The sequence below is a fragment of the Nyctibius grandis genome, chromosome 1 (genome assembly GCF_013368605.1).
Source record: "Nyctibius grandis isolate bNycGra1 chromosome 1, bNycGra1.pri, whole genome shotgun sequence".
NCBI classification, from domain to species: domain Eukaryota; kingdom Metazoa; phylum Chordata; class Aves; order Nyctibiiformes; family Nyctibiidae; genus Nyctibius; species Nyctibius grandis.
Genome location: NC_090658.1, coordinates 125,318,800 through 125,390,268, shown reverse-complemented (window position 1 = coordinate 125,390,268; position 71,469 = coordinate 125,318,800). Strand labels below are relative to the sequence as shown.

The window sequence follows — 71,469 nt, the reverse complement described above, 5'->3', positions numbered from 1 at the left end:
AAAACATCAAGGAGAAATGCACCGGGCTGAAGGACGTGAACCAGGAAACTTTGAACGCTGCTGTCCTACAGGAACAAGAGCACAATCAAGCCTGCTCAGGTGGATATACAGCATAAGGACTGACACAGCTCATGTGCCCTCAATGCAGTTTAAGTAAATCCGGTCTGCACTGCTCAAGAGTTCAGAAATCAAACCATCAGTTCAGCGCTGTGCCCGAGAACATACAAATACGCACACATCCAGCGGATCGGCACGGCAAAGGCGTTAGACCAAACCTCCCGATGTGCTGGGGGGGTGCGGCAGATCTCCACCTCAGTGCCGAAGGGGAACGTAGATTTATGGCTCACTCTGTGGAATAAACCAGTTCTGTGGGAAGAAATAATGGTGAGATGTACTAATATTTCTGACTCTGCTCATGTCTTTCCCTCCAAAGTAAAATACCTCGTCCTGTTCCACCCCTTGACTTGCTGGGGAATAGCTGATTGCAAGGGCAGAGCTGGGAGAGGAGGAACTGGGATCAGACTGTTCCCCAGGACAGGCTGGGTTTGTTCCTGGTGTGGAGAACACCCTCGCTTCCTTACAGGAAAAAGGTGAGTCACAAATTGTGCTCGGGAACCACATAACTTCTTTAAATTGTTTCGGGTCACTGCTGGCAGATCTGACAGTTTGAAGCTGTTGCACTTGGTTGGAAACTTGGTTTTCAATTCCCGCGGTTTTCTGTGCATTTGAAAGCAGTGTAGATATTCAGATCCTCACTGTGTTTATTTTTTATATTTTTGTGGGTCTGCTTCTAGCAACAAAGACAAGCATTTATAAAAATGCAGAGTAGTGAACTGTGTTGGAAGAGGGACAAAAGCTTCTTTCACATCTTATTTTTAATTGACTAAATTTGGACACAATTAAGAGAGCAGAAGCATCTGTTTCGGGGTGGTATCTGGTGGGCTTCCCATTAAATTTTTGTGCTAATACAGAGAAGTTTTGTGTGACTGGATTAAATGGTACAGCTGAAAACAACAAAAGAAAAGCCTTTAAGTTACATTTTATATGAATAATTGGAAGTGTTTATTCACTGTAAAATAGCCCCAGAGCACCACCCTGTGGGGATTTGCATTCCCGGGGTTTCAAGGTGGTGTTCGCATTTGCAGTCTTACCACAAATAATCAAGTATGCACTTAGCTTTTCCTGTGCAGATATCACAATGCAAGTGATTTGACAGAGGGCACGGTGGTCTGTCACACAACGGTGTTTACTTGAAGAGGCTCTGGCTTGCAGCCCACCCTGCGCATGTTTTTGGGTGGCATCCCTAAACTGTACTCAGTATAGTACCAGCTCTCGGGAAATAACAGTTGTTGCTGTTGGGATTCTCTCTTCTTCTCTTCCCCTTCCACGCAGCAGCCAGGGAGCAGAGGGAAGACTGCTCCAGATTTGATTGTGCCAAGCAGGAGAAGGTTTGACATCTCAGCCCATCTCAACAACTGCTAGTGCCAAGAGCAAGGAACCCAGGAACAGCGACGGAGGAGTTACTTGAAAGACTCCTGCAGCAGTGGGACCCTCTACCAGAGTGCATCAGGAATCACTTGCTCAGGCAAGGGAAATAAATAGGATTTTTAAAAACCATTTGCTATTTTTCATTCATGCTAATTCACCGTTGTGCCTTTGTGTATCTTCAAGTTGCCATCTACAGGCTGAATTGTGAGGCAGCATTTCCGTGATTTTAGGTATGTCAAATAAAGGCTCTTTCTGCTGAAGGCTTTAAAATCCCTTTTGTGTCTACTATTTTAAGGGCCTGTGTCCTTTAGTCAGTTGAGCACCGAGGCCCTAATCATGCAGGAAGTCGAAAGCAAAGGATTTTATTTTCACCTGCGTGCTACCCTTTACAGTTACAGTGGGTAGGTGGTCAGTGCTGCTGGATCCACACACGGCTCTGGGCAGGGTTAAGGCCTATGACTTGATGCAAGGTGATTTTTGTGGTTTGACAAATGGCTTTTGCAACAGTATGTTGTGTCCCAGTGTTAATGTATTTCACTGCATTATAACTCCTCAGCTTTCTCTGGCAGCCCTCCCCTCCTCAGCCGTTGCACTGTATCACAGTTTGCATTGTCCACCTGCAGAGCGCAGTCTGTGGAGCTGCGGTTACTGATTACTGAGGTTTTCCAGCTGCACGTAAGTGTGCCTGCATTCATGGCAGGTTTTTTGGTTTGTTTTTTTTTTTTTTTTCTCCAGAGAAAATGTTGGCAGCCTATTTTGATTGCCCAGGAGGCCCAGAAAATCTCTATGTGAAAGAAGTGAAGAAACCACATCCAGGAGAAGGAGAAGTTCTTGTGAAGGTTTCTGCCAGCGCTCTGAATAGGGCTGATTTACTCCAGGTATGTGTATGGTAAGCAGATCTATGCACCTCAAAAAGACACTAATTTTTCAAGCCCCTATCTGAAGTCTTGAAAAATCTGAAAGAGTTAAAAGAGACTGGACTCAGTGAGCATTTGGACAGGAGAGTTCATAGGGATGAAAGAAGAGATGTCTGTTGATTCAGCAGATAAATGTTTTTATCTGGGTCACTGCAATGCTGCGGTGGCAGGGAAAGATGTAAAACCAAAGCTCTGGTCTTTCTAGATGCTTAGACCATTCTCTGGGCATTTTGCCAAGGGGGGGAATCACATTCAAATTGTTACATCTGAGCTGCTTTAATTTGAGCTGAAAACCACGCTCCGCAACTGGAGACAGTAATACCTCCCCAGCACGGATTGGCCTGGACACAGGGGACTCGCGATAAATTGAATTTGCACACAGGGTTTTAAGAATAAAACATAGTTAGGAAACAAGAAGTGTTGCCAGAGGATAGATCTTCAAATTACTGGAACATTTGCACAGTGCAAAATCAGGATTAAATAAATAGGAATTTAGGTTGGAGGCATGTGAATAAAACATGGCAAGTCATAACACTCACTGATGTGTGGCTTCTCCTTCCTTGCCCTCTCTTTTCTTTTGTTTTAGAGGAGAGGGAAGTACCCTCCTCCCAAAGGAGCAAGTGATATTTTAGGCTTAGAAGCAGCTGGGAGTGTGGCTGGGCTCGGACCTGGCTGCAAGGGCCGGTGGAAGACGGGCGATGCAGTGATGGCTCTGCTCTCCGGAGGTGGCCAGGCAGAATACGTTACAGTACCCGAAGGCTACCTGATGCCAATCCCCAATGATATGACATTTGTTCAGGCTGCAGCCATTCCAGAAGCCTGGTTAACAGCCTTTCAGCTCCTGCATTTTGTAGGTGAGAGGTGTATTTGCAAATCTATCCCACCAAAACAACGTGTCTTCCTTTCTCTTATGAAACCCTCTGTTTGTTGCCTCCATCTGAATGCTGTTTGCCTTTGAAGAACCTTTTCTCTTGTTGCTCCATTCACATGGGTCAGAATCCAGTATGCCAGACCCAAATCCTGAAATCTTGGCCACATCTCCCCAGTCACAGTCACAACTTCCTCTGCTGATTGCGTATTTACAAGGAAGGATATGGAAAGATGGGTCAGTTTTCTTTTCGTCTATATTTCTCAGCTTGAATGGTAATTTCCATTACGCCTAAACCCTGAAATAACTTACATGTTCTCCAAACAACTGAAAATGCATCCTACTTCTAAAGATTTGACTTTGCTGCAAGCATGACCATATCATGAACTTTCTCACTAATTGCCTGTGGATCTACAGTAGACAACATCTTCTTGTACCTTGTATCACAGAGACATTAATTGTTGGTAAAATCTCCTCTGAGTTGATTTAAAAAAGACATAAGCTCACACTTTTCATTTTGAACACGTGCTAAAGAGGCACTAACAGTAGCACTTGCCAGGGTTCTCCTCAGCTGACAAATATCCTTCAACCCTCTGCAGCAGTAGCACCTAAAAGCTCCACTAAAGAACAGGAGTTAAAAACAAGTAACTTTCCTCACTACCCGAAATGCAGATTTGCTTCGAGCACTGTTGCTTCCTGGAGGTCTGTGGTCAATTAGGCCCACATCTTCAGGACTACTCAGTGCCTCACTTCCAGTAACAATCAGTGGAACACAAACAAATACATTAGAGCAACTGGTAGATGGCAAAATGGTGGGTAGAACTGGTCCTTAATGTTACCCAGTGCTTCTGGCATTTCTGCATTGTTGAGTGCCTGATTTCTCAGTATCAACATCCTCCAAGTGTATTTTCTGTTGGTGGCAGTGGACAGCCCCGGTATAAAAAGGCTGACTGCGCTCACCTAAGCAGCTTGGTCACAGATGCCCAGACCTGGACAAGGCCAAGCTAAAGTCATTCCACTGAAGTCAGTAAAATGGAGTTGTGTCGGTACACTGCAAGCTGTGTTAGTTCTGGGTTTGTTTCTTTTATGAAGGATATGAAGATGTAAACAAAGCCCACTCCAGGGCATCTCTTTCAGCTTCCTCTTTGGTATTTTCCATCCTGATCATGTTTTAATCCAAAGGTGATGCCAAGAGGGTCACCATTTCTCTTACGTCCTCCTTCAGGTAAAGTACAGAAGGGCGAGAGAGTGTTGATCCACGCTGGAGCTAGCGGAGTTGGTATGGCAGCCATTCAGCTGGTCAGACTGGCAAAAGCGATTCCCATCGTGACAGCAGGAACTCAAGAAAAACTGAAAGCAACAGCAAACGCCGGAGCAGCTGCGGGGTTCAACTACAAGAATGAAGATTTTAGTGAAAAGGTCTTGGTGTTCACCCAAGGTAAGAACCTCTATGTGAAAGACACTGTTAGAGTTGAGGAGGAGTGTGTACCTTCCAACGTACAGGCACACGCACTCAACTTCAACTGTCACCTTAGTCAGTGAAGGAGCAGACAGTGACAACCCTGTTAACACAACCTAACATCCTGTTCAGCCCCTGAATGTATCTTTCCTTAGTTTGGTCATGCTCTGTTTTCTGATTGGACTCTCTTTGGCTTTGTGTTCATTTGGGGCATAAATATTGTGCCTGTGTTATTGTTGCCTCCACAAGGAACTGTGGGATGAAATCCTTGAGCTTGTCTTTGTAAGTTTGAATACAGGCAGAAAACTTCGTTCTTGTACTGTTAGAAAAAGTTAGCTTTTCTGAGCATTTGGGATGGTTTGTGACAGAGTCTGCATCTGAGTGTCTATAATGGTTCTTTTTTTGTGCCTGATTCTAGAATTCCTTACAAATCATTGTGCCAATTCCTAATTTCAGTAGAAAGATTTAAATAAGAATTGCAGGACTGACAAGGGCAAGTAGTGACAGGACGAGGGGTAATGGTTTTAAACTGAAAGAGGGGAGATTTAGATTAGATATTAGGAAGAAATTCTTTACTGTGAGGGTGGTGAGACACTGGCACAGGTTGCCCAGAGAAGCTGTGGATGCCCCCTCCCTGGCAGTGTTTAAGGCCAGGCTGGATGAGGCTTTGAGCAACCTGGTCTAGTGGAAGGTGTCCCTGCCTGTGGCAGGGGGGTTGGAACTAGATGATCCTTAAGGTCCCTTCCAACCCAAACCATTCTATGATTCTATAGAGAACAAGGTTTTTAGTTTTGCCTGAAATTATCCTACCTTTAATGCAGCTCAACTACATTGCTGAAATCTTTTCTGTTTCTACTTGAGGTTCTGGAGTAGATATTATTTTAGATTGTGTTGGTGGCTCATACTGGGAGAAGAATCTCAACTGTCTGAGTACTGATGGCCGGTGGATTATTTATGGACTCCTGAGTGGAGGTGAAGTACACGGCGATTTGCTTGCAAGGCTGCTTTCCAAAAGAGGGAGCATCCATACAAGTCTACTACGATCGCGAGACAAGGAGGCAAGTAATGGCTATCAACAGCTGGATCTTAAAATCAATGATAGTTTTGAGAGCTTTCTTTTGATACTCGTGTTAAAGCAGAATCTAACGCATTATTACCAAAAAAGCACCACTTTGAACTGTTACTACATACTTCGGAAAACATTGCAAAATTAAGTTATAATTTCCCTGTTCTATTTTTATCAAGTGCCTCCCTTTTGCAGCTACTGAATCAGAGGAATGACACCTAGGACTTCTTAACGTACTTCACAAGTACCATAATCTAAAGATTTGGCCTAAGAAAAAACAAACCCCAAGTGAACAGGCAACAAGTCAGGGCCCCGGGGGGGAGGAAAAAACCTCTGTTAGGTCATTTTTCCAAAGTAGAGACTGAGGCCATTTGGATGCCCACAAATCACCAAGGAAAAATCACTTTATGTGGAAAATTCTCAGATATTACAAGTGAAAGACATCAGTGCAGAGCCGTAAAATAGATTCTGTCCATGGTCTAATACATAATATTCTCAAGAATTTTATCAGTTTGAGTTTAAATATTTCTGCCCTGAGCTTATACCACTTGTTTGGGAGAATTTCATTCAATTAAAATATGAAGTTTTCTTAGAAACAGTTGTCATTTATACCTGTCTGGTGTTTACATGTCCATCTCACTATGAAAATGTCAGAAAGTGTATCCTTGAGAACTGTGCATATTTTGTACACTGTGCTTAGAGATAGATACCTCTGTGAACGACATGACTGGAAATAATCTTCAAATGCTTTTTTTCTTCAGTATAAGGAACGGCTGGTGAAAGCCTTCACAGAAGATGTGCTGCCCTATTTTTCTGCAGAAACCTCCCCTCATCTCCAACCACTTGTTGACAGCATTTACCCTCTGCACGAGATTGCAGAGGCACACAGGATCATGGAAGAAAACAAGAACATTGGCAAAATTGTCATCGAAATGCCTGCTTCATCTTAAAGAGAGGCCTTACTGCCGTAGTTGTTTCAGGGACAGAATTGTTACGGGTGTTTGACAAGCAGAGAATCTGCCATTTCTGCGTCCAAATCTGGAATGATTTATTGTGGGAGGATGCCAAAGGGGTAGAGCAGCACCTTACAGGATGTGTTTAATAAAAAGGTTCACGTTGCAGCTCTAGCCTCGTGTCTCCAACGCATAAACAAAACGCCGGCGAGCGCTCCTCCACGCAGGGACGGCACCGGCTGCCAGTCTCAGCTCCGAGCTCCTTTCCCGTCCGCTCCCCAGAGCTGTCCCACCCTGCCGCACCACCGGCCCCTTCAGGCCGGGCCGGGCCGGGCCTCTTCCCCTCACAGGAATGCCCTCGCGGCGGCCGCGTTCCCCCCCGCACCGCGTGTCCCTGAGGCGGCGGCTGCGGGGCTGCCGGGCCCGGCCGCCGCCGCGGGGCCCGCCTCCCGCCGGGGACACCGGGAGGGGCAGCCCCGGGGCCGGGAGAACGCGGCGGGTGACCCAAAGCCCCGGGACACCGCCCGCAGCCCCGGGCTGAGGCGGCCGGGCCGCACCGGGGGGCGGTGCGGGGGGCGGGGTCACGTGCCTCCCGCCCTGCGCTCGCGGGGGGCCATAGAGGCTGGCGGGCCGCCGTTTCCGGCGCGGTGCAGGCTGGGATAGCATCCGGGTCCTCCGCTGGGGCGAGGCGCGCTGCGGCTCAGGCTCGTTCCCTGCCGGTGTTTCTCTCCCAGGCGGCAGCCCCCTCGCTCCCACCGGCACCATGGCGATGCAAGCGGCCAAGCGAGCCAACGTGAGTGCTCTCCCCTGCTCCCTCCCTGGCCCGCCTCAGCCCTCCGGGGCAGTGAGGAGGGACCCCCCGGCCCGGGGCTGAGAGCAGGCCTTCCCGCCCGGCCTGGGCTCCTTCCGCGTCCCCGGCTGAGGGAGCCCGTCCACCTCCAGGCAGGCTTCTTGTTTGACAGAAACACGTCAAGTTTGTAGCTGCGAAGGGTTCAGAAAGAGCCAGTGAAGTACACAGACTCTCTCAGTGATGTTAGCTCCAAGACATTGAGGTGCTGGAGAGAGTCCAGAGAAGGGTAACGAAGCTGGTGAAGGGTCTGGAGAACAAGTTTCATGAGGAGCGGCTGAGGGAACCGGGGTTGTTTAGTCTGGAGAAAAGGAGGCTCAGGGGAGACCTTATCGCTCTCTACAACTACCTGAAAGGAGGGTGTAGTGAGGTGGGAGTCGGTCTCTTTTCTCAGGTAACAAGTGATAGTACGAGAGGAAATGGCCTCAGGCTGCACCAGGGGAGGTTTAGATTGGATATCAGGAAAATTTTCTTCACTGAAAGGGTTATCAAGCATTGGAACAGGCTGCCCAGGGAAGTGGTGGAGTCACCATCCCTGGAGGTATTTAAAAGACGAGTAGATGTGGTGCTTAGGGACATGGTTTAGTGGTGGACTTGGCAGTGCTGGGTTAACGGTAGGACTTGATGATCTTAAAGGTCCTTTCCAACCAAAACAATTGTATGATTTAGCACATAGGCTGCTGCTTTTAAGGTTTGAAGTGAGCGCTCTTGGTCTAACACACCGTATGTTGTTTCTGCATCAGATTCGGCTGCCTCCTGAAGTCAATCGGATCCTCTATATTAGGAACCTGCCGTATAAAATCACAGCAGAGGAAATGTATGATATTTTTGGGAAATACGGGCCTATTCGACAAATCAGAGTGTAAGTATTTTAGTTTTCTTTGAAAAGTTAAGGATTTTATGTGCTTCAGTACATCTGTTTTATATCAATGTTCCTTTTGCAGTAGGTAGCAACTGGATTTCACAGCTGAAAAAGTTAAATGTACTTTAGCAGTATCCCTGTGTGCCAAAGGTGGATGTGATGATATTTCTCTTATGTGTGAATTTGTTAGAAAATAATATTGCTGGTAGGTAGTGGGAAAAAGCTTGAAGTTGATGTGAACTGAGGTAAGTTGGTAAAAATATGTCTTATGCTCTTAAGTAAATCTTAGATATAGCTGACCTTTTACCTTAACTAAAGGTAAAAATAAGAAAGGCAAAAGCTGAATACTACCAGCTTTCATATTTAATGAGTATTAGATACTTAACTAATGGGAAGATAGAGATGTTACTGTTGCTGCTGGACCTGTCAACCAGAAACAAATACCAAAACCAACTCCCTGTGCATCAGATCCCCGAGCCACCTAGTCCATGGATAATGGCGATCTGTGATTTTGTTTTAAAATGAGCTGAGGTTATACATGTGTACAGCAAACCAGAGGTTCTCTTTAGTTGTTTCAAATATCGAAGACCCAAGCTCTGGTGTTCCTTGTTATACTGAGTACTGTCTGAATGCTGTGGATTAAACCGTAATTTCATCAGGTTAGTGTTATGTTCGGCAAAGTTTCTAGCAGAAAGAGTTGGCTGAAGCTGGAATTCAGGAAGAGCTTTTGAGTACCGTAGTAAGGCGAGTTGGAGTATTGACACTCGTACAAAAGGATTTATTTTTTTCCCCTTTCAGAAAAATATTTAGGAAGGGGAGAGGGAGGAAACAAAACTTGGTGTTTGATACTTAAAAAGAAAACATTGTCACATTTCAGTAGATGTACAAATAGAAAGGAAATGTAGTTTATATTTGATAGGGGTTTTTTTTTGTACTGCTTTTAGCCAGATGTTGGCAAAATAACCTGCAGCATCTCTTGAGTGCTCAAACAGGTTGCTGACTGGATTAGCGCAGAATGTGTCCTTGTCATCTATATTGCTCTCCATTTCCCCAGGCACTGAGACTGGGGTGGGTAATTAATCCACAGTGTGTTTAATTATTTTGCCTATGCAGGATGTAAATATGGAAACAGTTAAATAGACTGAACTTTACTACCCCAAATAGAAGTGCTCGTTTCAGAGCCATGGTGATTAAAAGTGATTGTTCTGTGTATAGAATGAAGTGAGTTTTATGTGTAGAATTGCCTTCAGTAAGCAACAAGGACAGGAGGATACGCTGCTGATGCTGTGCTGGAACGTGTAGCTAGTGAGATCCTTCTCGTACAGGGAACGGCAACAAAAGCGACAGGGAAAGTGACTAAAGGAACAAGGGGCAGCCTAAACTTACTGCTTGGCTAAATAGGAGGAATTCTTCACTAACAAGCATAAAGGAGAACTAATATCTAAGGTTTCTGAAAACACGTAGGTTGGAACAGCATGACAGTGGGACATGAAGAATTAAGATGTGTTTGGGGAGCTTTCCATCAGAGTGACGTGCTGGCGTACGCGGCCGACAGGGAGCTGCGGGCAGCCTCCCCGCTGACTGCTCAGAACAGCCACTTCGCCTTGTTTTCCACAGAAATCCTAACGTCACGAGACAAGGCGTCACGGAACTCCCTTTGCAATGACTTCTGTGCTTTGTGCAGTTTTTTTCCCATTCCCCTCTTCATTTCTGTACGCATCCTGGCAGGGATATGTGTGATGTCGTTTGTCCTCGGGAGCTCTTTTCTTAGAAGCAAGCACCTCAGAGACAGTTTTCCTGATTATTAAGTTTGCTGTAACTGTCTTTTAGCTGAGACCTTTTGGATCTGTGAACTCTGCCATCTCTCCAGGCTAGTTAGCGTGATGTGCCCAGACATGTCTTCTGTCCCTCAGGCAAAGGACATCGAATTGATGGTCTGATAGGTGCCAGCTGTGCATCTGAAGTGGTCTTGCACCAGCAGGGCTGTTGTGACTCTCTTAAATTGACTTTGTGATATGCCAAGAGCTGTCTTCCATCCTAGGGAGACATCTGATCCAGACAGCCATTAACTGACAGCCTGGTCTGGTAATATTAAATAAAACAAGCTAATGGCTGTAATAAAAACTTTTATTTCCAGAAATATGACAACCCCTGACAGCAACAGCCTCTGATAGTCATCACAGAGAGGTGAATTTCCCTTAAGGAGCATAATGCAGCACGTGCTTCTGTCACGTTTTTCTGTCGTCTGCGACTCTGAACTGTAAGTGGAGAGTGGTGAGGAAAGCAGGGATGTGTTTTAATATCTAGAAAAAAATAACAGTTTTTTAGTGAGGTTGTGTTAGTTACTGTAATCCTGGTCACTGCTGAAGACTAATTTCTGCTGAAGAACTGTTTCCCGTTCATTTTGTTTAACGTTAAAACTGATCTTGCTCTGCAGTGGAAACACTCCTGAAACGAGAGGAACAGCCTATGTGGTCTATGAAGACATCTTTGATGCCAAAAACGCTTGCGATCACCTGTCGGGATTCAACGTGTGCAACAGATACCTCGTTGTTTTGTACTACAATGCAAACAGGGTACATACTTTTAAGTTACTTGTGAATGTAGCTAGCACCAGAAAAAATTCAGTTTGAAAAGACAGTTGCTTGGATATTTTAAAGAAATAAATCCAAACTGGTAGAAGGATAAATTCTCAGGATTTCATCTTTACTTGGTGGTTTGTGTGCAAAAACGTACCTTTGGACCAAGGGTGTGAACAAACACTCCTCTGGTGAGGGTGCTTTGGAGAAGAGGAAGCAGAGGCCTTACAACTGCACGGCTGCAACAGGGTGTGAGGTCTTATTTACAGGTAAAACGTCTTTAGGTCTGGATGTTCTACCTGTTACTGACGGTGCCCAGGGTACTGTGGTGTTCTCTGAGGTTGAGAATGAAGGAACACTTTGTGTGTGATGTTGATGTAGCTCGTAGTGACGTTGGTTGTGGTTACTGGGAAATAACGTGTCATACGATGAGATTTTGTTTTTCTTCTCACATCTTTTCTTTTCCTAATTACAGGCATTCCAAAAGATGGACACAAAGAAGAAAGAGGAACAGCTTAAGCTTCTTAAGGAAAAATACGGAATTAATACAGACCCACCAAAATAAACTGATCTTTTTGGACAACTGTTGGCAAGCCCTGCCGTTGAGTTCTTGAGCTAAACATGGGAATTCTCAATGAAGTATAACTTTTTTTTTTTTAATTTCATAAGCTGTACTTTGACTCTTTAGATCTTCACATTAGAATTAAATAAATGTAAAACATCAGAAGATCTGCTTTAAGATTACATCCCCCGCAGTGGACATGACTTCTCCGTGTTGTAAGGGTGACCTGGCAAATGCTGCATAACCACAGTCCTGTTTCTAGCTGGACCTTTCAAGATGGGACCGAGCAGCCTGAGTGTTTCACCCCTCCTGAAGTTCTGCCCAGTCTTCAGGGTGGGTTTTAATTGTGGCAGCCAGTTAGTCCAAAGAGCTGCAGGGGCTCTGTACAAGCTGCCTACATGGAGTATTGCAACCAGCCTCCCTGCCGCAGGGATTTCTGTGCTTCTTTAAAGAAGAAATGAGTATGGTTTGATAGTTCATTACACCTGTATATATTGTACACGATTTATTGCTCCTTTCTCCCTCTGGGAACATTTGAAGGAGCTTAACTCCATTACATCCTCATTAGGCTACTTCTTACTAGAAACAAAGCAAGCCCAGCTCCATGTTGATAACCAAATCTCTTTTACAAACTATAGAAAATGAATGGCCTTTTAAAATGATCCAGCTGCTTGGGTGACTTCAGCCAAAATATCTGTTCCCAGTAACCGAGAAGGAACAGGTAAGCTGCAGTGAAATAGCCTTACTCTACTCGCACACTGCTGCAGGGCTGATGTAACGGTGTACACGGTCTTTATGACGTGTAGCAGGTGTGCCCTGAGGTTAGTAGGAGTGACAGGAATACGCTTCATGCCCTTTAATGTTGAGAACACCCGACCAAAATAAGACAGTAGATGATGGTGGTAATTTTAGATACTTGTAGTGCGATTGTTTGCTACTCGGTGTGTTTGAACTGTCATATATTTAATGTACATACATTTTAGGTGTGGTATCTGGTGGAGGAACAAGAAAACATTTAAATTTTGTGGCTCTTTTTTCAGCGCTCATGTCCAGTGAATAAAAACTAGTGTTATACAGAGTATGCATAACCAGTGTATTTTGGGAGTGGAAAAGAATAACCTCTACCTCTGTCCTGAACCAGCTGGAAGTTCTGTGAGCATTGGTAGTTATCCTGCCTGTTGGGAGGGTTTATTTGCTTGGATGTGATGTTTAACTCCCTGACCAGACACCTTCCAGCCAGTGCAGAACATGGGCAGATGCAAACGTACTTTGCCTGAGGATTTGTAATTTAAGTTAAATTTTTTTTCAGTGCATTATACTGTCATAAAGGAATGTTTCTATTTTCTTACCCTTAGATTTTCATTGAAATCTGTCACTTAAAAGAACCATGCTGTTCTTGTGTCCTTTTAGTAAAAAGATAAATGTGCGTCTACGCAGTTTTGCTTTTTTTGATCAAGGCTTGCTTTGTGCTGTGCTACTCCTGCGTGTAACCCTTCCTGTCAGAAAGGAAGTCATTTGTCACCTGAGTGTTTGTGGTACAGGTAGGAATTTGTAGAGCATCCATCCCCGTACGCATGTGAACGTTCACGTGTGTTCAGCACCTGGGCGATGGGGAAGGATGCCCAGCTGTGGGTACCGATGTCCAGCTCCCCAAGGGAGGGGGTCCCTTGCAGTTGCTGTGTGCTGTGCACGTGGTTTCTCAGCTGGGAGGAGCACGAAGGGTGGCGGTGCCACTCCGAGCTGGCTGTTTCACCCCCGAGCAGCAGGGAGGAGGCAGCTGAAAGGGTTTTCCTGTGTTTTCAGCTTTGGGTGGGTGCTTGAAACCCCGACCTGTGCCTGACCGGGGAGTGTCCCGCTGGGAGGGGTCTGCCTTGTCTTCTGTTGCAGAATGAGAGCGACGTTCAGCATGCGTAGTAAAAACCCTTGTCCTTACTCTCTGGCTCTTCCATACCTGCATCCTTGCCTTAAAATTGACGCTGCTTTTTGCAGCAAGAAGCTTCGCCGGCCCCAGCGAGCCCACCCTGAGGTCTGGAACAGGCAATGCAAGACGTGGAGCCCGTAAGCAGCTGGGGCCACGTCTCTGAACTACAGAAACGCAAAGCTCTGCTGCGATGCCATCGCCAGCTTGCCCAGCCCTGTCCCACTTCTGCCAGGTGCAGCTGTGATGCACATACATTAAATTCAAAGCAGCTGCGATCCGCTGTCCTCCTGCTGAGGTGAGCAGTTCCTCCTCCTACCCCAGATCGGTTTTCCAGGTCTCGCCTATCAGGTTAATACAAACCTCAGTTTCTCAGGCAAAAACCAGTTTGCCTTAAAAGTGTTTAAGCGAGGGAAATCCTATGGAGGGCTTGCTTCTGTGGGGACATCCGTAGCTTTTAAAGGTTACAAATCACCCCCCCCAATATGTACCTATGCCTTGTATGTGTGTGCTACCTCTATACATACACACGTGCATATATGTGCCAAACGGGGATAACTGGGGCCGTTTACACCACTCGCTGGGCATTTAGAAGGCTGTAACAGGAACTGGAGGTGCTTGTTACCGTGCTGGATTTATGCTTCTAATAAATAATAAAGAATATGGATAATAAACTATCAAAGTGCTAATAATGGTGCCACATGCTGCCAGCCTTGTTTAAAACCGTATGTAAATACCACATCGCTTCTGTCAATAGCAGAGAGCACAGTGCTTGCACTGCAGCGTCTGTTTTGATGAGGAGTTGATGCTGTTTGAAAAACATATATAAAAAGCAATTCTTTAGGGTAACAGGATTAATAAAAATTTCTTCAGTGAATCCTCAAGATCAGCAGCTTTTGATTTCTCTGAGAGCTCAGCTGCTGCCTTTCATTAAATATTCCATTTCATATTTCTTCTAGTGCCTGTTCAGGGCTTTCGATGTCCCCGCACATGTAAAATGAAATAATAATTTGTACCTGCGAGACAGAGGGAATGGAAAGGGAATGCCCGGAGGACTGTTTTGATGAGGTCTGCTCAAGATTTTGTTTGAAATGTAATATCAAAGGACAGGGAAATGAGTTCAGTTATAGGAGTGGCAGAGGGGGCAGCAAATAAGGCAGATGTTACCAGCCTCGTACTCTGCATCTGTGCTGGTTTCTCTGTGTGCTCACTTCCCATTAATTTTTCAGGAAGTAGGGCATGAAATGAAGCCTGGAAGGTCATTTTTTTCCATCGATGCTGTTTAGAAATTAGTAACAAGAGCATCTCTGATTACACAGGCAATGACAGTAAATTTTTTCCAATCCATTATACAGTGGTTATAATTATATGTACTATGTTGATCGATGATACAATTAAATAAATTAACGCATCTGCAGTCAAATAAAGAGCTGAAGATTATATTTCGTTGAAGACTTCATTTCCCTAAGTATCACAAAGCACAATTAGTTTTCCTTTCAGATTTTTTTTAATGAAATTGGCATGAAAAAGGTAATAATCTCTGCTTCCAATGAAGGTCTCTGCAGAGAAAGGGTGATGAGGGAGAGAGCTTCATCAGGCAGCTGTAATAAGGATTTTACAGACGGGGTAATGGCCGGGTTGTACTGCTGAGGGCAGAAGGAAAGCGCACAGCAGCTCTGCTGATAGAGATGATAAGACTGAGTATGAGCAGCTCTTAAAGCCCAGCAGGAACGTGGTTTTTGCTGGTGAGAAACCGAGCAGCGGCGGAAGGGCAGAGCAATGCCCTGCCTATTGCTTTGGACGCAGCAGAAGCTCGCCAACAGCAGGACCAAGAGGTGATGGAGGGAACACGCGGCTGTTCCAAGTACGCTGAGCTGATCTTTCACATCGCTGTTCACTTTCAAGGCGTTCAGGAAAGATCTCAGACCAGATACTTTACGTCATTTTTTTCTTAATGAGCAGCTAACTTAAACTGGGCCATCGGTAGGAACAGCTTTAGCCCCATGTGCTGAATCGACCTGCATGTGACAGGCATGACAGGGCTCCGTTGCATTTAACTGAGACATCTGTAGGAGCTGCCATCTGCAACTGCTGTGACCCAGCCTGCGATTTGTAACCCAGTGCTGAGATCAAGACCAGTGACAGAGGCCGGGGCAGTGGCAAAGGAGACCAGGACCTTTACAGAGAATTTGGGAGAGCTAGTGGGCATCAAGCCCTGGCACGTCTAATTCCCTATTTATTAACAGGAAATTAGACTCAATAAAATAACTATTAGTGTAATGTGGATGTGTAACCTCACTGCTGCAGTGATCCTGGATTTCCACCAAAAAAAGGCCTTTTTGGAGAGGGGAGCAAGAAAAAAATGTACTCCACCAACTCTTGGTGAATAACAGTCTGTAAGAGATGGGTTTGATAGGGTTATTAATTAACAAACTCCAGTGCAGCTTTGTGGATAAAAAGAACATAGAATCGTAGAATCACAGAATGGTTTGGGTTGGAAGGGACCTTAAAGATCATCTAGTTCCACCCCCCCTGCCATGGGCAGGGACACCTTCCACTAGACCAGGTTGCTCAAAGCCCCATCCAACCTGGCCTTGAACGCTTCCAGGGAGGGGGCATCCACAGCTTCTCTGGGCAACCTGTGCCACTGTCTCACCACCCTCACAGGAAAGAATTTCTTCCCAATATCTAATCTAAATCTCCTCTCTTTCAGTTTAGAACCGTTCCCCCTCGTCCTGTCACTACATGCCCTTGTAAAAAGCCCCTTTCCCGCTTTCCTGTAGCCCCTTCAGGTACTGGAAGGCTGCTAGGAGGTCTCCCCAGAGCCTTCTCTTCTCCAGGCTAAACAACCCCAGCTCTCTCAGCCTGTCTTCACAAGAGGACATCTAGAGAAAGAAGAGCACAAACTGTAGTCACTGGCCAGATTGCCAGTCTCCTTTTCTCTCTCATCTCCAGGAGGTATCGCCTGTAGATACCTATGTAGCTTTGCCATCTGTCTGCTCGTGCTAGGTGTGTTCTCCTTACACCGACTCCCACAAGGAAACTGCTCACTGCCTGCTTGAAATCCTTCCATCAAAAAATCCATTGGTTGAAAACTATCCAATTAGTTTATAGTCAAGTTAAACAAAAATAACATCATGACCCAATGACGCTCTTTTTTTCTACAGCAGAGGGGAGAAACCAAGTTTAGGCAAAGCAACACAACAGCAAAGAGGCAGCTTTCCTATCAGGTCCTGCTCCTAAAACCAGGTAAATGCCATTCTACCCATCTTCCCATCTCCAGAGGAGGAACCAGCATTTCCTCATGTCATATAACCATCAAGTGAAATAAGTAACTGCTCAGTCTCGAGTGCCAGGAGCCCAGCGGACAGAGTAAGTTTGCAGGCTCTGTAAACAGCATCAGAAGATGCAGCCTAAGAAAGCCCAGTGTATTCAGGGGCCGTGTCATCCCACAGTTCAGATTTGGTTTGTAAGGTGGATGCACACGATTCTGCTCTTCTTTAGCCTTTCTCAGCTCCAATAGAAAATTGTACACTAGTTTTACTGTCGTAAAGGCACAGAATCGGACCAGCGCTGCATGTCTTTGAGAAGTATCGCTTTCTATCTCTTCGGCAGCCAAATTTTGGCCAGAGTTGAAGGGCCATCAGCAGGGCAGGGGAGATGGAGAGGCAGGAAACATCCCTGTCCCAGCAGTCCTTACTTGCATATTCCTGGTGCCTCTGGTCCCACAGAGATCTTCCACTGTGCCATCTACAACAGAAGCAGTGCGTGGAATTATGTGTATTTCATATAAGAAGAGAAGTAATTAACAAAAAAATGGGTTGATGGTTGTTTGAAGAACTTACAAACCAAAAAAAAATTCCAGTGGCCAGAGGAAAAAACCAGAAACTGTAAAGTATCAAGATTTTATTGTTTTTTATATATACTTTTAATTCTTAAATGAGACAGTATTTTTTTAAAACAGCAGCAAGCAGAACGTACAAGTTGAGAAAAGTGGCAGCGCAGGTAACTCTGTTTGGCTAATGCCCGCTCATGTACAAGGCGTACATTGGATTGTTTTTCTGAGCACCTTTTGTGTTTTTTTTTTTCTTGGTTTAAGTGTACAGTAAGGCAGTGGTTTTTCAATAAGGAATATATATATATTTATATTTATATATATTTTCAATCATCACTGTGAATTCTTCTTACATGCAAATTAAATAAAATGTACAACTTGAAAATGTTACAAGGGTAGACATTTTCCCCAAAGCAAAGCTTCTAATAAAAGGCAAATACGGACACCACAAAGTTAAAAAAGAGAAGGAAGGCATAAGAAACCGAAGGGCGGGTGCTATTGACAGGACAGCTTGAGCAGGGAAGATTGGGATTCCAGTGACGATTTCTCCCGCTGCTGGCAAGGCGAGGAGGAATGGATGGTTATTAACAGATGTCTCCAGCCAACTCCCTCGAGAAGATTCACTCTAACCTGAGAAGCTCCACGTCAAAGAGGAGAGTAGCATTGGGAGGGATGACCCCGGGGTGGCCTGTGGCTCCATAGGCCATCTCAGGTGTGCAGGTCAACTTTGCTCTTTGTCCTAAGCTCATCTGGGGTTTGGATGGTGGACAAAGGAAAAGAGAAGACAAAAAAACAGTATTAGGAGGAAAACAAAGAACAAATCACTGCGTGGCAGATTTACAGAATCAAGGAGCATTGGGACCATCAGATTCATCTTTCAGCTGCAAGCTGAAGCTGCCACAACCAGCTCAGCAGTAGGTCTCCTGACTCCTCTGGCTTGTCACAGCAGTTATTTAAATTGCCAGAGCCGGTCTGGGAGTCACACAAAGGCTTTTTAACGCAGTTTGGTCCATCCTGCCTACACTGGAGCCAGCTGTAGGAGGTGTGAGTTCCTTTTGCAGAGCACAGGGTACATGTAACACCATGAGTAGGCGTTAAGAAAAGGCTCTCAGTAACAGACAGGACTGGAGCTTTGTATTCGTGAGAGATCAGTGCCGAAACGCAGTTAGGTTCAGCTTCTGAAAAGCATTCAGCAACATTTTTCCTTCTTCAGCCACCACCAGGGATGACTTCAAACCCACTGCTCAAACGCTAATGCTGTAGGCACCCACCTTTCTGCTGCTGGGCAGGTGCAAACGCAATCCTCCTTAAAAGAGGTACTTATTTCCCTGAACTCAGCCCAAGCCTGAGGGCAGACATCTCACCTCAGGTGCTGCGTATTCCAGCAGAGAGACCTTGCCCCTGGGACTGACAGCAATGCCGATTGCTCTCACTCCAGACTAGCTCTGGAGGTAACAGTGCTCATCAAGTTTTGGGGTGTCAATATCCAAATCCCTGCTCTTCCAACAGAGTATTTTGGGGTAGAGCATTCTCAAACTGCTCTTCATGCGCCATACACTGGTGACTGAATATTCATTGGCCAAGATACAATCCCTGATTTGAAGCAGTAATTTTAACACAGAACTCTCTCCCAAGATCAGGCACATCACTGGACTACAGATCACCCAATATCTCCTGTTGAATTTTTTTCAGGTCCTATAAAATATGCCAAAGCTAGAGCTTTGATCACTTTAGGTAGAAGAAAAATGTGAAGATGAACTTTCCCATGTGCTGGGGGTATTCCTATCATGGGGCTGAGGGTGTAAGAGCAGATGACGTCCCCTGGTCCCTGCAGGGGTTCACGTGGGGCAGGCTGGCTGCTGCTCTGATGGGTCCCTGCAAGCCAGGCAGCTGGTAAGTCATGCACGGGTTTGAGGCATGTGGCAACCTTGAACTGTCAGAAGTTGAGCAGAGAAATGCAGATGCTGCTGACATCTGACAGTCATTAAACCAAGGTCTGAAAAAAAGTCAGCATGCTAGGCAGAGTGACCTGCCTTTTCCAGGGTGCTTTGTGTCAATCCCATTCCCCAAGCCCCTCAAAACCCTGGGGTGGAAGGAGACAGCCACAAGCTCGACTCCAGTCAGCGATCCTCTAGGATGAGTAGGAGAGCAGCGTGCTGCCACACTGACTACTGGAATGGCTTTTGGCCACTTGCTAATTAAGGGACAGGAGTCAGGGAGTGAGAGTGGTCAAGGAAGGGATAAACCGATTCACCCAGCACTTGTTGCCAGTGCTTTATCTGCACTGGCTTCTGGGTTCTACAGCACACTGGGGTCCTGAGCTCCTCTTGGGCCTTATTGCAAAGCAAATAACAAAGAGTCCAACTCAAATCCCTGAGAGGAAGATGGGTATTTTTCAGAGTCTCAGATTCACTCCAATGGAATTCTCTGCCTGGAGAGAAGGGAATGCCTGCGTTGCTTTCTCCATAGGGCTGGAAACCATTCTTTTCTTCCATCCCTCTCTGAAAAAGCATGGTTGCATCATTCCTCAGTGGCTGTTCCTCATTTTGCATTCTTCCCTTCATCTCTATTTAAGTATAAATAGTTGTTCCTGTTATAGTTGTTCCTATAATAATATTTGAGCAGTTTCCTCCTGCACTGAGCTCTAGGACCCCGAAACGGGGTGGTACAAGGAATTTGCACCGTGATCTCATTCACTCTTGCACCTGAGGAGCCTGATCGCAGTCCTTACGTAGTGGGCCCTCACGACACTGCAGACAAAAAGCAAGAGTTGGCAATGAATTGCATTGTGTGGCTCTTCTAGGGTTTCACTGTGTTGGCACACCAACTGAAATTAACGGAGGGCAGTTTCCTTTTTCTCAGTGTAGGGTCGGTCACTGAATGTTAAGTTTTGTAGCTGGGAGCCTGAAGTCATAAAAATTTAACAGTGCAGTTTGGTACCTTATTCAGTAAGGGTCAAAATCTGTAGCTCTGTCATGGATGTTATCAAAAACGGCAGCTTGGACTTTTATGGAGTAGCTGAATAGAGGCCACTCCATAAAATGCTGCCACCTGGAACATTTGAGAGGCCATTGTTGACTATTTGTGAAGGGGCCCATGAGAAAGGGATGGGGCACCTGGGGAGGGGACTTCACCTCTCCCCTCCCAACCGCATACCACATGGAAAGCCTCATGAGCAGGGGATGTCCCTGCGTGGATGGAGGAGAACTACACGAAATACTGTGCTCGAATGGACCATGCTTTTGGAAAACCACTCCATGTCCTACACTGCGATTTCCACTTGGTCTTGTCACTGGACACTGCTGTGCTCACACTCCCTTTGGCCAGCTTGAAGTTCAGTTAGAATCATTTATTTGTACCTGTGTAACACCTTCTTCAAATCCTTTAATGACTTCTTGCCTGCCAATCTTGAACCTGAAAGGCTTGTTTCTGTCTCTGGAAGAATCAAACTTCTTTCCATTCTGTAGCATTCCTGCCAAAACAAGACACACGGTTTCAATCTGAGCTACATCTAAATTTAAGTGCTGGGGAGGGAAGGAGTGAAAAATTAATGTCTTGGTCCCATCAGCTGCTGATTTCCATTTTTACTTTCAAGAGTCATCCAAAACAGATAAGGCAGGAGAGTCAGATGCAGTGGTACCTTATTGTTACCTTTGCCTTCTAGTAATTTAGGCTCTAAAATGGAAATATATTCTTCTTATTATTCTTAATGCAATCGGTTATAACTCATGTCATACCAAACATTGCACAGACATACAGAAGAGCTGTTGCTCACACAGTGGAGTTTCCCGGCTAAGTAGATAAAAGCAGGCAAGGAACAAGTGGGAAGCTGCATAAGAGAGAATCCCAACACAGATGCTTGATCCAGGCCTGCTCCTAAACACAAAAAAACCCTACCTAAAACAAAACCTACAGACAAAGAAACCAAATTTAATATAAATTTGACTAGGTTTACTTCTCATTAAATACTTACCATGTATTTCAAGACATTCTTTTAACAGCATAACTAACTAATGGGACTAGTCCTTGCAGAGAACATGCCAGGTAACCAGTGGGCTGTTGCTATGTGTGGTCATTGGAAGAGGCTGCCCAGGGCAGTGGTGGAGTCACCATCCCTGGAGGTATTTAAAAGACGTGTAGATGTGGTGCTTACGGACATGGTTTAGGGGTGGCCTTGGCAGTGCTGGGTTAACAGTTGGACTTGATGATCTTAAAGGTCCTTTCCAACTAAAACAATTCTATGATTCTGTGGTCCAAAGCTCACCGCAGTCAGCAGGAGCTTTGTGCCTTTGAGTGGGGATGTAGATTAAGGTTTGGGAACTCTTGAGCCAAATTTGCTGCCAGTTAAACATACACAAGTGCAGAGGAGCTCCCTTGACTTGTTCCTGCGAATTTACACCAGAATACCTAGAAGGAATATTTAGTACCTTGGACTGTTTACCTTCCCTCCTTCATTTACTCGGAAGAACTAGAATAACGTGCATTACACAAACATGGCCATTTCACACCATGCATGTAAAACACAACATCACAACTGCATGTGTCTCCTCCTCATACAGAAAGAACGGGAAAGACTCTGCATTCAAAGATATGAAAACAGCAAGGACATTTATATGAATACTCTACTACCTTCTTCTTTATATTTTCATACAGCCAGAAGAGATAGTCACAGGAACACCTTACTCGCTCCTTTGGATGAACACATGCCCAGATTTAGGTATTCTCATTCTCTTTTCAAACAGTGGATCATTACGGTAGCTTTCAGCTTAAAAGTAACTGGTAATTGTTCTTTCAAAATGTTACCCTCTGGATATTGCAAGGTTGGGCTGATATTTATATATTAGAATAAATCTTTTCTTTGTAATGCTGTAGTACCAATGTTCTGGGCATATACCTGTGCCAGGTGGTGCACAAAGAAAAGTTCATTAATAAGCAAATATCTGAGAAAGTTTTGGGTTGAAAACAACATTATCAAGCACAGCTTTGACAGAAAATGCTGAGAAATACTGCCTTTATGATCCAATATGAAAAATACAGTCTTAGTAGTTTCTTTTCGTTACATTAATAGACCAGCTTGATGCACAAGTTTCATTTTTCAGTGAAAACCATCAGTTATTGTCCAAACAACAACAAAAAAAGGCATATTTTGCTTGCTTAAGAAGTCTTTGTTACGAATCAAACGCAAGTATAAAAAGATATGCCAGAATGAAAAACAAAGACTAAAAGGGTAGGATTCATCTTACCAACCCTGATGCTTCTAAGATGTAGCCAGATACTTTTGAGCTAATTACTCTGCTTCCCTCTATAATCAAGTCAGAGAAAAATGCACTTTCAGGGAACAATTAATCTAACCAAATCTAGGGATCTACATTAGGACATAATGAATTTCATCCTAGCAGTGCCTATTCCTTTGCAATGGATATCAGGGAAGTCCAAACGACGAGCTCAGACATAGATGTCTCCAAATTCATTAGTAGTTAAATCAGTGGCAATGGCATTCTGGACTTGCAGTAATGAGCACACAGTATGTGATCGTTCCAGTGGGGTTCTGTGTCTAGGTATTTTACATCAATACTAAAACCAAATGCTGTATTAAGGCCAATTAGCTGTTGACCAAGGCCAACGTCTGTCAAGAGTTGGTACTTCAGAGACGCGCGTGCATGTGTACAAGGCCTTAGGAGGAAAGTTATGGAATAACCGGCCCATAAGGTATGTTTTATAACCTTCACCATTAGCGCTTGTCCCATTCCTTAAGTTTTTCACAGTATAATAGTGAAGTATGTTATGTATGCTCTGATGCAAGTACATACACATATTATGCAATATATCTGCTCAGTGATAGCCCTAAAACCCCTCCACACAGGCTGGGAAGTCGCACCAGCTGCCTGCATAAGGCTTCCTAGTTACAGACAAATGGGTTCATCTGTAATGTAGAAAACTAGCCTGCACACGGAGGAGGGCAGGCAGGGAGGAGCAGCTCGGGGGGACCTCTCAGGCGAATCGTATAAACCTTTTGGAAGTATTTGATCTTAAATTTAAATGGCAGTCCTTCCTCACAGCAGTTTTATTTTTAAACACATCATAAAACCTTATGATTCTATGAAATGGAAGAAGACTATTACAGAATCCCAATATTTAATAGTTTTAATATTAAAACTTAGTACTATCATTACAGTCTGCATGTTCAAAGCAGCAGGCAAACATTAATTATTCTTCATAGCAGCCCAAGGAGGTAGAAGATATTTATTATAAAATAACCTCAGTCTGGAGGTTCAGATTCAGATGCAAAGTTCCACAACATTTCAGTATGCTTTCACTTCATTTTGTAAATAAATCCTGTTAAAATACTTCGCTTAAAGGTCTGATGCTTTACTACATACCACACATCAATCCAGCAGTAGAACCACAATCAACTCTTCAGAGATCACAGAGGGGTTCCCATTTCCATTCCGATCCTGACAACAGCTACTGGACAATGTTTCCCATTTCAAATAATGTTTCTATCTGCCCATGAGCTTGCTAGTCTAATATATATCATATAAAACTGTCTCCCATTTCACCATCAAAAGCCTATAGAAGATGTGTTAGGCCTTGTAGAAGAAAACAGGCCTCTCCTATGGTTACAGCAACATCCTATTTTCAGCAACGGCTGAAAATCCATCAGGTGATGAATTCAGAAATGTAACCTCCTCTCTCATCACCCCACCTTATTGCTTTTGGAGGACAAACTGGGATTCAAAGAGTCAGATGGGTCCATATTTGCCGAAGCTCTGTCAGGAGGGTCAATTTTTATATGACTGCCCTTTAAATGGACATCTAGTTTAGAAATGAGTCAGAGTCCCCATGTGCCCTGGAGAAGTTCCGATCTGGATTTAGATCTGAACTTTAGATCTTTTTTATCTCTCTATTTCTGAAAGTTACAGTCAATTATTCAGGTTCCTGGGAGCTAAGACAGCATAATGTTTTATTTTCTCTCTTGCTAATGCATCAATTGATTTTCTTTTGGTGAAAAAATTGATTTGGTTAATATTCTTCAACAAGGACGGATGCCCATCTTCAGCCTGCTAGCACCTTTATTTATCTAGCTAACAACAAGGAGAAAAAAAAAAACACCACAACGTGGAACTGAACAACATTTGTTTTGCAATGTCAGAACAATCAATAAGAGTTTTGACTGAGCAAGGACATCTAGATGCCTGCATGCTTACATGTTATAATAACCTTACATTAGATTCTGAAAGGTAGCAATCATTGTATTAAAATAATTAATTGTACAAACTCAGTTATCAGAATATTGTGCGGATTTGAAAACATGCTGATCTTCAAGGTGTCCTAATTAATAATTAGGTTTTAAAAATTAAGTGGCTGTAGGAAAGGAGATGTTTCAGGTCATGGGTCCTGCTGAATCATTGAAGTTCAGCTCATTGAAGCTGAAGATCAAAGAGTAGACAAATCATTTTGTTAAGAACATGACTAGGGATCCATCTAAACTGCCAAAAATACAATGCCATTTGGGCTAAAACAGCAGTGAAAACAAAACTTCAGCCTAACACAAGCTATTATTTCTGATTAAAACATAGGTATGTCTGCACTACTCTTTTAACATGAATTAACTAACTGAGGTCAGTCAACCTCAGCTAAGATCACATCATTTACATCTGTTTCCTAAGGGAAGAGGGCTAATGACACTGTCTGTAATAATTTTTGAATCTTTTAGCCAATTTCAACCAAGTTTGACAGAGCAGTAGGGTTCATACTGACATAAGATTCTATGCATGTAATGAAAAGAAATCTGTGTTGGAAGAAGAGCCTCTAAGTGCTTCTACCAAGAGAAAAGCTCAATCTTTATTCGTTATCAGAGAACCTGTATTATTGAGGAGAGGTCAGGAATGGAAAGACATGAATGCTGCAGCTGGACCACAGTCTAAGTTTCTTTTTACCAGAGGGTTCCTTCATCTGAGAATGATTCAGCCGGGAATTCAACCAACCACATAACACAAATCTGCAGAGCCAGCCCAGCTATTTAGACACCTAACTTATGCTTATGGTCCCAACAAAACCATGCCCCAAACCACACCCAAACCATTATCTATGCGAAAGATGGACGGAGAGAGAGAATGCCGAAGGTCCTCCACAGGTAGCCTGTCAAGCTTACGTGCCTGAATTTGGAAAATTTATGTGTAACGTTAGCATTCTCAAAGGCAGAAACTCCATCTCGACCTGTCATCTAAGCTGCTTCTACAGTTAATGGAGAGAGAGAGGTATCTCCAAGAATGATTCATCCCACCTAGATTTAGATGTTAGGACTATAATAACCTCCTGGAATCGTTTATTATTCTCACTCAGACTTACAAAAGTTAAAAAAGTTGACAACATTAATTTTAAATGCTAGACTGCCAGCTTTTTATAGGGCCCTAGTGAGGAGGTATTAACTCATCCATCCATACCTAAATGAAGGAGACCAAATTGCATCCCAGGCTTCACTGGCTACAGTGTTTACTGAATTATTTGTCTTTGCAGTGTTTACACATTCTGGGAATCAAAAGACGGAGATCCTAATCCAGGACAAATCCCTTGATTTCACTAGATGCTCTCCTTTTATCCTGTACAATGGGATTCACTTACCTCACAATTCAGGTATTACCTTCATACCTCACAAGTATTAAGGGGACAAATTGAATATGTGACTTTCAAAAAACAGCAACATTCATCTGCAAAGTATTCCATTACCTTATTTTTTCAAACTGTAGTTACCTACAGAACATATATATACACTTGAAGACAGCTACTTTCTGAACATATGTTGGCAGCAGAAAAGAGGGGCGGATATTCAGAAGGTGTTGCTAGGACACTATCCTGTTTCATTTTACGTAGACCAGAGGTTCTTCAGGATCGGGACTATATTTTGATGCCCTTTAATGCGATCACCTTTCCAATTATGCCTTGTAATAAATCTGTGCTGTTCTAAACTTGTCGTTGGGTTTGGTTCCTAGGACTCTTGGAGGCAGTATTTGCTGCAGTTAGTATTGCTGTGGGTTAAGAATTTTTGATCTCAATTGTTTCTTGTTTTCCTTAAAACATATTGTTTCTATGTCAAAATATGTCAATATTCTGTTGGGAGAATGTCACAAAGGCTGGAAATTCTGATTCCCCCCCTGCCCTTTACAACCTGTAACTATTACTAATACGCACTTTTAGGTTGGAAAATACATTATTGGGAAGTTTCCAGAAACTGTTGGCCTGTGTGCCAACATTGACACCTTCACAGTGTATAGAGGAAGACCAGCAAAGCAGAGGAGTTCAGCATAATCACATAGGAGTGGTGGGAGAAACACATCCATAAAGTCACAAATTGCATTTCAGGTTGGTTTACATCAGCAGAGCTCCACTGATTTCACTGGTGTAATTCGCATTTTACATGAAAATAGATCGGTTCTCTTCAGGACTCACCTCTGACATACTGTGGTAAAGCAGGACAACTCCTCTGTGCTCAGAAACCTGACCGCCTGAAAAGCACACCTGGAAAACTTGTGGTTTCCCATCAGGAACAAGAACAATTCCCGTATGTCTTAGTGTTAAATGGAGAGATCTCGGCAACACTTTTCTAGGCAAATACAGTCGGTGCCTTGTGTTTCTGCTTCCCAGGGCAATGCACAGAGGACCTAACATGCCTCAGCTCTCCAGCTCATTCCTTCAGAACCCAGATCTGCGTAAGCCGGATATCTCACATCTCTTACGTCTTCATTTGCCATTTCATTACTACTTCAAAACACAGTTCACTGTTTTACGCCTTTTCATCACAACAACAGTTCCCAGTAATCTGTAGTCATACCTGGCCATGAGCCTCCTTCCAAACAACCACGCAGTAAGTAGTGTTACACCCCCGCTTAAAGGGCATCACCATGATTAAAGGGCATCAAAACAAATCAGGTTTCCTTGATTTGACTTCCAAAGCAAACTCTTTTTCTGGACAAATTTGGCGTCTCATCAATTTTACTGATGAAAATTGTTTTAATCAGAAATGATAATTGTTGGAATGGAAATAATGACAGAGTGTTGAATGTGAGCTGGAGGATGCTTTCATTTCCCACACTATGTTTGAATAGTGGGCCATCTTACTGTGTCCTGTACAGGGACTTTGGCAACTGAACAGAGAAGGGGAGCGTGGCTTTTCAAGGGAAAGGTACAACAACAGAGGCTTAATACCACTGTAAACACAAACTCAGTTTTTCTCTGCTGAATATAAACAAAGTCTTACGAGGAAAAAAAGATTTGCTGGCTTAGACTGTGTTTTTCTGACAGTTTACAGCCACTTAAGAAAAAATGATTAAGCTTTTTAAGGGAATTTTCACTCTAGAAGGATAATAGTTGAAGAGACTGGGGGATGCATCTCTGCAGCCTATCAGCTCTTTACCAGAGTTTTGTTGTTGTTGTTTAAAAAGGCAACAGCAATGATTTGAATGGGCCATTTGTTGCCATGACAAACACTCACTGACTCAAGGTATAGAAATGGCAAATGGATAGTGGTGGTGGTCACTTCTTCGTTCCTGTTACCGCAGCGCACTTCAGTAACGGTTGATCTTTTCAACACAGGCAGCCTCGCTGCTTCATTTTCTTCATGTATTATATACTCATATATCTTTAATGTGGAGTAAGAGCAACACAATCAATTATTTATTACGCAGCTGACAGCATGCAATGAAGACACAACAGAAAACTATTCAATAATGCATTACCATGCACTATACATCAGTGTTGCGGACAACTACAAGACAATATGAAAGAGCCTTGCACTTAGCTTGACTTCACAGCCAAGGAAATTACATGCAATTGTCTAGTTCACTCTACTGAAAGGCACCATTCTGTCCTAACAGCTTTACAGATTTGCATATTTTTAAAAGAGAAGAAAAAGTAGATTTACCCTCAAGGCAGACATGAGGCTCAATAAGCATATTCTACATGAATTGTAAGGAGACCAAAGCAATTCCTCTGGTATCCTGTTGCCTTAAACCAGTCACTTTATTTTAGGGTTTGATTCTGTTACCATTGCAAAGTTCAGCTGTAAAATATACATGCTCTGCAGCATAAGGCAAATTTCATTTGAATAAGCATGGCAGAATCAGGTCAGTCTCAGTATGCTAACGAGTAGGACAATAGATGTCTAGAGCAACATTTTAGAGAGAATATATTACTGCAGAAATACTTTGCATCTCTTGCATCTCTGCTCCTAAATACTATGTCCTGTAACACAGGTTCTGGAGGGAGAGGGAATGTTCCTGACTGGGCTAAGTCTTTCTGTCCCTGCCCTCTGGTACCAGCCAAGAAGCACAAAGAGCAGTTTGAGAGCGCGGCTGTAATACAAAGAAGACATTTTGCAAGATTGCCCACCCAAACACTTGCAGCAGAGCTTGGCCAGAGAATTCCGTCCATCTAGTGCACCAACATAACAGCACAATACAATTAATCTTTTTCTTCTTGGTTTCATCCTATGCCACAACGCACACATGTATTTCCTCTCACACCCCCGTTTTTGTTTTATGATTCCCTATGCCATGGTGGTATGGGTTTGGTATTTTAGCCTGTAGCACTTATATGAATGTGCTGAAGACCTCCCACTGGGAAGTTACACACTTCGGTAGGGGGTTAAACCTCACCGAAATAGATGAAAACCACCTGTCTTTCAGTGGACAGCACAAGAAGGGCCCAAGCTAGGTCAGCAAAGCTTCTGAATACAGATCTGGGTGCAGTGAGTGTGGAAAAACATCACACAAAGCAGAAAAGGATCGTCAGACATTTCCTGCGCAAGCTCTGAGCATGGCTCCGACATGACATGAGAGGGGGAGAAAAGAACCAGCTTCCCTACTAGCTAATTCCTCCTCTGCTCAAGGAAAGGGGATATTGAATGATCTGCCAGAAGAAACACCTTCCCAACCCAATATAACAGTACTGCATCAGCAGTGAGGTGTGCTTTAATGACAAGCTGTTCCCAGATTGGGAGTCCTTTGATTTTCAACTGTCTAGACTTCCAATACGTACCTCCATTTCCTTCTGAATAAAATCTGTGTTGAAATCTTAATTTATCAGTGCAATGCTTCTGATTCCCTTGGCTTAAGCTAGCAACAGCCTAGTGACAAATCTACCCATCTCTAGTAGGGCACTGGATTAAGAGGCTATGTGTAGCCAGAGACAATAAATTTGAGCATGAAAAGGTATATCCTTAATGTGTTACCACTTAACACCAAGATGTTAAAACGATATGTTGGCCTTTGCGGCATTTGGAACTGAAAAATAACATTTCTGCCCACATCCCTTGTGAATGAATGCTCTTTCTCTCCCGCAGGGCCCTGTTTACCCAGTTCTTTATCAGATCCAACTTGCTTCACGCGTAGCATGGCTATACCTCCTTCAGAGAGGAGGGTTTCACTGAAACTCATCTTGACAAACACAGCAATTGTCTAACATTGTGCGAAGGACTTAGCAATTACTCTCTTCTTAAATAAGGAGAAAAAGAAAAACATTCTTGGAAAAAGAGAGACACACACATAAGATGCAACCAGAGAAGAAAACACAGTTTATAAAAATGGGTGTTGACTGAGCCATGTAAGAAGGCACAGTCAATATGCCAAGATTACTTTAAATAAGTCAGAGGCAGACACTGCCGTTCCATCATGATCTCATATGTATGTTAAACATACATAATGTAGAAGTCAAACGCTTTTTATCCAGCGTATCCAACATTTTGATCCAGACTGGTCAGACATCCCTGTAATATGTTTTATTTTAGAGATGTGGTGTAATCTTCCTGGCTGGCATTATGCAATAACCCCTCCCTTCACAAGTGTTCGGAGAATTCCTGGGGAATCATCTCCTCCCGCCTGCAATTCCACACAGGAAAATGAGACATGACTTCACTGGCACCAATTTGGGGCCACCATGGGGCCTCACTTCAGCGTAACACACACAGTTTCCAGGGCAATGAGGTGAAACACACTGCTGTTTCACTCAAGGAACAAATCCCTTGCTCAAGGGTGGAGAAGGGCAGTTATCTAGATGCTGCGTCCTCTCCATTGACATGGACGGACCATAGACTTCTAGGTAGCTAAAGACATTTGAGATTAATTCCACCCAAACCAACTTGATCACAGTCAAGATTAGTGAAAAAATGCAGTTTAAAACCAAGTTGGGTTTGATTTGCATACCAAACACCTTCCTGTGGATTATGTTGCCTGAGGTCCTTTAGACTTGGTGACTGCAGATCTACCTAGATCTACCTAGTCACTTAGTGTATAGTAATACATACAGTAAACATGCTGTAGAAATAACAGAAGATAAAAGCCACTTCTAGCCTTTAAATGCACTCTGAGAAGGGTTTATTAACAAGTCATGTATTGGGTAACCCTCATTATGTTGTCAGAAGTTCAGCCTACCATTAAGATCAGACAAAACTAACATTTCCTTAAGCAGCCTTTATCATTTGCTGCAACACTCCAGTGGAAGAACATCATATTCAGATACCATTATTTTTCTAGGCTGTCTTTTAAAAAGATGTATGAGATAGATACACTCATCAAAGGAACAAATCTTTCTATAGATGTATAGTTTGTTCTTCCCATCTACTAGGAACGCACCTGCTTTCACAGAGAGGAGTATTTTTGCAGTATTGTTTTCAATGTGAACAGTTTTATGGGCTCCAAGGCAGACTCTAACAGTGTCATAAATATCACTCTGCCTGTAAACTCTGAGAGTACGTTCTGAAATAATATTAGCTACAAAATTCTTATTTTGCCACATTTGTTTCCTATTTTTGTTCATCGTTCCTGGTGTTGCAGATCCTCATTGGTGTAAACTGGCACAGTTCCCCTGATATTAATGAAAGTACAAAATTATATGTAGCAGTTTAAAACCTGGATCATGGTAATTTAAAACTAAGTTGAATGATGCACTCGGGACTATTCTCCAGAGCAGAATCCTGCAAGAATACAGGAGAGTGTAGATTTGTGATCCGAGCAAAAAGCTAGATGTCAAAAAGAATAGGTTCTGTCACCAGACAGCTGTGTAAGTATAACTCACCTTCATTTTATTCCCTGTGAAACAACACCTGTAGTTTCACCAAGGTCAGAAAGAGAGTCACTAGCATATCCAGCAATAATATTATTAATTAATATACTTTGCCTTAGGTATCTTGAAAGGCTTCATTCAGTAAGCCCTTAAAGTATCTTCAGAGCCACAGTGGAAAGCAGCTATTAACAGCGCAGTTTGTTATTATAAATAGGTCTTTTCCATCTCTAAGTTTTGATCTTGGTGATCTTATAAACAAACTATGGAAAAAGTGGCAGCTGTTATCTTGACAGATGGGTCTCAGGCATTGCTCTGCTGGACATTAGACAGTCGTCTCTCTGGAGAACAATAGGAATTTCCAAGTGCCTGTATCTATTTTCATCTACTTAACAAGCCACTCATGTCTTGGACTAGTGAAGGGAAGAAGCAAGGAGAATGCAAAATAAATGTTTTAGGGAAAACATTGCAGAGAATGGGTGCAAATGAGATGAGTATCACCTATCAGTGACTTCCTCCTTGACTTCTACTGAAGCGACAGACAGAAAAAAGAATCACAAGTTTCTTATAGAGGCAATGGAGGCAAACAGGCACTTCCAGAAGGTGACATACAGAAAGCCTGTGCACTGACTGAAGTGCAGCCTATAGTCAGCTAGCAGGACACGGTAGGTACAAGGATGCACCTAAGTTTTCATTTTTTTCTAGAATTTAGCATCATCATCTATTTTGGATGTAGAGCTTTGAATCAGATTTTAAGAACAGACACAAGCCTGAGAAGGGTTCATCCTTTTTAAAGGGTGCTTGGTAAAGAGGGTGCTACTGCCCACCTTTTCTATCATAAACACTTGCCAAAAAGCACCACGAGTTCAACTCCACCTCAAGCCTGAATTTAAACCCATGTCCTTCACCTTTTCTGATGGTACTCTCATCATCGGACAACCAGACACTCAATGGCATCACCCTCTGGGCTCCCACTTGAGTCTGTATGGTAGCTGGATATGGGGAATGATGAAATTAGGAGAAAATTAAGCAAGTAGTAATTAGGGAGGTCAGTGGGATGGACAGAGACCTGGATCCCAGTCCTTGCTCCCAGGACTTGTTGGACCAGCTGTGCCTGATGTTGTGTAGGGTTTGTCCCTGCATTGTTCTCATTGACTTCAGCAGGGTCTGAAGATGGACTGCACAGACCATAAGGTTTTTCCAAAAGCAAAAGTATTTTCACACTCAGGACTGCTGCAAACAAAAGACATTGTAAATTAAGCCAGTTTAGATACTACAAATAGAAATAGCAGTCAGTCCATAGACACAAACAACAAAGATAAACATTGCCAAAAATACCTCAATAGCACAACGGAGCAGAAAACAACACAAGTCAAGAGTGGACCAAACAGGGAAGTGCTACATAAACAAATGTATTATTACAGTAGCAACAAAAAGCTGGAAGATTTCAGACTCTACAGCAAAACGTGTAATATTATCATCTGTAAAAGCAAAGACAGAGATGGTGAATACATTGCGTAACTCCCAGGAACTGCTGTACACCAGACAGCTGTCTGTCACAGCTCACACTATCTTTTATCATTCCAGTAAGTGTAACTGAAAAAGTAGCATCCTACATGAGTAATTTACTATATTAAGTCAGTAAAAATCTGTTTCTAACAACCAGCTGGCTAAAACATAGACATCATGACCACACTAACAAAGGATGTTTTTCTATAGAAAAATGACAGATTGTTCTGTTCAATTATATCCAAAATTATAAAGAAAATACAATTCAGGGTTGAATGGAATGAAAGAGTGAAACACTTTTCTTTAGAAAATGAAAAAAAAATTGCCGTATGCCCATCTGAAATGTTTCATTCTACTGGGAATACATTGCTTTGTTTTCAGATATTAATATGAACTATTTAAATTCAGCTTCAACGAGTTCTAGGGAGTTCTTGAACACCACCACCTTTCCAATTATTTAACACCAAGTATTGTTTAGCTACATCCAAGCTAAAAGACACTGGAGCGATTAAGGAGAAAACATAAAAAAGGAAAGTTAAAATTCATAAGGAGCGTGCTGAAGGGGGGCATATCAGATAAAATTCAAGTCTCCAGACAGCCAAACTAGACAAAAGAAAGGCAGAACTGACCTAAAATTTGGATCAAAGAAGCTGAGATTTATGTGAGAGGGATACAGTTATCTGGTCTAAAATAATCATTCACCCAGACACTCACGAAGCATTCTACATCACTTTTAAAAATAATTGAACCAATCTTCCTTGACCAGGTAACATGGCTTGCTCTGGAATCCATAATATGTAATGTTATGGAACATGTAAAATCTCCTTTCCTTTAGGCTCCTGCTTCCATTTTCCCATTTTGCACAGCAAAGAAAAAGGTTTGTGGGAGTTAATTTATCTCGTGTTTGTGTACCATTTTAATGCTTAAACACGGATCTGCCGATTTACTGGCTGCCTGCATAGGGATTTCCAGCGATCCTGCTCACAAGGACAGCAATCACCCACGCTACTGAGTCTTTGGAAATCATTCATCAGAATTGTAAGTATTCTGGCTGTTCATGTTATCAAATAGTTGCCAGGAAAAAAAAAAAAGGAAATAAAATGGAAATAAAATGGAAAATTACATAAAAGCAATGAATTTAAGTAATCTAAGTTTAAGTAATCTAAGTAAGCTGACAGCGGTGGCAGCAGCGAAAAGCGGCGGCAGCAGCGAAAGCGGCGGCAGCGACTTGAGGTTAGTGCGGGGGCGAGGGCGACATCGGGCTTAACCGGGCGGTTTTTCGTAGCTGCAGGGAATGCTACAGCGTCTCTGTGGTGTCAGGGGGCTGTGTGCGCTGTGAGCAAGTAGATGATCTGCTTGGCCGAGCGGCACAGCTGCAAAGCCAGGTTGAAAGGCTTCAAGCCGAAGTAGAAAGGCTTAGGAGCATTCGGGAGGCTGAAATGGAGATAGACTGGTGGAGTCAGGCTCTGCCCTCCCTGCAACAAAAATGGGAGCACCTGCCGGAGAGCTCCCAGGATCGAGGGACCCCTGTACTCTGCCCCTCTCAGGTGGAAAACAATAACCTAGAGGAGAAGAGTGAGTGGAGACAAGTCTATGGCCGTGGCAAAAGGCGAGTGCCCTCCTTGCCTACCTTGCCTCCACAGGTGCCTCTGAGCAATAGATATGAAGCCCTAGTGGAATACAGCCGGTCCAATGGGGATGTGGTGGAGAGGCAACCTATATCAGAGGTCCCACCACAGTCAGAAAAACCTGACAGGCGTATAGCTACCTCCTCCACAAGGAAGAAGAGAAGAGTTTTAGTGGTTGGAGACTCCTTTCTAAAGGGATCTGAGGGCCCAATATGCAGAGCTGACCCCCATCACAGGGAGGTCTGCAGCCTGCCTGGAGCCTGAATCAGGGATATCACCAGGCAACTCCCCAACCTGGTGAAGGCCACAGACTACTACCCCCTGCTGATCTTCCAGACAGGTGGGGAAGAAGCTGCATCCCGTAGTCTGAGGGGGATGAAGAAAGACTACAAGGCCCTAGGACGGTTGGTGAAAGAGTCTGGAGCACAAGTTGTTTTCTCCTCCCTCCTTCCATTTTCAGGTGATGACGTGGGATGGAATAGTAGGATTCTCTCTATTAACGCCTGGCTACGAGACTGGTGCTACAGGCAGGGCTTTGGGTTCTTTGATAATGGCTGGTTTTATAAGACAACAGGCGTGACAGTGATACATGGGAAAGGTTTATGTCGTAGGGGCAAAAGGGTTCTGGGACAGGAATTAGCAGGGCTCATTCGGAGAGCTTTAAACTAGATTCGAAAGGGGATGGGGTGGTAGCTGGGCTTATACCACTGGGGCAATGCTCTAGTGTTGAGGTAGACCAGGAGGCCCCCCATCCCCCTGGGGTGAAATCAGGGGGTGAATCTGGGATGAAATCGGTGTGCCCAGCTCGCTCCCTGAAATGCCTGTACACCAATGCACGCAGCATGGGGAATAAGCAGGAGGAGTTAGAAATCCGTGTTCGGTCGGGGGGCTATGATCTAGTGGCAATTACAGAGACTTGGTGGGACGCCTCGCATGACTGGAATGTGGTCATGGATGGCTATGTCCTGTTCAGGAAAGACAGGCCGTTAAGGAGAGGTGGTGGAGTTGCTCTTTATGTGAGTGAGCAGCTAGAATGTATTGAGTTCTGTCCAGAGGCAGATCAGGAGCGAGTTGAGAGTTTGTGGGTGCGAATTAAGGGGCAGGCTGGCAGGGGTGATACTGTTGTGGGTGTCTATTACAGGCCACCGGATCAGGATGAGGACGGTGATGAGGCCTTGTACAGGCAGCTGAGAGCAGTCTCGCAATTACAGGGCCTGGTTGTTGTGGGGGATTTCAACTACCCTGATATTTGCTGGGAGGCCTACTCAGCCAGCCATCCCCAGTCCAGGAGGTTCCTCCAGGGCATTGATGATAACTTTCTGATGCAAATGGTGGATGAGCCAACTAGGAGAGGAGCGCTGCTGGATCTGATCCTCACTAACAAGGAGGGTCTGGTTGAAGAGCTGAAGGTTGAGGGCAGCCTTGGTTGTAGCCACCATGAGATGGTAGAGTTCAGGATCTCATGTGGCAGGACCAGAATAGCTAGCAGAATCACAACCCTGAACTTCAGGAGGGCCAACTTTGGCCTTTTCAAGCAATTGCTAGGGGAAATCCCATGGGACAGGGTACTAGAAGGTAAGGGGGCCCAAGATAGTTGGTTAGCGTTCAAGGACTGCTTCTTCCGAGCTCAAGATCAGAGCATCCCAACAGGTAGGAAGTCAAGGAAGGGTACCAGGAGACCTGCATGGTTAAACAGGGAACTGCTGGGCAAACTCAAGTGGAAGAAGAAGGTGTACAGATCATGGAAGGAGGGGCTGGTCACTTGGGAGGAATATAAGTCTGTTGTCAGAGGATGTAGGGAGGCAACTAGGAAAGCTAAGGCCTCCTTGGAATTAAACCTTGCAAGAGAGGTCAAGGACAACAGAAAGGGCTTCTTCAAATACATTGCAGGTAAAGCCAACACTAGAGGCAATGTAGGCCCACTGATGAATGAGGTGGGGGTCCTGGAGACAGAGGATAAAAAGAAGGCGGAGTTACTGAATGCCTTCTTTACCTCTGTCTATACTGTTGGAGGCTGTCCTGAGGAGCCCTGGACCCCTGCGGCCTCAGAAGAAGTCAGGATAGAGGAGGAATCTGTCTTGGTTGATGAGGGCTGGGTCAGGGACCAATTAAGCAACCTGGACGTCCATAAATCCATGGGCCCTGATGGGATGCACCCGCGGGTGCTGAGGGAGCTGGCGGAAGTCATTGCTAGGCCACTCTCCATCATCTTTGCTAAGTCGTGGGCAACGGGAGAGGTGCCTGAGGACTGGAGGAAAGCGAATGTCACTCCAGTCTTCAAAAAGGGCAGGAAGGAGGACCCGGGTAACTATAGACCAGTCAGCCTCACCTCCATCCCTGGAAAGGTGATGGAGCAACTTGTTCTTGGTGCTGTCTCTAAGCACATCAAGGATAGGGGGATCATTAGGGGCACTCAGCATGGCTTCACCAACGGGAAGTCTTGCTCAACCAACTTGATAGCCTTTTATGAGGATGTTACCCGGTGGATAGATGATGGTAAAGCTGTGGATGTGGTCTATCTCGATTTCAGTAAAGCGTTTGACACGGTCTCCCACAGCATCCTCGCAGCTAAACTGGGGAAGTGTGGTCTGGATGATCGGGTAGTGAGGTGGATTGTGAACTGGCTGAAGGAAAGAAGCCAGAGAGTAGTGGTCAGGGGGACAGAGTCCAGTTGGAGGTCTGTGTCTAGCGGAGTTCCGCAAGGGTCGGTTGTGGGACCAGTTCTATTCAATATATTCATTAATGACTTGGATGAGGGATTAGAGTGCGCTGTCAGCAAGTTCGCTGATGACACAAAACTGGGAGGAGTGGCTGAGATGCCGGAAGGCTGCGCAGCCATTCAGAGAGACCTGGACAGGCTGGAGAGTTGGGCGGGGAGAAATTTAATGAAATATAACAAGGGCAAGTGTAGAGTCCTGCATCTGGGCAAGAACAACCCCATGTATGAGTACAAGTTGGGGACAGACCTGTTGGAGAGCAGCGTAGGGGAAAGGGACCTGGGGGTCCTAGTGGACAACAGGATGACCATGAGCCAGCAGTGTGCCCTTGTGGCCAAGAAGGCCAATGGCATCCTGGGGTGTATTAGAAGGGGTGTGGTCAGCAGGTCGAGAGAGGTTCTCCTCCCCCTCTACTCTGCCCTGGTGAGGCCGCATCTGGAGTATTGTGTCCAGTTCTGGGCCCCTCAGTTCAAGAAGGACAGGGAACTGCTAGAGAGAGTCCAGCGCAGAGCCACAAAGATGATTAAGGGAGTGGAACATCTCCCTTCTGAGGAGAGGCTGAGGGAGCTGGGTCTCTTTAGCTTAGAGAAGAGGAGACTGAGGGGTGACCTCATTAATGTTTATAAATATGTAAAGGGCAAGTGTCATGAGGATGGAGCCAGGCTCTTCTCAGTGACATCCCTTGACAGGACAAGGGGCAATGGGTGCAAGCTGGAGCACAGGAGGTTCCACTTAAATTTGAGGAAAAACTTCTTTACTGTAAGGGTGACTGAACACTGGAACAGGCTGCCCAGAGAGGTTGTGGAGTCTCCTTCTCTGGAGACATTCAAAACCCGCCTGGACGCGTTCCTGTGTGATATGGTCTAGGCAATCCTGCCCCGGCAGGGGGATTGGACTAGATGATCTTTCGAGGTCCCTTCCAATCCCTAACATTCTGTGATTCTGTGATTCTGTGAAGTTTCAAATAAATTAAAAAAACCTTGCTGATTCGACTCAAAACTGACATGGGTACAAATCTCTCTCCTGGGTAAACAAGTTTGTTTATGGCTTTTTCAAGAAAAAGGATGCAGAGAATTTAAATTTCTCAGTATATCTATTCCGTGTTCTCTAACACAACTGAGTATCTGCGAGCTTCTGCCTCCTCACGTGACCAAAGATCGCTAAGGACACAGCCGGGCATGCTTAAGCCATAACTCTATTTTAACAGGAACAAACCACATGAAAGCATGTTCTGCATCTCATTTCACATCTCATGTGCTCTGCAGTCTGGGGGCTCAGGCAGTATCCTGGAGACACAGAGCACCATATATTGCATCCCTATTTTGTCTATTACAAGCATCCACCCAGCACAGTAAGTATCACTGTGTAGTAAAAACACCGTCTTCACAAAATCCACCTACCATTTTTGGCATCATTTTATTGCTTTCAACCTAACGATCTGCCCTCAAGACAGGACACTTTGACTCATGAGAACCCCTTCGTCATCAGTACTTGGTCTTTACCTGCACATAATTTGGATGAAGGCTTCTCCTGTATGTCCATGACCTTGGCTAATGCTCCAAATAAACCTGTGCTTTATAGCTTATGATGTGCTCCCAGATGATAGCTTTCAAATTTTTCAAGTCTGTCTTTAATACCGGAGTCTTTGCTGAGATCATTCATCAGCTTCATTTTCTAGTTAATAAGCTGAAAGGCTTAGCTGAGTTTTGGCTTTGTTTTGTTTCACATCAGTGGTTCCTCTCTTTTGTACACAACATGGCATGATGGTGTTCAGGCAGCACCCTCATCTCTGGCTTTTCCTGACCGCCGGCTTTGCAACGATACCACACAAGTGATCTCTCTGCTGCCTTGCACAGCTGCTTCACTCTTCCATCACACCCCGTACGTTGGGGAAAGCCCCATTTCTGCTACGAGCAAGTTTTTCAATTCTGAGAACGCTCAGTGGAGAACTTCATGTCAAGCAGGTTGTGGCATGTAACCATGACTTCTGTTTCGGAGCTCCTTCTGCCCTACCATACAGGTTTCATGACATCAAGAGCAATATTCTCTGCAGGGTTGCAATACTAGCCTCTTCTCTGCCTTCAGTGAAGTGTGGTAAGTCACTAATGGACAGATATCTGATATTATATATAGGGCACGGCTGCTTGCACCACATCCTGAATGTCAGCCTGAATACTTGGTGAAGGACAGGGATCTAAAGCTATCCTACTATTTGTTGGATCAAAAGTCTAAGCCAGCCGTAACAACTCAGGTAGTTCAATTCTTGATCTCTGCCTATTTCTGTAATTTTTGGGTGCTTTGCCTTTTTAAGTCAAAACATCATCTGCTTTGCTTGTGCACTGTGCACCCTAGTGTTTACCTTCCAGCAAGAGGATTATATACTGCCTTCTGTCCTTATGGAACGCCACTTTTTTACTTGCTGTTCATGGTTTTCTCAGAGAGGCAGTCACGTTGGGTTTCAACACCCAATATGGTTGGTACTTACGGGCAACTCTCCAGGCAAAAAACCTGCATATAAATTTTTGCACAGCTTGCAAATAAACCAGCGAGCCCTTCTGTGATCTGCCCTCAGCACTAAGGTGGTTTCCTTAATGTAAACAGCCTTTTCTGCAAAGATCTGAACACCTGACTCTGGAGGTTATCACACCGGGCTCCTAGATAGCAAATCTAAAATTAACATTTTGCTAAACAGTTTCAGAAATACGTCTTTCAGCAGTGCTTTCCCAACGGTTCAAAAGAAAGTAGTGTGATTTTTAAAAAGTGATTTATAAACCAACTGCATTTGGATTGCAACATTGCATTAAGCAGAGAAGTCATTTTTTGAGCAAATATAACAGCCTGCTTCTGTTTAAGTGTAATATTGTTTCTACTTCTGTTATGCCAAATTATGTGGATAATACAGGCATGGTGCACCTCGCAAAGGAGCCAGAACTCAAACAGTGTTTAGTTGCATCTCTTTGAACGGAACTGCTTTATAGGACCATGAAACCTAAACATTGGTGCATTGCAGATGGTCATTTTTAGCTGCTGCAATACCACATCTTGTTTTGGTGCCTACTGCCAGATGACATCATCTTGTAGCAACTTTTTCAGTGGAGCAGCCAAAGCTGCTTCTCCCAGGATATTGTTGACTGGAAATCCAACAATCCCATATGTATATATATATATATTTTTAGTCTTACTGCTGCAAGTAAGACTGGAAGGATGGGAAGGAAGAAGAAATTATAGAATTGTATCAGCAAGGAAGATCACAGATGGCCCAGGGAAAGACAGGGATGCACATAGTGCTGTAGTATGACCTAAAGGTGTATTATATCTACACCCAACAAACACATAAGCAATATCAATTCTTCAGAGCTGATGCATGCATGGATACATACAATTCTACTTTCTCACATTAGCTTGAGCTCTGTGCCAGGTTCTTTACCTAGTAATCTAATAATGGATAGAGATGAAGCCCTCACAGGTAAAAAAAAAACAAAACAGAAAGGCCTTGTTTGCCATGCTGCAAGGATGATTTCTGCTACAAATGCTTCACAGGCTACGAGCATGACATAAGGCTGTCATGTAACATGGACTGCAGGTCCAGGCTGCATGTCTGAACATATTTGTCTTGGCTTCCATGTCAACTTAGAATTTCAGAGACGCACTGTGCGTGTTCAAGTCAAATACCAAACTTCCTTGGGGTGAGCTCCAAGACCTGTGTTGACCCTTGGTATTGCTTAATAAAGAGGGGAGGCCAATTTAAACTACAGATTTTTGTCATTTTTTTCAGATGACCTAATGCTTTTCACAGCCATAAAAACGATACGGATTTTCACACATGACAAGAAGTTGAGAGTGAGAATTTCTAGCTACTGCACAATGTATGTTTTCACCCTGAGGCAGACAGGCTTTGTCCCAGTGACCGGGATAACATGTTATCTGATCCCTAATTTGTTTAACAGTCCATAGAACCTTTTTAGGCTGGTGCCCAGATATGATCTTTATTTCTGTCTTTGCGGTGACAGTGCTACCAGATTAAGTGCATCGGGCCATGTCTCAGTTTGGTTGCTTGTATCTCGATCATTTAAGCTCTCAGAAGAGAACACAAATCAGCATCGCCTGTATTTTTAAGGTTACGAGAACTTCTAAACCTTGTTCCGATCTCATTCAGAGCAACTTCAACATCCTGCTTGCTCTGCTAAAGTGTTAAAGAATGCAGAGCAGGAGCGCTACCATTTTATCTGCTTCAAAAGCCTTCCTGGAGATTAGGAAGTGTCGCTCTGATTTCTCCCAGTTCTATGCCACCTTGCTATCTGGACACAAAAGGTCAGATTTTAAGCTGGGGTAAATCAGTTGAACCTCGAGAAGGTCAATAGAGCAAGGCTAGCTTGTCCCAGCTGAGGAGGAATTCTCACTAAGCCATTCCAGAAATATGAGACATGGGATACAGGGTTTTCCCCACCACACACTTTCCTATAACCATTTTCTACTCTCCTATGCACAGTTTCCCTAGCTCCCTAGATATTCTGTTCAATTTCTTGCTATATTTTTTTCCTCACTCGTTGTATTTAAAGACAATTTGCCTTCCTGGAAGCCAGCAATTTAGTATGTTCTAATCCTTGTACCAGTCACTTTTTCTAACATGGATTTATTCTGTTGGACCCAGGACCAATAAACCTTGGTGAGATCACAAAAGATACAGTGAGAATATTTCCTCACAACTTCTTATTCTTAACAGTAATAAACAGCACACCTGGATACAAACTCTTCATTTGTCCTTGCATCAAGAGCCTTCTGAGAGGGTAGGAAGGAGCAATGATATAGCCTCACTCAGTGTCATTGCATATAGACTTTGAAAGGACCAGAATTCAAGAGAGGTCTTTGTGGTTTAATTTGTGTGAAGGAAAAAAAAGACCTGTGTATGAGACACGAAAATAGTTGGGTTTCAACACTTCTCACTGCAAAAGCAGAACATCTGATGCCTGATGGTCGTATCAGTTGGGGACTGCAAGAATAAAGGAGGACCTTGTATAAAATTTCCCACCACAGACATTAAGACTAGTGTGTTGGCTGAGCCAACAGAATAAAATGAGTAAGTGTCATTACTTTAAGATAATGATTGCTTTGGTTTTGGGAGGGTTTTTTTTGTTCACACAAATTCAAAGCAAACTGAGCCAGGTTTAGTTTGGCTGGTTTTGCTGCATTGGTGTGACTTTGCTAAAAATAGGCAAATCAAACCAGAGCTCCCTACTCAAGTTTGACCCTATATTAATAGAAATATGCATGACCCTGAGACACTCCTACATTAAACAGTCTGAGTCAGGGCAGTCTCCCTGACTCATCCAAATTGCTTTTCTCATTTTGGCCAACTTGGAAATAACAGTGGCATAGATGTTGCAGGAGGGGCAGTAAGCGATACTTGTATTAACACCTTCATTTTTGGAAATTTGGTGTGCCTGCTACAGACAGCTAGAGGAAGGAAGGCAAAAAATAAATAAATCAAACTCTGGCTTGTTTACAGAGACAGCCTTCCTGCCCTGTGAGTGGGGAAAGTGCCAAGGAACAAATTGGATAGTGTGTACAAAAGGAAGAAAAACCCCTCTATCCTGCTGTTTACTTGCGCTGGCACGTGCTATTAAATGCGTATGCCTTGAGAGTGCCAACGTACCCGCAGGAAATTCCGATCCATCTTGAAGAGAGTCATCATTTACTACTGAAAAAAAAAAGAATTAGCAGGGGCAGCAAGAGGCTAAGATGATCGGGTTTAACTTTCGCTGGCCCAAAGCCAAATATGCAAGCAAAGGCTTAAAAGAACTTTCTTGTGATGCCTCTGTGCCAACAATAGATGCGGACAGGACAAATATTTACAGACCTAAAGCGGAGGGAGACTAAAAGGGGGGGAGCCAGACTCTGCCTGAAGTGCTTATTATAACAATTAGCCCGTGGTGGCTTTACAGCCCTGAAGTGACTGCTCCCCACAGCCGCAGACGGGATGGAATGACTCAATGACGATGCCACCAGCACAAGATGTCTTTTCACACGTACTGTACCGTGCTGTCCTCTCTTTCCCTGGGCGTGTATTAATAGCAGTGTAGTCATACTGTACATACTACAGCATAGCCACCTCTCTCTGAAGTGAGCACAGGCAAGGCTGCAGTAGGCTAAAACACGTTCAAAACACACACAAAATGATCTTGGAGACCTGGAGGAGCTGTTGACTCTCGTGCTCCATGCCCTGAATGCTCTCCTTCTCTCTGAGCATCTCTCTGAGGCCACCTCTCTCTATAAGCGTCTCTCCTCAACACCCAAACGTGTCCTAACATTACAGAAAAATAAGTTATTAAGTGGATGATTTGGCTGAGAGATGTCTCTTACTTTATTTACTTTTGAAAACAAAAAGTAAATATAATACTAATATATATGTGTGTATCTGATGGTGTTCCTTTCTCCTCTGTTCTTTATTGTTCACCTTCCTCATCTGTCTGGGAATGAGAGTTTCTCTTAATCTGTTTTTTGCACAGTTAAGCACAATGGACCTTTTGAATGATGCTATGATACAAACATAATCAAATTATCTTTCCTCTATTCCCAGAAACAATAATGATGCTTTAAAAAAAAATAATGGTGGGAACATCTATAGTGTAGGGGGAGTGTTTGAGTGCAGAACTTTGTCCAAAAGCACCTGCACTGAAAGCAACCAAAGAATCATTAAAATCATTGTTCAGTTGGGATAACTAGCTAGCTCGTTCCTTACTTTTCCAGAGCTGGTCTTGTTGCACCACCGTTAAAATTGCCATGGATAAATTTGACCTGAAGATCTCGCCAGCTTTGCCTTCCTGGATATTTATGTCTGAAGCCCAAGAACTGCCACTGGTTGATCACTGCAGGATAGATCTTTAGCAAAAAAGACCTTGAAATGAATAGCCACATCCTGTAGCATCTGATTGCAGGGTTTAATTGCATTATTTTCAACCGTTTAAAAAGCAATTATTCCCCTTCTTCCTACACACCCATGTTTACCAGAATAACTGGAAACAGAGTCAGAGAGGCATGGAAAAATACAGAATTTTTCTGAAAAAGCAGTTACGTAACAAAGAATTAAACATGTCTCTTCACTGGGAGGTTAAATAACGAAGTATCTTCTGTTTCTCAGTCACCTTGAGCTTTAATACAGGAGTTCTGAGGTCCCACTCACGCCAGGGCTGCAAATGAATAATTTTCTATTTACCTTTTCTCCTCAGAAAAGAAAATCAATAACATAACCCCACAAACCTCACAAACTGCAGCAACATGCAGCCTCCAAGAGGTAGAGAAACATTCTTCCTATGTAGCCCTAAGGAGACCCATAAAGCAAACACAACCCAGTGTTCTCACAGATATCACAAAATCACAGAATCACAGAATCAATCAGGTTGGAAGAGACCTCAGGGATCATCGAGTCCAACCGTTGCCCTGACACCACCATGTCAACTAGACAACGGCACTAAGTGCCATGTCCAGTCTTTTCTTAAACACATCCAGAGATGGTGACTCCACCACCTCCCTGGGCAGACCATTCCAATGTCTAATAACCCTTTCTGAGAAGAAATTCTTCCTGATGTCCAACCTGAACCTCCCCTGGCGAAGCTTGAGGCTGTGTCCTCTTGTCCTATCGCTAGTTGCCCGGGAGAAGAGGCCAACTCCCACTTCACTACAACCTCCCTTCAGGTAGTTGTAAACTGCAATAAGGTCACCTCTGAGCCTCCTCTTCTCCAGGCTAAACAACCCCAGCTCCCTCAGCCGTTCCTCGTAGGTCAGACCCTCCAGACCCTTCACCAGCTTGGTCGCCCTCCTCTGGACTCACTCCAACACCTCAACATCTTTCTTGAAGTGCGGGGCCCAGAACTGGACACAGTACTCAAGGTGCGGCCTCACCAGTGCTGAGAGGGACGATCACTTCCCTAGACCGGCTGGCTACACTATTCCTAATAGAGGCCAGGATGCCATTGGCCTTCTTGGCCACCTGGGCACACTGCTGGCTCATGTTTAGCCGGCTGTCGATCAGCACCCCCAGGTCTCTTTCCACCGGGCTGCTTTCTAACCACTCTTCCCCTAGCCTGTAGAGCTGCATGGGGTTGTTGTGGCCGAAGTGTAAGATCCGGCACTTGTTCTTGTTGAACCTCATGCCGTTGGTCTCGGCCCATCTATCTAACCTGTCCTGTTTATATAACACTGTTTGCCTTGTGTGACTCTCACACTACATTGTAGAGTACCAGGAGGGTGTTCCTTGCGACTGCTCTACGGTGCCCATTAGATTCCTTGCTTTCTCTCCCTCTGGCCCTACATGCAAGAAATTAGATGGGCATGTCCTGACCATCTGCCGAAGCTAAATCATGCATTGGACATTCTTGTCAACAGGCTTTCAGTCTCCCCAAAGTAAGAGTAAATAAAAGAAGCGATAAACTGCCCAGTGAGGTCAGTAGCAAGCTCTGTGGTTCACTCCAGAGCCACGCTTAGATCTGCAAGTCAAGCAAATGCTCTGATACCCAGCCTGGATGCTGCTCCATGAGTGTTTCATGTGGTGCCATCAGGATGCAGCTCCCAAACGCTGCATGCATGTGTGGCATTGCTACTGCCAAGCTAAACGTGTTCTCAGTCTAATCCTAAAATTTTTCATTCTTTTCCTTCTGTTTAGAGCTCTGTTTCTGTTCCCCAGTCAGAAATCTCTAAGCAGGAGCTGACCTGTCTGATCCCAGCTGGGGTCTGAGCCAACATGGATTATCACCAGTGGAGAGCTAAAAAATCATGGCTGGGGCATGTCGAGGTCATGGATGTTTCCTCAGCTGAAATATCTCTCTCTCTCCCCCCCCCTCCTTCATAGCCATGTATCTTCGACCTAACTTTGCAGCTTAGAGAGCTGGCTACACTCTGAGACGATGGGTATTTCTACATTGCGTGCCGGGGTCACCCAAAGGCTGCCCTCTGGATCAGGCTTACTCTATATTCAGACAGCGAAACTACAAGTGCAACCCCAGGCACAGCCCAAGGGACTCTACGTCTAAGCCTGTCTGGTAGTTTAATATTCTGCCAAGCACCTTAGCACACCCGAACGGGCAGTCTGAAGGGTGCCTGCAGGGCAAGGCTGCCATCACAAGCAGTGGTTCACACAACCGTCCTGCTCCCAGCCCTTGTCAGCTGTAACGTAGACACGGCCTGGAGTGATGTTCATGAAGGAGAACGTGCTTGTCTCCAACACAGCAGATCCTCTCGAGCTAAAAGCTGAACATGCCATGGCTGCTAAGCCTGTGAATAACACACATATACATAATAAAAGGCAGTCAAAATCTGTATTAAATAAACTAATAAGTACTTATAATTGCAAGCCAAATGGGACCAATCTTCATTTAATGTGGCCAGAAATGTTTAATACTCCCATCCGCACGACCCCTAACATCGAAAGCCCAGTAAAAGCTGAGAAACACTCTGTGCCTGCTACAGAGCAGCACACAATTTTCTTTTAACTGCAAATATATACAAAATGCAGTATGTATTAACCAGATTAAAAACGTCACACCTACCAGGACAGAAGAATGTCATGTCTGGTTCTCTCATAGAAAAATGTTGGTCGAAGACATAAGTTTCTCTCAATACCTGTGCAATGCTCACATCATATGTACCAACACATTCATGCCAGAAAACACAATACTAGCTACAATTGGCACAGTTTTTGCATGTAAACACAGCATAAAGGGCAGATATTTGATGATAATTAGGTGACTAAAGATGCAGTAGTCATACTGTGGACATTTGAAAAGCATAACTATCACAAAGTTACAGTAGTTACCATCACTCCAAAGCCTAAACATCTCATTTAAAAAGTTCAACTTCCTAAGATGCAATGCTGCGTGAAAACATGTATGACATTTATCACTTCAAAAAACCCAGCTCTTAAAAGTGAGGAAATTGACAGGGAGGAACGTTGCAAAGTTTATCATGTCCACACAGTACAAAATATGTATTTTTATTATCTAGTAGGAAGAACACACACTGCACCACAGCAGGCACACATAATTCTGATCTGGTGACATGGAAAGTATTGTTCTTCTCAACTTTGGTGCACAGATATTTTCAGAAATACTGGGTAGTAGAAAATATCAGTTAATATGTGTATCAATAAGACATTTATCATTATTCATGCTTACATTTTGATAGAGTATTCATAAATATTAATTCTGAGTCAGCTTTGACCTGGCTATTCCCATGGAACAGACTGAGGTCCTACTTGGCTGAACTTGCTCACAAGGCACATCCGTCATTTTAAACCTAAATTTATTTCTGCCCTTGTCAACCTGCTATCTCATTATCTCACTATTCAGTGACAAAAGAAATGATGAATCATGAACATTGGGGTCCAGGGAACCAAATACACTCAATAAAATTAACCTCATTATGTCAGTTGTGCATAGCATTATGAAACCCTCTGGTGGGAGCTCTAAGGGTTACTGTAACACAAGTAAAGAATAGTTGCGTTGTATTGAAAATAATGATGAATAAAGACTAAAATTAACAGTGCCTTCAAGACTAAAATCATATTGTGACTGGTGCACAGCAAAATCAGGGCTACAGGTGAATTTGCATTTGAGAGTTATCACTGTGCAACATTAACAGAGAAGAGAATTTTAATGTCTTTCACAATGGTTTGTTGGTATTTGGTTTGATCAGTAGGTCTTGAAAATCATAGAATCATAGAACGGTTTGGGTTGGAAGGGACCTTAAAGATCATCTAGTTTCAGCATCCCTGCCACAGGCAGGGACACCTTCCACTAGACCAGGTTGCTCAAAGCCCCATCCAACCTGGCCTTGAACACTGCCAGGGAGGGGGCATCCACAGCCTCTCTGGGCAACCTGTTCCAGTGTCTCACCACCCTCACAGTCAAGAATTTCTTCCTAATATCTAATCTAAACTTACCCTCTTTCAGTTTAAAACTGTTACCCCTCATCCCATCACTCCATGCCCTTGTAAAAAGCCCCTCTCCCGCTTTCCTGTAGGCCCCTTCAGGTACTGGAAGGCTGCTAGAAGGTCTCCCCGGAGCCTTCTCTTCTCCAGGCTGAACAACCCCAACTCTCTCAGTCTCTCTTCATAGGAGAGGTGCTCCAGCCCTCTGATCATCTTCGTAGCCCTCCCCTGGACTCACTCCAACAGGTCCATGTCCTTCTTATAAATACACACAGCAGGTATGATTTCTACTTAAACAGAACAAAACTATTACAAAATCAGGTGAAAAGTCTTACACTCAAACCACCTATGGGATGAAGCTGTATTTCATGTAATGTCTATGACACAGGCCTACGTTGGGAGAGCCATCAAGGTGCTCAGTATTGTCATGCACAGACCACACCACTCACCACTTGCACTGCCCAAGGATGTGCAGGCAATCCCAGGCTCCCGGTGTGTCCGCACAGCCCCCAGAGACGCTGTGGCTCCATCTACCTCTGCCTGCGCCTTTCCGTGTAGTCATTCTACAGGTCCTCCGGCAGCCCCAGGATTTTTCCCCAAACTACCTCCAGTGTTAGCAGGACTATAAAATCAGGGTGAACGTCTGTGATAGGTGCACATCATAATTTTAGATGGGATCATTTTATTTTACACTCACTCTCTAGAGAATTTTTCCATGTGCTTTCCAGTGTGGCTATTTTTATTTTTACCATACACGGATGTCCTTGAGGTATGCGTAAAGCACAAACTGTGAACGCTGCTCGCCAGCGTAGGGTTTTCTTGTAACACAACACAGTTCTGATGCGTGTGCAACATACAGAACCGCACAACTGCGCGCCCTGTGAGTGGGAACACACAGCAGAAGGAGAATCAAGCGATGCTGCTGAAACAGGGCAGAGCTGAAGGTGGGACAGGGCTTCCAATGGCCAACATTAGCTCCTGAAAATAGCTGCTGCAGAAACTTGCTTTGCCCATACTAAATTGATAATGCAGGGTTTTCCGGAATACTCAGTCAAATAAAGTTTTTAGAGAAAAGCAAACTAGTGGGATGTCAATTAAATGAGATGCAATGACTGCAAGGGGATTTATGCAAACAGCTTGTGTTACCCTGAACAGCACGCTGGCTTGTCAATCCTTCTGAGCTGCAACTGTTTCTGTGCATTGCAGATCACAACAGAAAGCTTCCGTCTCGTAGATACTGCTGTCTTCTGCTAGGGGTTTCTAATACTCACCTACTTTTGTAGAAAGAGCTATTATAGCTATCTGGTCAGATTCACAGCACCGATCAAAGGTTTCTGCCCAGTAATCCCCACATCAAAGACTTATCTTGAAGTCAAATACCTATCTGTTTTAATGCAACTATTTTGTTTTTCATATGCAATAAGCACTATCTAATAAAAATCACATCAACCAAAGCAGTGTAAAAACACAATCCAGTTAGCGGCCGGTCACAACTGGTGTTCCCCAGGGCTCAGTGTTGGGGCAATGATCTGGACCAGGGGATCAAGTGCACCCTCAGTAAGTTCGTGAATGACACCAAGTTGTGTGGGAGTGTTGATCTGCCTGATGGTAGGAAGGCTCTGCAGAGGGATCTGGACAGGCTGGATCAATGCGCCAAGGCCAACTGTATGAGGTTCAACACGGCCAAGTGTCAGGTCCTGCACCTGAGGCACAACAAACCCATGCAGCACTACAGGCTGGGGGAGAGTAGCTGGAAAGTTGCCTGGTGGAAAAGAAGCTGGGGGTGTTGGTCAATAAACAGCTGAATATGAGCCAGCAGTGTGCCCAGGTGGCCAAGAAGGCCAACGGCATCCTGGCTTGTATCAGAAATAGTGTGGCCAGCAGGACTAGGGCAGGGATCGTCCCTTTGTACTCAGCACTGGTGAGGCTGCACCTCGAATACTATGTTCAGTTTTGGGCCCCTCACTATAAGAAAGACATCGAGGTGCTGGAGCAAGTCCAGAGAAGGGCAATGAAGCTGGTGAAGGGTCTAGAGCACAAGTCTTATGAGGAGCGGCTGAGGGAACTGGGGTTGTTTAGTCTGGAGAAAAGGAGGCTGAGGGGAGTCCTTATCGCTCTACAACTACCTGAAAGGAGGTTGGAGCGAGGTGGGGGTCAGTCTCTTCTCACAGGTAACAAGTGATAGTACAAGAGGAAACGGCCTCAAGTTGTGCCAGGGGAGGTTTAGATTGGATATCAGGAAAAATTTCTTCACTGAAAGGGTTATCAAACATTGGAACAGGCTGCCCAGGGAAGTGGTGGAGTCACCGTCCCTGGAGGTATTTAAAAGCTGTGTAGATGTGGTGCTTAGGGACATGGTTTAGTGGTGGACTTGGCAGTGCTGGGTTAACAGTTGGAACTGATGATCTTAAAGGTCTCTTCCAACCAGAAGTATTCTATGATTCCACGATTCTATAATTAAGGCCTCTGGCTAAGTATGGAAAATGACTTTGAGTGAAACGTGATATTACATTCCATAATTTATCAGTCATTTTGTTAACCACCTTTTAAAATGCTCCAATTACTTTTTAGAGAAGTGACCAATTCTAAGGATATCCAATGCAAGCTGGTAATCAGAATGCATGTGGATATAAATGGTTCCAGAGCTCTGTACGAGCTCATTTTTCATGATATGGAGCATCTCCTACAAAATGTTGACTGTCCTCTGATGTCAGTGAATTCCATCTGCAGCAGAATATTTATTTGACCATCATAAAACCAAAATGCTGGAAAAGCAGATAACATTTTGATTGACTCCACTTTGCAGTTTTCATCCAAATCTATACAGGAAAACACACCAAAGGTATGGACACACAGAAAATGAAATGCAATAGAAGAAAAATAATTGACATGGCTAAACCTAGGGAAATTCAAGTTCAAATCTTGGTATTCAGGCAGTCAGACTAATTGTCAGCCCAACTCTAAAAGCTATGAACCCAGGAAACATCTGAAGCCTCCAGGACTAATCTACATGAGGAAAAGACCATTGAACGAGAATGCAACCAAAGCTTCCAAAATACATGACAAAACTAATAATTAATGCACTTATATGCCAGAAGTGTTCCTTGCAATCTCTTCCTCTGACTTCCTACTTTAATGCAGCCTGTAGGATTTTCACTAAATAATTCCTGTTTGAATTAGAGCTGATTTAAAGATTTCTCCAGGTGATGAACTGACTGCAATTATTGATTGGTGTTCACTTATAAAACAGTACCTCCAGTTCAACGGTATTCCTTATTTTAATGTGAACTTGTAAAATCTCACTTTCCAGTTACGATATCTTAATGTATCTTGGTGAACTAATAGAACAATTGAGTAGTCCTACCAATTTTTTTGTTCTCCATTTAAGTACTAAACCATCCCTTAACCTCTGTTGAATAAATTAAGCATTTTATGTTCAGGAAGGTTTCCCAGCACTTCTGCCACCCTCATGTCTCTTTCCTGCATTGTAGACTACATAACTGAGCACACTATTTTTGAAACAGCCATAGCAGTGTGAGGCCTCTGGACTTCCTCCCCTTCCCTCAGTGCTGCTGTTTATATATTCATGGATTGCAGTCAGCTTTTTGGCAAAAGAACAGCTCCAGAGGTCGTGTTCATTTGATAATCAACCACGCTCCCCACATCTTTTTCAGAGTCACTGCTTCGCATGACAAAGCCCTCTTATCTATAAGCACAGGCCTTGTTCTTCATTCTTCCACCTAGGTCTTTGTAAGGAGTTTTATAGAAACTGAAACGTATTATTGACTTGTGACCATTTTACACAGTGATCCCTATTACTCAGTATCCATGACCTAAGGGATGAGACCCTTTATTTAGGATTTAGTTGTTAATTTTTATCACCTTGATATCTTTCTCCACTGATAAAAATGTCACTTACAGTGGGGCTAACACTGTTAGGCCCACTGGAAAGTCCTCTACTTAAAAAGACAATCTTATATCCACTGGCATGTCTAGTTTGTACCTTTTTTAGTTTCTTATTCAAAGTATTATAAATTCCTTGCAGTTCATGATGGAAAAACCTTATGATCGTCTGTAAACATTGTCTAGGCATCTGTATACCTACTCCTGGAGAGCCACCTTGACAACATTTGCTATCCATAACCTCAAAATTGTCTGTCAGTGTTTAAGAGGCATTTGGACAGTGCCCTTAATAACATGCTTTAACTTTTGGTCAGCCCTGAAGTGGTCAGGCAGTTGGACTAGATGATCGTTATAGGTCCATTCCAACTGAAATCTTCTCTCCTCTCCTCTCCTCTCCTCTCCTCTCCTCTCCTCTCCCCGCCCTCATCAGAATTTTACCACTATTACTGACCAAAACCACAGAGGAGAGAGACTGGCTGAACAAGGTATGATATAACATAATAAATTTCAGAACTCAAATACTGAGTAAAAACAAGGAATCAGAATTCATTTTAAAATGTTTTGAATACTAAGAAAAACCCAGTCACTTTGACCTGAAGTTTTTAACGTTATGATCCAAGATCTTTATACGTCAAGAGTAGACACACACACATACACCTGTATTAGAGATGTCTTACTCAAGCAAATCCAGAAGCAGGAAAATAAATTGTAAAAATCCACACTAATCCACCTTAAATATATAAATGCTGATCCCATATTTAAGCTAATACAATATTCTGTTGTATAGGATACACATTACAGTTGAAAAATACTTGGTATGCTGATTTCATTTTTTTCTAAGTTGTCACCCCAGCTCTTTGCAAAGAGCAGGTAGAAGACTAAGCACGAGTTGTGGCTTCTCACTATAAAAAGGTCCTAAGTATCTTCCTCATACTCAAGAGCAGTCATCGAGTCTGTCCTCCCGCGACTCAGCCAAAAGAAGCATTTCTAAATTAGCAAACACTGCTTCACGAGAAGCAGTAAAAGAAAGGTTCAGCAAGACAGAGCTTCTTGACTTTTAAATCCAAGGGCCATGATTCTTTTTTTGGCAGGAGGAAGCAGGCGGATCATCTTGTGAGCACTGCCACTATTTCAGAGTAAGGTGGGGGTCTTTAAGTATTACATCCTGATAGGGCTTGTCACGTCCAAGTTGTTACTGTTCCTTGATCAGGAACAAATGCAGTTCCAATGAATACTGCTCAGTGACAGGTTTATGCAAGTCATGTTCAGAAGTTACCTTGGCTAGTGACATTGATCTATTTTCTGATAAGAAGCTAATTATAAAGGCTTGAAATTTGCAATCACTCCATAGAAGGGCAACAATACTTCCTTTAAACAGAGTCATGTACACTGCATTAATAAACATACTAATAACAATAATTCTTTCTCCATGTATAGACACCTTGTCTGCCTGCTCAAGGTAAAATTCTCCCATTGTGAACCATAATCTCAGCCCAGAAATCATTGTCCACCCACCCACTAAACAACTGTGTGCCAAAAATGTGCTTTAGTCCAGAGGTTTAAGTAGGAAATTTTTTTGTCTTATTTTTTTGGGGGAAAAAGAAGTCAAACAAATTTATTCTGAGATCACTTATATAAACAAATAACAGCACCACTAAACAGTCCCCACCACAGCAGCATTAAATATACACAGCATGCTAAAAAGAGAAAGTTGTTCCAGTACATTATTGCAATAGTGAGATTGAAAGCGTGCTATGGGAGGGTCCCCACACTGTACACTATTGGGAGGTTTGACAGGTCAGAAATGTGAGAAGGAAACAGAAATAAACATTTCCCCTCATTCCCACAGGCAAGTCTTCTCTCTTCTCTACAACCACCTTAACACCTTGGTTCCCCACACCACTGCAAAACTCTGGACCTGCAGCAGTGCTGGATTACAAGCGTCGCTTTGCTCTTTCCTTCACCCTGCATTTCCATCCTGATGTCCTGCTGTCCTTCACAACCACTTCTTCCCTCCTTCCCCAACTTGTTTTTCATTCATGTCAGATTTCCAGCCCAGTTTACAGTGCAGCCACTGCAACATTTCTATGTGCAGGACAGAGCAGTGCAAAGGCAGGAGGAAATAGCTGGAGGCGTTCCTGCACCCACTGTTTCAGCCCTACTTATTCATGTCATAGCACCTCTGGTGCCTATGAAGAGAAAGTTATGGTGCAGAACAAGAAACGTTTTCAAATGTGGGCTGCACTCACGTGTTCTTTTGGATGTGTTAAAACTCTTCACTGGTTCATCCTCTGACGATGCAATCACAAAACAAGTTGCATCCTTTCACGTACTGCTCGAACATGCTTAGAAGCTGCAAGACGAATGACACTGAAAACTGTAATAAAACTTGCATATGACTAAACAAACAAACTAGAAAATTTTTCTAAGAGTGTATTACAACTTGTTGAAGTATTGAAGAAAAACTAAAGGAAGTAGCATGCTCTTACAGGTAGTAAGAGAGTAACAGGAGGGTGCAGTGGAAGGGCACGTTGGGGATATTCATTCATTCATTCATGGTGCTGCCGGACAACGTCCGGTTTCTCTTGGGAGGCTCCTTGACATCAAATTCAGCAAACACTTCACACTTGCCTGACTTTTATCAGCTGACACCCTCTTGGCCTGTATTGTACATCAGTTTCTCAAGGAAAAAAGAAGAGCTACGATAACTATTGCCCTAGTACCCCCTGCTTTTTCAACACAGCTACTTGTCCACAATATATACAGAGGTGTCCGAAATCTAAAGTAAATGTGGCAAGCACTGAAGACTGGGAGCTATTCTTATCTCCCTGCCCTCTATAAACACAATGGCTAACCATGTCCCTTACTGCCTAATACAGCTGTCATCATTTAAATGCTTTGTAGTCTACAAATGGGCCAGTCCTACAGTGACAGACTGAATAATAGAAAGATTATAGCTTGTATAACTCCATTACAGCATGGAGGAATTTTGCAGTTAGTCAACGTTTCTTCCCACACTCGTTCAGGGAAAAATCCCAGCCCAAGATTTCAGTGCTCTTTTTCTGCAAAGCAAACCATTTCTCAGCTATCCATCACCTCGGGCACCTGTGTTTATAGCTACAAGCTCTCTCAGGTCCAGCCTACTTTGTTTGATATCATTTTCCCAAAGGCTTTAGAAACTTCTGCATCTGAAGAGGAGCTTTGAATGTGCTATGATAGCAAGTCTTAGTAAAGCACTTCAGAAATGGCTCTGCAGTTTTACTGAATCAATGTATCGCAAACTTTACTTACTTTATTGAAATAAAATGAATTCTTACAATCAAATCCCCTATTATTCTCTACAGCAGGGAAGGATTGAGCCCTTAATCTGTTTACAATGCTTATATAACCAATCAAATCAGGACTGGTTAGAGAAAGACAGAAAACCTAATAACAACTAAAGTACTTCATGATTTTCCACCATTCATAGTAATTTAAATTGTTCTCAAAGGTTAAAACACTTCTGAGGTCTGGAAAAAAAGAAACAGCTCTTCCATAGAGTTGATACAGTCTAATGGTAAATATAACAGATAAGGACTTTAAAAGCACATGAATTTCTACCCCCAGCTTTATCAGAGGCTTGCTGTGTTCCCTGGACAAATCACTTCCCTTCTGAATTTCCCTGTCTTTTAAATGGGAGTAAACAATGCTGTTCCCTTTCCAAAGGGATTTATCAATGAAGGGTGTAGCACTTTGATCACATTCAACTTTTTAAGTTGTCCACAGGGGATTAATGATGGCAGTTCTTCATGATTGTGTATAAACCCTGAATCTGCATTTGACTCATAAGCATTTAAAACTCCTACACTCCCAGCCAGGAATCTGAATAAATGTTGAAAAGGAGATGAGCTACATAAATGGTTTCACACAGAAAAACTCTTAATGGCACAGGTAAGGATCACTTTTTAATGAGGCATTTCCATCCTGATCCAATGTGCTTTCAACACCTCTTCTCATAGTTACAGGCTCTGGAAGTCCCCAGCGTTCAGATATAAAAGGTCATGACTTTTGAGTTCCAGCCAGGAAAAGGTTGGCCATGACAAAATGGGCTCAACCCACATTAGATGATAGCCCTCAGCTGTGTCGTGCAGAAGCACTGCTGACTGACCTAAGGAAGAGCTGTGAACCTGTCCCTGCTACTTCTTTGACTGAAGACAAGGTGCAAATGACAGCAGAAGAAAATCTAAAGCAGAGCATAAAACAAAAGCTATTGATGGGGCTGTCTGTGCACTCCAGAAACTTCCCTGGCAGGGTGGAACAGATGCAGCTGTAGCTTTTCCAGAGTTGCTGCCAGCTGGCCACTGCGGCACATGGAGGGTGTGGGGAGCTAGTCACACATGCAGCGTGACAGAGGAGCATCTCCTGCTCTTGTCAGTGGAGAGAAACACTGCAGAAAAGATTGTTCCTCTCCATGAATGACAGATGTCATTGAAGAAGACTTTCCCCCCATGGTTAAAGTTAGTCTTTGTAATTACCATTCCAGCTTCCTTCAGAAAAAAGCAGAACAGTTTCAGAATGAGAGAAGATTACACATAATTCTGCTTTTACTCTGTAATTCAAGTGTGCGTGGATAGTGGTCAGGTACAGAGGTACTGCAAACTATGGCTGAATGCTCCTAATGTGGCTGCACTTGTGTAGTAGGGTGACCATCATGTAGTGCAACCTTCAAGCAAGAAAGACAAGAAAGGGTTACAGTAGGGTCAGACAGAATAACTTCCTAATAATAAAAAATAATTTTGCCTTACAATGAAAATGGGCAGAAATCATGTGAGACTAATTCCGATCACAACTGAAGATAAGCCTGAGCTGTAAAATTCAGATTCACAACTTTAAATACTGCTACAAATTTTGGTTAATATACAATACTTTAGCTCAGACCAATATGACTAACCTGATGGCCTTCTATGATGGAATGACAGCATTGGTGGATAAAGGAAGAGCAACTGATGTCATATATCTTGACTTCTGTAAGGCCTTTGACACGGTCCCACACAACGTCCTTGTTGCTAAATTGGAGAGGTATGGGTTTGATGGATGGACTATGTGATGGATAAGGAATTGGCTGAATCCAGACAGCCGCATCCAAAGAGTTCTGGTCAACAGCTTGATGTCCAAATGAAGATCAGTAACAAGTGGTGTCCCTCAAGGGTCCATATTGGGATTGGGTCTGTTCAATATCTTTATTAATGACATAGACAGTGGGACTGTGTGCACCCTCAGCAAGTTTGCAGATGACACCAAGCTGAGTGGTGCGGTTGATTCGCTTGAGGGAAGGGATGCAATCTGGAGAGACCTTGGCAGGCTTGAGAAGTGGGCCCATGAGAATCCCATGAAGTTCAACAAGGCCAAGTGCAAGGTCCTGCACCTAGCTCAAGGCAATCCCCAGTATCAATAGACTGGGGAATGAATAGATTGAGAGCAGCCCTGCAGAGAAGGACTTGAATACTGGTGGATGGGACTGGGGATACTGGTGGATGAAAAGCTGGACATGAGCCAGCAATGTGCTCTCGCAGCCCAGAAAGCCAGTTGTACTCTGGGCTGCACAAAAAGAAGCGTGGCCAGCACACTGAGATAGGTGATTCTCCCTTTTTACTCTGCTCTTTTGAGACCCCCACCTGGATGGAGTACTGCATCCAGCTCTGGGGTCTCCAGGACAAGACAGACATGGACTTGTTGGAGCGGGTGCAGAGGAGGGCCACGAAGATGATCAGAGGGCTGGAGTACCTCTCCTATGAAGACAGGCTGAGAGAGTTGGGATTGTTCATCCTGGAGAAGAGAAGGCTCTGGGGAGACCTTCTAGCAGCCTTTCACTATATAAAGGGGGCTTATAAGAAAGACAGAGAGAAACCTTTTACCAGGGCCTGTAGTGAAAGGACAAGGGGCAACAGTTTTAAGCTGGAAGAGGGTAAGTTTAGATTGCATAGGAGAAACTCTTTACGATGAGCATGGTGAGACACTGGAACAGATTGCCTAGAGAAGTTATGGATGCCCCATCATTGGAAGTGTTCAAGGCCAGGCTGGATGGGCCTTTGAGCAACTTGATCTAGTGGAAGGTGTCCCTGTCCATGGCAGGGGGGTTGGAACTACATGATCTTTAAAGGTACTTTCCAACCCAAACCATTCTGCGATTCTATGATATAGAGTTGGCACCTAGCCTATGAATTTCAGTCTCAGATCCTCAACCTTCAAAATAAAATTTATGGGAAAGGCTTTGCCACCAAATTACAGCTTTCACAACAACAAAATTTACTTCAATTCTTCAGGCTGAAAATGGTACATTCTAGACTGGAAATGGCAAGACTTCATGGCGATGCCTCAGGAACTTGCCTACTGTATGACTCATCTTCTGTTTTATGTGCCCTAGATACGGCTAGATTTCACCTCCTGAAGTATGAGGCTCTTCTCTCTTCCTGGAAATCCCTCCTTATAGCATAAATACAAATTTATCCACAGGGGAGAATGAAAATGTAAGTTCCCATAACTACAATCCCTGTATAGTATTACAGCGTAATTTCCAAACAACCACTTGTTTGTGTTGTGGTTTGCTTTTTCCCTTCCTAATGCAGGGTAAAGAATTTCAACAGAAAGCTGCTACTTTTAGTATTGCAACAGCAGCAACTTCAATGGGTTTGGAAGTAGCAAAATAGCATTATCACTTTGGTCATTTAAAACTAGACAGAACCAATGCATCAAGGAGTGCACTGTTTGTAGCAATCATAGATTGAAAAATGAACTAATTAAGTGTCAGGTCTTTTCCTCTGTCCAGGAGGAAATCACCCTTACCAAACCAAAAGTCTTCCATTTCTCACTGAGAACAGAATAAAAGAAGACAATCTTGCTAAATCAAGGTAGTCACATCATTAAATGTGCAAAGGGAAGTGATTTAGAGCAGCAAAAGACAACTAAGAACCAATAATTATGCAGGATTAAATGGAAAAGATCTGGAAGGGGAAACCAGACTCGGGATACCACAAGCAGAGACAGAGGGAGAGCTAAAAGTCAAAGGTGCCTCACAACCACTGCTGTAACACTGAGTTCTAGCAGATGCAGGATGTTGGATGGGAGATAAAGGACTACACTGCCTGGATGCATGGATCTGCTGCTGCCTCAGCTACAAAGATCCACTGGCTCTGCCTGATGACACCACGGTTACAACATTTAAGATCCCTCGCACCAAGTGCTATGCAAGGGAGTACAAACTTCTGCAGGCAGCAGTCTTGTGAAAAAAAATATTAAGTAAGATTTACAATGCCCTTGAGTAAAGTTAAATAATATATCTCAACTGAGAGATGTCACTTTCAATATAAAGCCCCCTGGCAGCCCCCTGGCACTGGTTCAGCAAGACTCAGCAGAACCCACGCCAACGCCGAATCGCTGCTTCCCGCAGCAGTACGCGTTTCCTCCGAGGCCGCCCGTTCAATTGCTTACCAGCGCCAAAGGACGGGCACTGTGTGAGCTCCTTGGCAATGGTCCCTGCCCCAAGGAGCTCCCTCGCGCATCACTGCAGCACTAGGACCGACCCACTGAGCTCTGAAGATGACAAGCCTGCAGAGATCTCTGGCCACACAGCAACTGCTCGGCTAACACACCTGGAATGTGGCTGCCATGTACCCACTGCAGAGAGGTGACACCGCATGTTGTCTAATAAAGAAAATATTATTCCCTCCACAACCCCTGCCTAGCTGAGTCGCCTGACTTAGTAACCATATTAAGTTCTTTATTTAATCAATAGAGAGAGGAGTATCCAAAGCCTAACTATTTAGATAGCCTAAGGTAACTAAGCTCTCAATTTAGACTTCTTAATTAGGTAAATACGGTGATGTCAGTTCTATTTTGTCAATAAAGGGAGACAAGCCTATCACTGGTGCCAGCTGACAGTTTCTCATTTAGCTGATGTAGTAACCATTTGTACATCCTACACTAACAAATACCATTCACGGCGCAAGGCAGCTCCAGTTCCAACAGTTGTTTCAGCAATTCTTTGTTTTAAATATTATTAGAATAGAATAGAATTTTATAAAATATAAATAGAATTTTATATAATATAAATAGAATTCTATAAAAATTTATAGAATTATTTAAATAAATTATTAGAAAACGATGTCATTCTTGTGAGGACCTGGAATTCTAATGATCAAGAATTGATGCAAACCTTTTAGGTCCGAGTCCTTAAATATACGTATGAGCTGTAAGTAGGTGGAGTGGCACACTGGGATCATTGAAAATAAGCACAAAGAGGACCCAGCAAAAATATTTTGTTTGAAAACCGCAATCTAATTTTCTAAAAGATGTCAATGTTTATTTTGGATCAATTCTGAGCTTTTAAGCACTTGATGAACAGAGGCTATTAGTTTTCTGGTACTTTACATAATCTGCTTTGTGAACTTTTTTTAAATATCTTGAAATCCACTTCTTCAAGGCTTTTGTGAGGTAGGAGTAGGACGTTTAATTATTTGCTAGCAGTTTCATTTCTATGCACAATAGGAAGGGAGCATGACGCTACAATCCCTCTGTGAAAGGAAATCCTGTAGAGGTTGGCAGGTTCTCCAAAATCGAAGCTAGCAGTCACCAAATCATTCAGCACGTTTCATGCTGACAGAGAAATCTCTGTCAGGGGAGAAAGGGCTCATGCATGTTATCTTGAAGAAATCTCTTCATAATCTTCTTTACTCTGCAAGAAACTCATTCTGTCTTTTTCCTAAATGAATATATGTCAGTGTTTACAGGCAATGCTGAAGTCTTCCCTTTCTTTGCTCAAAGCATATTAGCAGCTGTCCAAATAACACCTCAATGCCATGGGGATCACCTTTAAGGGGAGAGACTTCCAGTTCTTAGTCAAACCATCACTTCTCAGCAGAGGCTGCCAAGAAGAATGCTGTTGGATAATTTCAAGCTCCTTTTCTGTTTCACTTACCCACATTAAATAGCATCTAACACCACAAGTAATTTCAGTGAAAGAGATGGGCACAGTACACAGAAACGCCGTGTTCAGTGCAAAGGAGGAGCAACTGGGAAACTTGAGGCTACAGTTTATTACGCTGATCCTTTTCCATCAGGCGACAATCTGGTATGTTCAATTTAAACTCACTAATTGAGCTGCCGCAGCTGCTACATTTTTTCTTACAAATCTCTGAACTTTTTTTATTCATCAAATCATTTTTTCGTGTCAATAGCCTCTTCTTACAGCGAGTCTCACGGTACTGGCAAACATTAATTTCATGACAATGTTGAGAGGCACAGCCCCCTTTTCTGTCAGATTTAAAAAATGGAAGAGCAAGTAATATTCCTGAAATCAGTCACTAAGTTGGCAGCAAAATGCGTAGGAGAAATCTCTTCTCAAGCTTTTGCTTCTGGACTTCTGATCACTATCAGGCTGAAGTCGCCACTAAAATATTTCCAGAGGTAACCGATCTACGTTAAATAAGCAAAGATGAGAATTTTACTCCTTTTATCGAGAATTTTAAGACTTGCAAATAATTTCTGAAGGGGCAGCAAAAGACCACGTTCTTCACTGAGGACTAAAACTACTTTTTGCAGTTACGATTCACCAAAGAAAAAGGATGCTTTAAGTGCTTAGCTGCCACTAAGATCTCTGCAGAAGTAAAAGGCTTTCATCCTTTCAAAACAGGGCAATTTGAAGAGATTACTGGAAGTAAAAAAATATAGAAAATCAAAAGGCCCCAAAAGATGGACAGACATCACACTCTCTTGGTATAATATATCTTGGGAATACGCTCGATAAAACGATTATGTTCTTTCTAGGTAAGCAAGATTTAGCTGGCTATAATTCAAGGCTCAATTATAATGTCTATTACAATACAATTCTTATTAATGATAACTCTAATTTCAGTGTTCACTATCCTCTTCCAAACCCAGCTAGACAGCTTCCTGGAGACAAAGAATTTTGATTAAATTCCTTACTTAGTTCAATTTTCCTCTCAGATACACATGCACAGCCCCCACTGAAGTGGTATAGATGTTTCTGAGAGCGGGACCAGAGAGATAACATACTTCTGTACTCAACCTGGCACAAAGTGCTCTCACACGAAGCTAATGTACATCCAGTCATGCAGATACTGAGGCTCAGAGACAAATATATGACACCCTGCAAAGTTATTCTGAATTTACGTTAGTCTTTTTGAGAGTATGTCAGTATAGACAAATCTCTGGCTATTACTACATACGCTTAAGACTGGGTTGATTCTGATCCAAGAAAAACAGGCAGATCTGTTCTCTTTTTGGCAAGAGTTATTTCAAGGGAATTGCATTATATTTGTATTGTGTTAAATGGAAAACGCTTTTTTAATAATGATCAATCAAGCATATTCTATAAATTACTGTTAATCTGCATCTATACAGTACACTTTTGTTATAAAACAAAGGTAAAAAAAAGGCTTTCAGCTTCACAGACACAACCATAACTCTCAACACTACATCACTGCCAAACCTAAAGAAACAATATAAAGTAATTTTGGTAGTATACGGGAAAAGAAGATGATATGAGTTTGTCCTCAGATCAGTAGGAAAAGAATAATTAATCATTTGTTCTGCTGTAAATAAAGGCCTTCTTCCCAAAATGGAATGAATTTGTTCAGCTCAGCTGAAATAAACGGAGTAGTATTCATTTATTTCAATAGGGAATTTCACTTCAAGCATTTTAAAAAAAATTAAAAATCAACTTCTCAGTATTTAAATACTGAAGTGGAGAGGGAGGTGCTGATCTCTTCCCGCTGGGATCCTGAGACATGAAATGTTTGAACAGCTCAAAGCTGCACCAGGGGAGGTTTATACTGGACATTAGGAAGCATTTCTTTACCAAGAGGGCGGTCAAATACTGGAACAGGCTTCCTAGCGAGGTGGTCGTTGCCCCAAGCCTGCCAGTGTTAAAGAGGCATTTGGAAAATGCCCTTAAGAACATGCTTTGACTTTTAGTGAGCCCTGACTTGGTCAGGCAGTTGGACTAGATGATCGTCGTAGGTCCCTTCCAACTGAAATTATTCTATTCTACTCTACTCTACTCTACTCTACTCTACTCTACTCTACTCTACTCTACTCTACTCCATTCACAACGTATTCAGTGCAATTTTGTGGCCATTGCCCTAGCCTAAAAAGTCTATAGAAAACCTTCTCTGATAGAAGTCCACTTTAATAAGTAATTAATGATTTAATGTGTCTTTATAGTCTCACTCAAACAAGTCTGTTCCAGCATGCTACAAATACTGAACATCATCAGTTCCTTAAAAAGGGTAATTGTATTATTATCACGGATTTACAGGTGGCCAAGGAGAAAGCTGAAGAGGTTAAGAATCCAGCTCTGCTACAAGCTATATGGGACAGCACAAGAGAATGTCAGCTCTGAATAACTTGGAAAAAAACCTGCCCTTTCACTATTAAGAGCAGGTTTGGGACCAGTATTCACAAAGCTTGTTTGAGGGCATGCCGTCACCCAGTTGGAGGGCCAGGAATGGGATTCAGCTTCCCAGAGCACAGGTTTTACCCCACAGTCTCCAGACAGAGCATACACAACCTCAGCAAAGGTTTTGTTTGGGGGCATTTCTAACTGAAAGTCACATTTCGTATCACCTTCATAAATCTTTGAAAATTCTGCACTGCTAATTCCTGTTGTCAGAGTCAACCAATTTAAATCACAGGAAACAAAAGAGCAGAAAATGCCTCAATTCTGTTGATACACTTCAGGACTAATGACAATTAGTAACTTGTTTACTTTACTTGTTTACTGTATTACTATCAGTACTACAATGTAACCTGAAGACCCCATCCAGATTAGGATGCCATTACATTAGGCATGAAGAAGGAGGCAGTTCATATCCCAAATTGCTTGCAATCTATCCACATGAGGCAGACAAAGTACAACTATCATTTTGCAGATGGAAAACAGAAGGAGAAAGCAGATTGCCAAAGGCTTTCAGAAGCTTGCTCAATGAAATCTCTGACAAAAACATGACAGAAACCATTGCTGCTGGAAATGCATTTCGGTGCCAATGCACTACATCATCTATTAATGCCATTACTTTAATATTGTGTCAGGTAACTTCTGAGACACAACATGGATGCTTGATGATAAGAAGAAATTATTGTATCTGTTATATTTTTTAGCAAAGACGGGAATCTAACCACATTCTTCCATCATATACTAAGATCAGGACTCGGTTTCATGTTCTGTCACAGTCCTCCTATCTAATCTTCTGCAATGATCTGCAGCATCTATTTGTGTACTTAACTCAGGCTGTCAAAGCTGAAAAATTAGCAGGTGATTTACAGTGCCAAAGTTAGGCACTAAGGCATCTTACGTAGTCAGAAAGGGCAAATAGATACTTCTGAAGGGTAATCCAAAAATCCTGCTCTAGTCGTAAAGCAGCCAAGAACTACTCCTTAGGGAAAAAAAAAAAAAAAAATTGCTTAAACTAAGAGGTTCTTTCTAAAGTGTTCCCTAGTGAGGTTGTACCTTAACTCCTGCTGCCACTGGAACTTAGGTCTGACGAGAGGAAATGGCCTCAAGTTGCACCAGGAGAGGTTTAGATTGGATATCAGGAAAAATTTCTTCATTGAAAGGGTTATCAAGCAGTGGAATAGGCTGCCCAGGGAAGTGGTGGAGTCACCATCCCTGGAGGTATTTAAAAGATGAGTAGATGTGGTGCTTAGGGATATTGTTTAGGGGTGGACTTGGTAGTGTTAGGTTAATGGTTGGACTCGATGATCTTAAAGGTCCTTTCCAACCGAAACGATTCTATGATTCTACGATTCTATTAAGGCATCACAGTGCATTTGGGAATCAGCCCACAAAGTCTGCTCCTGAGACTGTGCATCTAGTTGAACAAGGAGAGAAAGACGCAAAGCTGCCACATATAACAGCCTCATAACTGCAGCACTGACAGAAGTGTAGAACCTGATCACAGTTCTCCTTCACCTTCAGGAGATTCCAGTTTTCTTTTCCCACTTCTCTGGAACATGTAGGGTCATCAGACTGGAAACTACCCTGCTGAATCCCTACCTTGGCAATGCATGAATTGTAAGATCCTAGAGGATGAACAGACAAGACTCTTAAAGTTCTGCCAAATATCTAGGGTACCAGCCTTTGGTCCTCTCTGGACTTCTTCTGCATGGACTGCCAGGACAACTCATGCAGACAGCTTGCCCCTGAAAACCTTTTTCCCAAAGACGCTTCAGAAGCAAGCTACAGGCTTTTTACTCCCCTAGTGCCAGCAGTCCCTTCCTGTTTATGCTCTCTGGCATCACTCCCCATCCCATGGTAAATGCACAAGTATGAGACTCCTGAAGAGGGAAGGCAAGACAGAGAAGTAAGACAAAATTGAGACCACAGTCCACTCCTCATTTGAGTCTCCTTAAAAATTCATTAACTTGCTCTGGCAGAAGCAAGCCCCTTCTAGTCTCCTCCTCCTCCTTGCTGGAAACTCTTGAGACATGAATAATTCGTGGACAGACAATGTTTTTCTATGCATGCACAAAAAGAACTATCCCTTCAGGAAATAATGGAATCAACCATGTTTGTGCTAAGGAGCTGCATCACCACATAGTGTGTGCATTGGTATGAGAGGGGAAGGGTGACAGCAAGAAGTTCCATGGCCTACCAAGCTGTCAAGACTAGGGACCACCGTATGGGAAAATCCTTGGATTAAAAAAAAAAAAACACAAGTATAAAATTAATCCCTGAAGACAGGGACCGGAAGACAACTCCTTCAATACTCCTGCATGAGTGTCTGAACCAATTACTCACCCTCTTGCCTGCTCCTTTTCTTGCCCATGGCTCTTGCAGTCTTCACTGCTGAATGGCCCAAGCTAAACTGGAGGGAGCAGGAAATTTCAGCTTTCTCCTCCCCAGGAATGTAATGGTTGCAGTTAAGGGTGTGGCAAACAGAGCTATGACCCTCTTCTGTTGGAAAAGGCAACTGAGCATCAGTGTGCCATGTCTGAAACAACAGTTTGGTCATTATACATAAAGTGGGCTCCCACAGGCCATGCTTTTGACTGAAAGTGGCTGAGTCTGCTGGGCTTGATGCTGGAATCAGAGCTGTGCTCAGAGCACTCCAGTGAGGTTAGGCTTTTCTGGGGATCCAAATGATCTCCAGATCTCGGTGGAGTCCAGTCAGTGGATGGTTCCCTCACTTCCCAGGCTACAACACCTCCCTACAGGTATCTGTGCATAGCCCAAGAGTGACACATAGGCTGAACATGGATACAATTTGTGAGCTTTACATGCTCCCAATATTAAGCAGCTCTGGAAAGCAGGATTTCTGGATCATTTCCTTGCACCTAGGTGTCTTAATTTTTCCTAACTCCCATTTTAGGTGACAAGACAGATGTTCTGGATATCTCTGCAGACATCTCTAACCGAGCTACCCACTTCCTAAAGCCAGGCTCACAGGAGTGTGGTGAGGATAAGCATTAAGTACAGTGAGGCCTAAGAAGATCATATACGACAGAGATCATTTCAAGATGAATCCCACACATATCTGGAATCCCATCAGAATAAAAAGTTATATTGTATTCAGATAAAATAGTTTTAAATTAAAACTTGACATTCATATGTCATCTTTCCCACATGCTTTACAGACCACTGGAAGAAAACACTTTATCCACTAACCGTGGGCTTTAAAAATATTACCATCAAAGACTGCTTAGACGTTGCAACAGCACTGAAACTGAGACGATGAGCTTTTTCTGATATCTGTTCTAATTTGGGAGTTAGAGAGGTTGCATGGCACCAATAGCAAGATATATGGAGGAAGCACAGTTTATGCTGGAGATTGATTTAATGAGTTTTCATAAAGTCTTTTATGTCAAAGCCAGCTTACGATAGCCTCATCTAAGATGGTATCCAATATCAATAAGAGCATGCAGCATCTTGTTATCTTACCACATTTACCATTCACACTCTCTCTGAAGTCATCCAGCAAAACTCTGCTTTGTGGGAGCCATCGGCCTCAAATTTTTTTGCCTATTTCAGTTCTGTCATTTAAATTTATCTCAACCTAACCAGGGGTGGGAGGTGACAACTTTATTTCATAAAAACTTTTGAAGTTTGGACTGCAAGAGAAACACATCTTTCAGCATCTTCACAAAAATAGTTTCAAAACATCTATTTTCAGATCTAAGTTACAGAGGAACGTCTGTAAGAGCTGAGACTGGCATGGGAGACCCATGTGTTTAACTTCTAATTCAAACTGGAAATCCTTATCAGATCAAAATACTCTGAATATGCAAACATATAAGAGCTTAAACCCAGACATCCTATAACCCAAGCCAGTGCACTAACTCCCATATAACCTTCTGAAGAGTGATATTATTGAAACTATATCACAAAGCTTCTTGAAAATACAAACAGATTTACTTCATTAGTTGTATTTACTGGAAAATGTTCCCACGTTGCTCCAGCTGTAAGCTACAGAAGTACAAAACTGAAAGAAAGCAACAGTTACCTCTCCTATAATACCGAATGCTAGAGGAGAACATTACCTCACAAATCTAGGCCCAGATCAGTAGCTGTCAATCCCCGCATCACCTACATTTTGTTTTCTTAAGGAAAAGACTATGTAAAATGGCAGCTCTTGGTGTGAACTTCCCAGCTGGGGACTCGGACTACACAGGTCTTTGCATTCTTTTGACAATTTACATAACTATATACAAAACATAACATTACAAACTGATTTAAAGGACATTTTCCCTCTGCACAAAGGTGCAGCATAAACAGGTCCGTTAACCAACTCGCCACTGAAGATTCATACAAGTCCATAAAGCAGATGTTAAATAGACCTTGCATTGATCTTTTCAATCTGGAATGAATTTTACTGCCAATACATAGATACGTGCTTTTCAGATATATACAATCGTTAACTATCTGTATTGAGATCAGAAGCTGGAAAAATATAAACCCAGCATTTTCAGTGTTTCATGTTTGATTTCATTAGCCACTATAATGGCTTAAAGAATCAGGTCCACAGCTTCATCTGTTAACCTCTCACCATTGAATGTTACTGTAGCCTGAACTGCCCAGCTAAAGTGAAATATTCAGGAAACCCATCAGAATATAATCAAATGGATGATGAGTGACAGAACAAAGCCAACAACACAACAAACACATTTGAAATGGCAAATCACTCTTGAACGCAAGGCAGTTGGTGTCGAGAATATTCAGAGCATGCCTTACCTGTGTAGTGCACCACACACGTCTGACCCTTCTTTGGAAATGTCCGTCCTGTTAAAATCATAAAAGGTTATTCTTTTATTCTTTCTGATTAATCTGTGTGGCTAGGCAGGTTTATCTTTTGAGAGGCAAATGCCAGACTGAGATTTGTGTTGACTATGCTTTATCAAATCACTAATATGCAAGACAGGAATGGGTATGGTTCATGGTGGAAGGCCCCAGCTTGGCTCCTATTTAGTTGTTAGACCAAATAATATTTTTCTTATGTAATTTTCCCTACATATGTGGGCATTATATATGCACTTACATTCTGTAAGTGCAAAAGGACTGTCAAAACTTCACGGATTATAACCTTAAAATTCTGAGAATGTTTTTGTTATAATTTTTCAAATAAAGTCTTAGTCTGACATTGTGAAAAAATTCCATTTGTATTCACATTTCTAATGCCTTTCACTCAAGACAGCTCTAACAAGGGCATCTTTAATTAGCCGAGAAGGGTTTTAAAAAAATTTTCACATACAAAGGCAGTTTAATTTTTTAGCATCAACAGTAAAGCAGTGACACACTGAGTTCTTGTAAGAGCCTCCTAAAATTTTCATACTGAAAGGAAAAGAAGGCTTAAATGATTTTCTTGCCACTGGAAAATGAAATTACCATTTCCATTTTACCTGTTCTAGGTACTGCCAAAGGCACTAAAAGCTAGAGGAAGATTTTCCAGGCTCAATTAGGTGTCAATGGCATATTAAAACATCTAACCTTGATTTCTCAACTAATGTTGGCCAGGGGAGGGCCCAGGCTCAGAAGAACTTATAAGTATGAAGGAGACCAATTATTAAGGAACATTCTTGCCAGAAAGCTAGAAACTGGGGATTCAGATAGAAACTGAGGCTCAGATCTTAGTTGGCTTTCTGAATTAACATGATAACTTATGCATTACAGGGTGCATCGCAGGGTATAAAACATCAAGCAACACATAAGCTACGTACTTAGGGCTTATATGCCAAAACCACCACGAGCAGTAAATGGCAGGTGAGCAGGCTAATATGATGAACCGAGATTTATAATATGAAATTGAGGAGATGGTGCTTCCAAGCACCGTCCGAACAGCCTTGTATTTGGCTGCAATATCTCTAGCTGTGGGCTGCACAAAGCGCGGTACAATAGGTATCCAGTCAGGGCACCACTGTAACCCTAAAGTGGGATTAATCTCCTTTAACTTTAGCCATCTAAAACACAGGCAATTATCATATGCCAGTCTCCTGGGCTTCCCCTATTGACAGTAGAGAATTAGGAGTGCTTTGAGAGAAGCCCAGCCTATTCAGAGAGAGGCAAGATGAATTATTCTCTGGAGATGACTACAGAAAAAAACTAGAAGACTGCTTTAGACTAGCCACCTAACCTGAGAAAAGTTATGTGAGATGAATCCTACCCTTGGTAAAACCGGTATTATTCAAACGATGCACTATTATACAGAGATCTGAGAAAAGGAGTATCAGACCTTACTGACACATATTCTGCTGTGTGAGTATAACATCACATCAAAGCTGAATTAAAAGCAGAGATGCTCAAGACCACTGACTAGCTGTGGTTTTAAGACACTGTTTAAAGCCAGCTGATTTTGATTTTGGTTCTCTTGCAACCAAGACAACTATTCCATATAACCTTATTTGGAATAGCATATTGCTTACAAAGGCAGTCTTGATATATTTAATAGCTAGAAAGTACTATTACGAGGTTAAGTAAGTTCCACCCTTCTTTCTGCTCTCAGCCCAGCAATGTCACTTATACCCACATAAGTATTCTGCTTTTACATCTGTGGAACCAAGAGAAGAATTTGATCCCCAGAGCTAAACAGCACAGAGGGAGAAGACAATTTAAAAGCATACACCAAGAAAGAAAAGACACTGGGCCAAGAAAGTTAAGCTGAGATCGACTTGAACAAATTATTTACAGTTGTGTATCAGCCAAGGATGAATCTGGCCTATTATATAGATATACATGGCTGTATGTTAGAATGATGTCCCCTTAAAAACAAACAAACAAAAAAGCTTATGCAACGATGTTATAACGCCACAGAAGAGCCGAACAACACGGACTGGCTCTGGAAAGGCCAGCCCGGGCCAAGCAGGGGTTATCGCCACCCGGGCTGCACCCCAGCCCTCGCCAGCATCCCATGCTGGAGCGGGAGGAGGCAGCGGCCCGGCCGGGCGGGATGCTGACACAAACGGCCGGTGGCCCCCGGCGAGGCTGCGTGAGGAACCGGGGAAAGTTTGCTGCAGGGCGCGCTCCCGGCCGAGCGCCCCGGCCCCGGGACGCGCCCGGCCCCGCCACTGCCCCCCGCGCCCGGCCGGCTGCCCCGCGCTCGGGTTTGTGCAGCTGTCAGCGGATGCCAGAGCAAAATCCCCAGCCCCCTCGCCGCCCCTGCTGCTGCTGCTGCTGCCGCCGGCAGCCGCGGCGCGACCGACCGGGGAGCCGCCGGCTTCCTCCGCCGCCCCCGCCGGGACCCCGGACGGCCGCCTCGCCCCGCTCCCGCTCTCCCGCACTGGGGGTACGTGCCCGCGGGGGTGGGGGGCGCGGGGGCGGCCGTGCCTTCCCGGCTGTACCCCGCCGCCTCCCCGCACCGGCGCCCCGCGCTCCCTCCTCCGCCCGGCGGCGGGGCCGGCGGCTCTCCCCGGTCTCGGAGCCCCGTGCGACACCCGCCGGGTCGGGTCGCCGGTCGGACGCGGGCGCCCCCGCCCCCATGCTGCAGGGCTGCTCCCCCCGCGGTCCCGTACCGTCTCCCGGAGAGATGGTCTCGATCTCTACGCCCATGGCGGCACTGGCGCGGCTGGGCTCGGTTCAGCACCCCTCGGCACGGCTCGGCTCGGCTCGGCTCGGTTCGGTTCAGCACCCCACGGCACGGCTCAGCTCGGCACGGCCCCGCTCCCCGGCGCGGCCGGACCCCCAGTGCAGGCATGCCCCTCCGCGGCCGGCTGACAGGGGCCTCCCCAGCTGCCCGTCAGCCGCCCGCAGCCAATGCGGGGCAGGGGCGGGGAGGCCGGGGAGGGGAGAGGAGGGGGCCGCCCGCCCCCACCCGGGGGCTGCCGCGGCTAAGGGGCACCGGGAGGCGCCGGGGCTGCCCGCCGGCATCCCCCACACCCCCATTCCTCCCCGACCGTGC

General features: G+C 43.7%; 3 protein-coding genes across 6 annotated transcripts in view; 2 read left to right on the top strand and 1 right to left on the bottom strand.

Annotated features, from left to right (window-relative positions):
- Window positions 1–6,919, top strand: part of TP53I3 (tumor protein p53 inducible protein 3) — a 15,674-nt gene extending 8,755 nt beyond the window's left edge. Inside the window, exons 1-7 of one of the 4 annotated variants that reach the window (XM_068409870.1) lie at window positions 506–590; window positions 1,396–1,585; window positions 2,224–2,366; window positions 2,992–3,259; window positions 4,499–4,711; window positions 5,594–5,790; window positions 6,560–6,919. In XM_068409870.1, coding sequence (XP_068265971.1) covers window positions 2,229–2,366; window positions 2,992–3,259; window positions 4,499–4,711; window positions 5,594–5,790; window positions 6,560–6,748 — 1,005 coding nt within the window. In that variant the 5' untranslated portion in view covers window positions 506–590; window positions 1,396–1,585; window positions 2,224–2,228 and the 3' untranslated portion in view covers window positions 6,749–6,919. Of the gene's footprint in view, window positions 1–505; window positions 591–1,392; window positions 1,586–1,668; window positions 1,719–2,223; window positions 2,367–2,991; window positions 3,260–4,498; window positions 4,712–5,593; window positions 5,791–6,559 lie in introns of those variants that run through there. The other 3 variants (XM_068409880.1, XM_068409890.1, XM_068409899.1) reach the window with 3 other exon arrangements.
- Window positions 6,920–7,409: 490 nt separating this feature from the next.
- Window positions 7,410–11,766, top strand: SF3B6 (splicing factor 3b subunit 6). Its single transcript, XM_068403938.1, has 4 exons — window positions 7,410–7,544; window positions 8,342–8,460; window positions 10,898–11,036; window positions 11,515–11,766. The coding sequence occupies exons 1-4, from the start codon at window positions 7,515–7,517 to the stop codon at window positions 11,602–11,604; spliced, it is 378 nt and encodes a 125-aa protein (XP_068260039.1). The 5' UTR covers window positions 7,410–7,514; the 3' UTR covers window positions 11,605–11,766.
- A 5,724-nt stretch (window positions 11,767–17,490) lies between these two features.
- On the bottom strand, window positions 17,491–71,239 carry FKBP1B (FKBP prolyl isomerase 1B). Its single transcript, XM_068411372.1, has 4 exons — window positions 71,084–71,239; window positions 68,313–68,360; window positions 20,714–20,826; window positions 17,491–18,103 (listed from the first exon to the last, which is right to left on the bottom strand). The coding sequence occupies exons 1-4, from the start codon at window positions 71,118–71,120 to the stop codon at window positions 17,975–17,977; spliced, it is 327 nt and encodes a 108-aa protein (XP_068267473.1). The 5' UTR covers window positions 71,121–71,239; the 3' UTR covers window positions 17,491–17,974.
- Window positions 71,240–71,469: the final 230 nt, after the last annotated feature.

Coding starts and splice junctions, on each gene's coding strand:
- SF3B6 (XM_068403938.1), top strand. CDS start 7,515: ATGGCGATGCAAGCGGCCAAGCGAGCCAAC. Junction 7,545..8,341: donor AAGCGGCCAAGCGAGCCAAC/GTGAGTGCTCTC, acceptor TTTCTGCATCAG/ATTCGGCTGCCTCCTGAAGT. Junction 8,461..10,897: donor CCTATTCGACAAATCAGAGT/GTAAGTATTTTA, acceptor CTTGCTCTGCAG/TGGAAACACTCCTGAAACGA.
- FKBP1B (XM_068411372.1), bottom strand. CDS start 71,120: ATGGGCGTAGAGATCGAGACCATCTCTCCGGGAGACG. Junction 68,361..71,083: donor GACCATCTCTCCGGGAGACG/GTACGGGACCGC, acceptor TGATTTTAACAG/GACGGACATTTCCAAAGAAG. Junction 18,104..20,713: donor TTGAAGAAGGTGTTACACAG/GTACAAATAAAT, acceptor TCCAAACCCCAG/ATGAGCTTAGGACAAAGAGC.